The 72,089-nt window shown below is 42.2% G+C and overlaps 1 protein-coding gene across 2 annotated transcripts; it reads left to right on the forward strand.

Moving 5' to 3' along the window:
* The first annotated feature begins 486 nt into the window (after positions 1 to 486).
* LOC115160841 (rho GTPase-activating protein 15) lies at positions 487 to 51,100 on the forward strand. Of its 2 annotated transcripts, XR_003869125.1 has the most exons (14): positions 487 to 622; positions 2,328 to 2,502; positions 5,529 to 5,594; positions 5,898 to 6,047; positions 9,350 to 9,439; positions 20,157 to 20,255; positions 20,570 to 20,732; positions 21,911 to 22,042; positions 23,817 to 23,915; positions 25,633 to 25,710; positions 32,423 to 32,557; positions 40,159 to 40,264; positions 50,433 to 51,023; positions 51,065 to 51,100. XR_003869125.1 is itself a non-coding variant. In XM_029711315.1 (13 exons), the coding sequence occupies exons 1-13, from the start codon at positions 609 to 611 to the stop codon at positions 50,614 to 50,616; spliced, it is 1,491 nt and encodes a 496-aa protein (XP_029567175.1). In that variant the 5' UTR covers positions 487 to 608; the 3' UTR covers positions 50,617 to 51,100. The 2 variants fall into 2 exon arrangements, 1 of the variants encoding a protein (XP_029567175.1); XM_029711315.1 differs by having other exon boundaries at positions 50,433 to 51,100.
* The last annotated feature ends 20,989 nt before the right edge of the window (positions 51,101 to 72,089 follow it).

Consider the following 72,089-nt stretch of genomic DNA (forward strand, 5'->3'; position numbering starts at 1 on the left):
CCGGAACATGTTCCAGTCTGTGATAGCAAAACAGTCCTGTAGTTTAGCATCTGCTTCATATGACCACTTTTTTTATTGATGCAAACTATAAAAATCACTGTAACCAAATAGAATTTAAGTTAGGACAACATTAACTGCAGTGAAACTTACCACAAGGCATGCACAACTAACTTTCAAACTACACTTTGGGCAAGGGACATGTTTGAAACAAGCTGTTACTAAAAACAGGCCAAAAAGGAGAAGTGGAAAACCACACAAGTTGTTGTCTCGTACACCAACTCTCTGCTACTGGAGGGAGATAATTCTGATCGACCCTGTTCTCAGATTGTGTGATGGTCAGATCTCACATCTACTGTACATGCGTTAGTAATGTGTATTCACTTTTGAAATTAAAGCAAGTTTCAGTCAGACTATTTCTGTGCAAGTAGCACCCTTCAGGAAGTGGGGACCTGAGCCTGCGACATATAACAGATGTTCACATCAACTGTAGAGCAGCAGTGAAAGACATGGTTTGACTACAACACGTGATGAAACCTACTTCCTCTAAAAGGAAGACTTGCACTCTTTCTCTCTTTTTGTGATCTGTGGCAGATTGATTTGATAGAGGCATGGCGGGGACGAGGTAAGAAAGACACCATTCTTGTGGGTTTGGGTTTGAAAATTGAAAGATGCTGTCATTGCTGTTTCCTTGCTTTTAAGAGTATTTGGGGTTTAGTGGGGGCCATTGGTGACTTAAAGAGATGTAACACCTGGGCAATGGTGTCAGTGGCCTGTGTCCTTACTGGACTTGGCTGATAGGTGGAAAGTTGTTGACACGTGAGGAATATCCGTTATTTTTTAGCATTATAGTCCAGAATCATTATAAAATGGTAGATGTTGTTTATGAATGCCCTGTCTACGTGCAGTTAAAACAGGACATGCTAGATGCCACAGGATACCGTAGATTTGCTGTTGAACAAGTGTGAATTCAAAAAATATAGAGAATTTGTGTCTCTTTTTTTTTACATTGCTAAGGTAACTTTTTGAACTTTTTGAAACCGCATTCATTATCCTGTCTGTCAATTGACATTTCTGCACAAGTCTTTACCAGAAATATGACGATTTGTATCACATGGCCATCATTATTTACTGCATTCTTAATGTGGTAATCAGTAAGAAGAAGAGATGTTAGGCTCTATGCAAACATTAAGTACTTTGGATGATTTCTGAATCTGTTTTTTGGGGAGGGAGTTTTAGATTTGCTTCCTGTTGTGAGACACTGCAACTTTTCAAATAAACATCAGTATATAACACACATTTGGTAAAAAAAAAAAGAAAAAAAAAACACCAAAATATTTTATGACATTGGCTGGATGTGCCTTAGTATTTACATGATCATTGTTTAGATTTAACATAGATTTTTGTCAGTGGGTAGATTTGTGAGAATCCTTAAATAAGCAGACTGAGTTTTTTCCTGCTCATCGAAAGACACATTACAGCAAGAGGGATGTTTTGCAATGCTTTGATGAGGCAACCATTACAGGAAGGAAAGTTAAAGTCCTCAAGCTTAGACCAGACTTCTAGAACCGTCTGCCCCTAAATGTTCCTCATCTCCTGAACGTCACAGCTAAACCAAATGAATTAATGCACTCCCAAACGTCATAGACGTCGTAAGGAGTGGACCAAAACGCAGCGGGTAAAGTGCTCATCTTATTTTATTAAAGAAAACACAAGTGAAAACAAACACAACTAAATATGGCCTCCAATTAGAGACAACAACCACCAGCTGCCTCTAATTGGAGGTCATTGCCAAAACTCACATAGAAATAGAAAAGCTAGATAAACACATAGAAATAGATAACAAAGAACATAAACCAAAAACACCGAAACACACAAAACAAACACCCCCTGCCACACCCTGACCAAACCACAATGACAAATAACCCCTTTTACTGGTCAGGACGTGACACCAAAAGCAAAAACAGCACTTTTAACGGCATTCCATGAAGTGTTCTACATCCATTTAATTATTAGAAATCTTATCAGTTGGACACTACTTATTATTTATCAATATTTGAATCAAAGGAGGACCATCATGCTTTCCCAAAAGTTTGTTTGGGCCCTCAAAAAGATGTTGCATGAAGCATACTTCATTTTCAAAAAGGTATTATTTTTTTACTGCATCAGGATAGCATACACAGACATTTTGACTTAATAGCCTTCTTCAGTATGTAGGTTATTTTACATCCATTGATTTATAAGAAATCTTATCAATTGGATAATACTTGTTTTTTTCATCAATATTCTGATCTTAACATCCACTTATGTTTTCATCTCCTTTTGACCAGAATCACCAATCTTCAGAATGTAGGGAAACAGCCACCTCTGATTCTGCCCCACCAGTTGACCGGAGCAGCACAAGGTACAGTCCAGATGCGCATCAAGAGCTCTCAGAGCAGCGGGGAACGCCTGAGTCAAACCAAGTCCATGGTCCTGCAGGATCCTGACCTGCCTCCCAAACCTGTGAGTATACACTGAGTGTACAAAACATTAGGAACACATTCCTAATCTTGAGTTGAACCCCTTTTAGCCCTCAGAACAGCCTCAATTTGTAGGTGCATGGACTCTCCAAGGTACTGAAAGACTCCAATGCTTCCCATAGTTGTGTCAAGTTGGCTGGTAGTGGATCTCTACTCCGAATAGCTCATTCCATCTCATCCCACAGATGCTCAATTGGATTGATATTCCTGGACAGTCCTATCCTAGGGTCATTATCCTGTTTTAAAAATATACTGTTGTCATGAAGGGATACACTTGATTGGCAATGATGTTTAGATAGCCTGTGGCATTCAAACGTTGCTCCACTTTCATCAAGAGGCCCAATGTGTGCCATCCCTGCACCTACATCAGCCTGCAATGTTGACACACAGCATGTTAGATGCTTGTACTCATGTGGTTATCTGCATACCCTAGTCCTCCCATCAGTGTGAAACAGCAGGAACCAGGATTCATCAGACCAGGCAATGTTTTTCACATTCTCCAGTGTCCAGTGTTTTCGTTCCTTAGCCCACTGCAACCGCAGTTTTTTGTTTTGTTGCTAAAAGAAGTGGAACTTTGTAAGGTCGTCGGCTGTCATACCCCATTTGTGTTAAGTTGAAACGAGTTACGCATTATTTTATGGTTCTTTGGACACCAATGTTGTACTGGACTGTCAGTTGACTAACTGCAGTTCATCTGTTGCTCTGCACAATTTGTGTCAGCCTCCTTTGTCCTCTTTCGTCAATTACCTGTTTTCGACCGCCGGCCTGCCTTGGTCTGGATGTTCTTTGGGTGGTGGAGCATTCTTGATACACAAGGGAAACTGTTGAGCGTGAAAAAATCCAGCAGCGTTGCAGTTCTTGACAGTTGACTCACTCAAACTGGTTCGCCTGACACCTACTACCATTCCCCGTTCAAAGGCATTTAAATATTTTGTCTTGCCCATTCACCCTCTGAATGGCACACATACACAATTGTCTCACAATCCATCTCTCAATTGACTCAAGGCTTAAAAATCCTTCTTTAACCTGTCTCCTCTCCTTCATCTACACTGATTGAAGTGGATTAAACAGATGACATCAGTAATGGATCATACATCCAGACCAAGACCTGGTCAGTCTATGTCATGGAAAGATGAGGTGTTCCTTATGTTTGTACACTCAGTGCAGGCGTACACACACACACACACCTATCAGCCGGATAATACCGATTTTAGAGGCTTATTGAATATTGTTAGCCATTTGGTGAACTGTGCTTATATAAATTCCAGTAATTATGATTATATTGTTTATAAACTGTTGTCGCGCATTAGGTGATTATCATTAGCTTAATTGAGCTGATCTCTGTTTGACTCTGAGCACTTCCCTGTGGGAAAATCAGGGTAAAGATAAAACAGATGATGCATTTACAAAATGAGCAATCTGGTGTTGCATATTTGGAATAATGTAGCTACCATGTTGACAATGACCTGGACATAACCCCAACCATTGAATATTTTTCATAAGCTGGTGGAGGGGCTGGCTGACACCTCTGTTTAGCATGGTTCATGCATCGTATCATACAATACATCTGTCTGTTGGCTGGAATGTTCATCTGCAAAATTTCAGATACAAAATAGTATTAGATGTGTTTACAACAGGCCATTGACCTTCAATCCGTCTGTTTAGATTGCTTAACACACACAGTTGTATTGTAAACCTTCATAGGGTTTATTAGTAATTGACAGCAAACTGAATTATTCAGATGATCACTGCCGTGAGGCCACGTCTGGGCTTTTGTTGGGTTGCTTGTTTGCTAATTATGCAGATGATACTTGTTTGTGAGACGTCTTATACTGCAATAATACAGTTTGTCCAGAGGACAGCGATGCAAAGGCTACTGGAGATAATGAACCAGTTCCTACGGACTACAAACATGGTCATTAACAACTCGGAACAAACACAACTCAGAACACAGAACACGGAACACGGAACGTTAGTGTTGCTTTAACATTGCATCAGTGTTCCAGAATGTTGTTCGTATTACAGATGTTCTTTTCATGTCATTACATTCATTACACAGAGGGTCTCATCTAACAGACATCAAAATAAACATTATTTGTTTACTCCCATGTATTAGATATGTTACCAGAGAGCAGAGAAATGCTTTCTTGACCTCCTCCAATGTATGGAAGTAAGTGTGTTAAAACCAGCTGTACCAGCTCCACCCTGTTACACTGTGATTAATGAGAGAATATAGCAGGACCCAATCATAATGAATATTGGACTCTCTAGGGGTTCGGCGTGCCGGGGTAGGCCTATCCTTTGAACAGTAGAGGGCAGGCCAGCACTGTGCTGAAGGATAAAACTGACTACCAAACGATACATTCTGTGAGCTGTGTTTCCATAGTAAAGGGTGTGGATATCGCAGAACTCTTGTTCAACTATGTATAACCTCAACCTCTTCTAAGCTACCTTTACTATAGCTATACCTAGTACTGCTTTTGCTGCTTCTCTATTACTACAATACTGAAATACATGCAGTTGAGAATGGATTTGTCAAATGACACTATCAATAATCTTGCTGTATTTGTGTCCATGTTTATCTTTTGGAATGAGTGTTTACATTGCTGTGATATTAATCTGAATTCTCATGGTCTGATTTTGGTTAGCACTGGGTTGTGTGCGTTGGTAATCTGTTGTCACAGTGCGAGGTCTCATCTCATTAAACCCCACTGTGTTTCCATACACATTCCTATCAGAGACTGTATAGTCTTGTATGATATAGACGTTGTATATGTTAGTACATTGATGATACATTCACACGTAACCATGCTCTGTGTGCAGTATATTGCATAATCTTTACTGCATGGAATACATGGACTCTTAGCAGTACCTGTACGCCTTTAATTTCACTGAACCGATTTTACTAGCTAAAACAATATGGCCACAATCAAGCAACAGCTCTGATTTGAAACAGTCAGGGGAATCGGCTCCTCTTCAATATATTTTTCTGCTTTTCTGTTTCTGTAGATCGCTCGGCACCGGAGGAACCAGTCTCAGCATAACATTGGTGGAGCTGGAGCTGCAGAGACTCTTGTGAGTATGACAGGTCATCATAAATAACTGTTTGTATGGCAACATATGGGAAGGAATGTATTTGGTTTATTATACTTTGTTGCTATGTGGTTGCTACTGGCTATTAGACTATTTCTATAAGTCTAACTTTTAAGTATTATTCACTATAAATATGTTTCTATGCTTTTAACTCAGCAGGCCTATTTTACTTATTAAAATAGGTATATTTATTTTGTTTATATCGATAAAATAGCATGTGTTTTATTTTAATATTTAATTGGTTTAATATATGTTAAAGGCTAAATGTTATATCATGCATTTCAGGTTGTTTTGAAAGGTGAATATTTGAATAAAGCCAAAATATCAGATGGAGGCAAAAAACTGAGGAAGAACTGGGCTTCAACTTGGGTAGTCCTGGAGACTGATACACTTCTGTTTTATAAAGACAGCAAGCAAGAAGCCCTGACGAATTTGGTAGGTTTTTACAACACACACACACACACACACACACACACACACACACACACACACACACACACACACACACACACACACACACACACACACACACACACACACACAGTAAAGTTAAAAGTGACAGTTCAGTAAAGTAAAAAAGTGACATCAATAGGTTGGTAACCTGCTGAATACGAGGGGTCAATGTTCAATTACAGCCTCAAATCAACCTTCTGAGGGATTGCCTATTAGCATTATGAGTGCAAATGTTGAGTGAACACACGCTATGTGCATTTTAATTTGATGCCAGAAATGAAGCGTTTTCTTTTCATTTTCTGATTTCTCAAACTGGCAAATTAACTTTGGCTTTGATCCCAAGGACTGGAGCTCACCCCATCAAAAAGCACTGAGGAACTGTTTACCCCCTTGTGAAGTGGACTGCATATGTGTGTGTGTGTTTGTGTTTGTGTGTGTGTGTGTGTGTGTGTGTGTGTGTGTGTGTGCATGTGTGTCTGTCTATGTGTGTATAGTATGTGACTTTAATCCACCCTGCCCTGATGTGGTTCTGAGAGAGAGAGAGAGAGAGAGAGAGGGGGAGAGGTGGAGCGAGACAGAGAGAAACTGGTGACTGGCAGAGAGAGAGCGAGAGAAGGGGTGGTTGGGGGGAGTCTCTAAAATGAGCTTGCCATGCTTTTTAATGAAGCTCCAAGGACTTAATCAAAGCCCTCTCCCTTACTGAGCCCCACCAGGGCAACGGTCTGTCAGACTCTCCCCGTCCAATAGTTCATTATGGGCGAGAGAGACATTTCCACTTCCACATAGATTGACATATCTCCCCCCCTTTCCGATGGAAATAGTTGGTACAGTGGAGGGTGGTTGTGTGTGTTTGGGGTGGTGGTGGTGGTTTGTGTGTGTGTGTGTGTTCATTTGATAATTTAGTTTATCTTTGTTTCAGAGTAGAATAAACAGCTTATTAATCTCTTGTGTTATCATTTGGTCGCTGTGGGCAGTATTTAGGTTTGGGTCTAAATATACACCTGCAATGTGTACATCATTCTGTAAGGAGAGTTATTTATTCAGTAGAAACAAGAATGGGCAGTATTATACATCATCCAACTTAAACACATGTAGTTTACTCTGTCTGAGGCAGGTACTATAAATCAAATATCACCTAATTTATCCAATAGTGTACCTGTCAGCCAAGGTAGTTAATTGAGTCGTCAAGGTTCAGTTTATTCCAGGCTGGGCATGTGGGATCTCAGTGAGCAAATCAAGGCCCAAGATGGCTTGATTTCATTCTGATTTATGGTGTTTACAATGTATTGTGATACTACATTGTAATACTGTTGTAGAATGTCCTTATCATCTTAATTTTCTACAGCATCTCACTATAATTTACCCATGATTTCCCTCGTCTGAGACCACAATAAAGGGAAATTATATCTAAATGAGTTCCCATGCCTTTAACACTGATTAGTTCTTCTTTAAAAAAGCTACATTTTCTAAATCACATTCTCTTTGTCTGAAAATTATACCGTTCTTATTTTGATACGGTTACACACCGCTTCTTTAATTCCATAGAGGATATGAATAAGATATTAAAGGTTTGAATGATAGAGAATTACAGCACATGTACATTTCTCAGTTTACAGCGTAATGAATATGAAAAAGTGCTATAGCAAAAGGGTAAAATCTGATATTTGGGTAGAGCACTTCCTTTTGTTTATTTATCGTGATTTCTATCAAATATCTGTCCATTATAGAGAAAGCGGCCCTCATTAAACATTGATTTTGATATTTACTGCACAACTATGATACATTTAGGAGTCCCATTCACAAACACAGCAGTGAAACTACAATGAACAAAAATATAAACACAACACACAACAATTTCAAAGAAGTTACAGTTCATAAAATGAAATAAGTCAGTTGAAATAAATTCATAAGGCCCTAATCTGTGGATTTCTCATGACTGGGAATACAGATATGCATATTTTGGTCACAGATACCTTAAAAAAAGGTAGGGGCGTGGATCAGAAAACTAGTCAGTATCTGGTGTGACCACCATTTGCCTCATGCAGTGCGACACATCTCCTTCACATAGAGCTGTTGATTATGGCCTGTGTAATGTTGTCCCATTCCTCTTTAATGGCTGTGTGAAGTTGCTGAGTATGGGTGGGAACTGGAACATGCTGTCGTACACGTCGATCCAGAGCATCCCAAATTTGCTCAATGGTTGATATGTCTGGTGAGTATGCAGGCCATGGTCGACATGGAACATTTTCAGCTTCCAGGAATTGTGTACAGATCCTTGCGACATGGGGCTGTGCATTATCATGCTGAAACATGAGGTGATGGTGGCAGATGAATGGCACAACAATGGGCCTCAGGAACTCATCACGGTATCTCTGTGCAATCAAATTGACATGTCATTGTTTTTGTTGTCTGTAACTTATGCCTGCCCATACCATAACCCCACTGCCACCATGGGGCACTCTGTTCACAACGTTGACATCAGCAAACCGCTCGCCCACACGACGCCATACACGCCATCTGCCAGTTGAAAACGTGATTAATCTGAAGAGCACACTTCTCCAGCATGCCAGTGGCCATCGAAGGTGAGTCTTCGGCCACTGAAGTTGGTTACAACGCCGAACAGCATTCAGGTCAAGACCCTGGTGAGGACGATGAGCACGCAGCAGCTGAGCTTCCCTGAGGCGGTTTCTGACAGTTTGTGCAGAAATTCTTCAGTTTTGCAAACCCACAGTTTCATCAGATGTCCGGGTAGCTGGTCTCAGATGATCCCGCAGGTGAAGAAGCCAGATGTGGAGGTCCTGGGCTGGCGTGGTTACACTTAGTTTGCAGTTGTGAGGCCGGTTGGACGTACTGCTCAATTCTCTAAAATGACTTTTGGCTTATGGCAGAGAAATGAGCATTCAATTCTCTGGAAAGAGCTCTGGAGGACATTCCTGCAGTCAGCATGCCATTTGCAAGCTCCCTCAAAACTTGAGACATCTGTGGCATTGTGTTGTGTGACAAAACTGCACATTTTAGAGTGCCATTTTATTGTCCCCAGCACAAAGTGCACCTGTGTAATGATCAGGTGGTTGGATTATCTTGGCAAAGGAGAAATGCTCACTAACTGGGATGTAAACAAATTTGATCACAAAATTTGAGAGAAATAAGATTTTGGTGGGATCTTTTATTTCAGCTCATGAAACATGGGACCAACACTTCACATGTTGTGTTTATATTTTTGTTCAGTATAGTAACCTTTATTCACTAAACACCTCTCCACTCTGCCTCTTATATGTCTGTAGAAACCTGGATGCAGCCCTGATGGGGTGGATCTCTGTGGGGCCGTGGTTGAATGGACAACAGAGAGGTCCAGCCGGAGGAACGTGGTTCAGGTACGGCCATTTTGTTTCTGCGTAAAGACAAGGATCAAGTAAGTTCACAACAAGACTAAGCAGCCTGCAAATTGTCTGTTTTTGTTGTTGATGATGGGATGTTCTCAGATGCACTCTTTCCTTGATAATTTCAGTATATAATAGACTCAACTTAAAATATTTGATCAATTTTCATAAATTATTTTTCGTTGCTTCAACCACCTGTTCAGAGAAGATATTTCAATGGAGTCAGATTGCACTTGAAGGTGATGTTAAGCCAACATCTTGTCTCCTCAGACCCAATGGCCTTTAGTTTAGGGAATTAGACCTTTGAACTTCACAGTACTATCGTCTTATTGCCTTTTCAAGATACTCTTTGGTAAAAGCTTAAGCCAGCAAAGCAAACTGATGATCAATTCATTGGCGGTGGCAGCACAAGTTTTCATGAGAAAAAAAATGCTGTGATAAGCGGGAGAAAAGGAAGAGGATGAGAGCAGATTTCACGATCTCATCAGACGCTTAAGACACTTCATCGCTGCCGGTCGCTACTCTTCCGCACAGTATTTCAGCCTCAAAATCTTAATGCAGTGAAGATTAAAATGGGAATTACACCATAATCTTAAATAATCCAAGTGCTGTGGACAGAAAAGTGTGTGTAATGCCGACGCAAAGCTATTCTGAGTTCTGACAACATTGTCAATCAACACTAGGATTACAGATAAAATTAGTACGGAAAGTTACTTTTAATTTCGCACCATTCCAGAGACTGATTTATACAATAATCGAAGAAATACCTCACAAAGATATGCCTGTCAGATGGGTAGATACGATTACAAAAATATAATAGACATTTTTGTTTTGTTCGCCCGCTTATACAGTATCTCCGCTCCCCATATCTCTGACTTCCAGATAGATCCCAATTTCTAAGATAATTCAAGGACGATGACAACATAATTGCTCTATTGAACCATGTAAACTAAGGGCCGGTTTACTGACTTGATGAGTTTGGCACTATTGCAAATGGTGATCTCAAAAGGCCATTCACTAGATTTGATATGGAGTAATTAAAATTTCCTGCAAAGTACCCAGTGGTTGCAGACATAAATGTGACTCTCAACTTTAAACCTTCATTGATGGCATCAGTATATCCACTGAATGTACAAAACATTAGGAACACCTTCCTAATATTAAGTTGCACCTCTTTTTGCCCTCAGAACAGCCTCAATTCGTTGGGCCATTGACTCTCTACAAGGTGTCGAAAGTGTTCGACAGGGATGCTGGCCCATGTTGAATCCCATGCTTCCCACAGTTGTGTCAAGTTGGCTAGATGTCCTTTGGGTGGTGGATCATTCTTGATACACACGGGATACTGTTGAGTGTGAAAAACCCAGCAGCGTTACAGTTCTTGACACAAACCGATGTGCTTGGCACCTACTACCATACTCCATTTAAAGGCACTTAAATATTTTGTCTTGCCCATTCCCCCTCTGAATGGCACACATACACAATGTCCATGTCTCAATTGTCTCAAGGCTTGAAAATCCTTCTTTATCCTGTCTCCTCCCCTCCATCTACACTGATTGAAGTGGATTTAACAGGTGACATCAGTAAGGGATCATAGCTTTCACCTGGATTCCCCTGAGCGGTCTATGTCATGAAAATATCAGGTGTTCCTAATGTTTTGTACACTCAGTGTATTTCAGTGTATTTCTTCCAAATCCAACATTTCAAATGCACAAGATATATCGATTGAATGCGCTTCAAATCCAATGTCCAAATATGACAAGGAGCCTCAGTTCAATCAATTCTGCAATCAAACCTTATTTTCCACTCAGCTCTCTATCACTATCATTCTCTGTGAACCTTCCAGTAAGGAAGCGTCCTCCCTGGACAGTGTTGTCATTAACAGGCTACCCAGCCAAAGATCACAGGGTCATGACCCTGAGAAATGTGCCTCTCAGTCAGTCAGCGTTGACTTTCTAAGACCTCAGTGCTCACCAGCTGTTTTTCCCCACAGTAGCTTTTCAGATCAGCGACATGGCTGCTTGGCAGGCAGGAAGCAGCCAACCTGCTCTTTCTAGAGGAAGTCATGGGTAAAATGATAGAGGAGAGCTGAAACTGACTCATTAAGGCAATGCCCGCCTGAAAAAAAAGTATGTTTTTCTTATCTATATAGTTGAAAGTTTAGTGAATGTGTGATCGACTGAGGAAGTGGTTCAATCACTTTATGGGGGTCCTGCAAGGGGATTAACATGGTTAGAAGAGAGCTCTGGTTTGGCTCGAGGGCAGCTGAAGGAATAGTAAAAGTGTTAGAAAATGTTGTTGATGGAAATGGTTCAGAAATAGGTGTTCATGTTATTCATCTACACGGTTTATTTATTCACTTTTTTTCATTCTTTTTGTCGTTGTGGAGGAGTGACAAGGTTGGTGACACAAAGGTCTTCCATATTCCACAAGCAGGGGAAAGAGGATGGGAATGGGAGGAGGGTGTTAACTGAGGCCATTGTCACCCACAGTATTTATTCAGCTGCAGGCTTCTTTTTAGACTTGACACAAGTCTGTTACTCACCCTTCCCGTTATCTCTTCACTCACCAATATCATAATTTATGTTTATGAATAGATTGACATTGTTCTTCATGATTCAGTATTGCCCTACCAGGAGCTTAAGGAAGGAGGGACTTTGTTTTCCTTCAAGGTTACTCCACACTTCAGCTTAGTGAGACACTGTGATTAACCTTCACTTGGTCTCTACATATGAAATTCTTAAAACAATGCAAGGTTCATGTCTGCTACATTTTTATCAGGCTATCAGTTACACAGCCAGGGTTGACAAAGTGAAACGTAACCTTGCAGAAACAAGGAGGGAGCTCTGGTCTTTGTATTTGGATTCCTTTGACACCTGAGGGACCCCCATATCTTGTGCCATGCTCACGGAAAGAATGCATACACAAACATAGTTAGAAACCAGAGAAAACTGTGGTCAATTGTGATGTGGTTGTTTTGAGGCTGAGAGTAAGTCACTTCTGCGTCTGTATCAGTCTCAGGTTAAACATCGCATGAGGGTTGACAGGAAATACACATTTTTGACTGCAATATGAGATATGTCATTGTTCGTCACACAGCTGCCTTATGATACATAAGATTGTATAAACATACAAAAAGGTTCACTGAAGAACAGAGATTGTTTAAACTTCACTATTTGTACTGTGATAAAAAAAAAACATTTAAAGAAGCATAGAGGTAGGAGGGGACATGATGCAGAAAAGGGACATGAGGAGAGGACATACTTTAGCTTGGGCAACCATAAACCAGACCATATATAAGGCTATATAAGGCTAACATTGTCCGATCAAAGTCAGACACAATGAGCAGAACTCTGTATTCCAAACTGCAGTCTACCTATATTGAGCTGTCATACCAGGGGTGGCAGGTAGCATTGAGGTTAGAGTGTTGGGCCAGTAACTGAAAGGTTGCTGGTTCGAGGACCGGAGCTGACAAGATAATAAATATATATAAAAAAATCTGTAGCTGAGCAAGGCACTTAACCCTAATTGCCTCAGCGGTGCTGTTCAATGGTGACTGTGACCCTACTCCCTGCGGGGGTTTCAGGGGGTTGGGATATGCAAAAAACACATTTCCATTACAAACTTGTGTTTAACAGGACAAATATAAGCACCCCCAAAATAATATACTAAAAATAATATGTCAAAATGTCTGTTTCAGAAGACTGAATGGAAATACCTGGCACACTGTCTTTATAACCAAAAGCAATTCATAAGAATTTCAACATTATTAGTTTAAAAAAAAAACTATTGTCAGCATTGATGAAAGCAGATAGTCTGTTTGAAAAGGACTAACGGCTCAAAAACTATCCCACGAGGCTAATAAAACTAGAAATATCTCTGACATAGCTCAACAAATGAAAAGGAGCACAACTTTGAATAAGTGGTCATGCATTTTTCATGCCTTTCTGCATATTTAAGTGTTTGAGTCTGGCTTGAGTGAGTTAAAAGCAAATAACAAAAGGAGCAGAAAAGTCCAAATTGCATCAACTCCACCAGAAGAAAGAGAGACAAAAAGTAGTGTAGTGTCAAAGGCGTCTGGTTTTAACCACTGGCCGCTGCTACAGAGACGTCAACACCAGCATCCTTCTCTCATCACTAATTGATTCTTTGGAGTTTTGGGCGACTCTCGCTGTGAGCCCCCTGTACCCTCTCTGCTCTGACAAACATCGTTCTCATAGTCACGATGTGGAAAAACAGACTTCAACAACAACCATGGAGAGAAGACAGAAACAACTAAGATGATGAAATAGAGCCCAGGGCTAGAAAATAATGAGTCCATTTTAGTGGAGGAGCTTTAACCTGCCACCACTCTAAAAACATTGCTTTGTCTTGACTAATCAACAGGAAAGTTTAATATTCTTGCGAAAGGCCCATAATCACTTCAGGAAGCGTCCTTCTGAGTGTTAAAGGTGAATTAAACTGGCAGGATGTCATCCTAATTTTTTCGGAAGAAGTTCATTGAGGTTAGCACAGTTTTTGATCTTCGGATTTCTGTATGAGCCTCAACCTTTCTAAAGTTCAGTCAGATGAAAGGCATTGACTTTTACAACTGGCTTGGCCCTTGTTACACCAACACAGAAATACTAAACACCTCCACATCATTATGCATCAGTCAGGCCCTGAAGTGTAGGAGCTGTATCTTGAGTGGAGTAAATCAAAAAAGCTGGACCAGATCGATGTAAATGAATGTATTTACTATTTAAAGCAACTGAAAGATCAGTACAGTAGATAGTCAGAGCAGGTTATAGTTTGTACAGTAGGAGTAGGATTTATCCAGTGCCTACTGGTCCCCTGATCCCAGGATGTAATCGTCCAAAGCTGCTGACCTGACTACTTTAATGCCATCTGTCTTAAAGCTCACGGTGCCTGATTGCTTCTTGATGACCAGCCGTGATTACGATTGTGAATAGGAGTGGCTCGCTCCCAAAATGGATCCCACATCACATCACACACAAATAGAGGTAACCTCTCACAGACACAGACTGTGCTTGTACTAGCCAACACTACTTTGGTGAGGTCTAGGAGATTGACCTGCGGTTAACCTTTTACTGCAGTGGGCTAAATCAGGGTCACACAGAGTGTTTCTTGGTAGTCTTAAGCAAATCTACTTTGAAACAAAAGTATATACCTCACAGACATGATTATGGGGGGGAAAAAGAAGACACCTGTACCATGTCAGATATAGAGTTGAATGTATTTAATTTGGAGTTTATCCAAATATTACACTTTATATACATCACAGAAGACTGAAATATAACAAAACCGTTTCACATAGAAACACCGTATTTTCTGCGTATTTTTTTGTTTTCATGTTTATTAGTTATGAAATTATGAAAAGTATTAATAACATTCCACCCATGAACCCACTAGAGGGTGATTTGGTCATTTGACTGCAGGAAAGGGCTACACCCCAAAAGAAGCTCCTAACTTCCATAGCGTTGATGACAGTAGGCATCGGCCAACAACAAGTAGCTTAGTTTATTTAAAATACAGCCTATACTAGAATGTTAATGGAAAGGTTAGTTGGACCATAATAGCAATATCCAGATCAATGAATGAATAATACCACATTTTGTTTGATTTTGAGCAATCACATTTTATATAATGAGCATATCCTTGCATTTCATTCTCCCCTGCTATTTCTTCATCCACCTCCCTCTTGTTGTCTTGTCATTTCTTGTCCTTCTGGCTGGAGGGTAGAGACCGCACCACTAAGACATGCACCATATTGTAGCGATGCATGTCTCCGTGGTGTCAGAGCTGCGGGAGTCTGGAGCTCTTTAACAGTGTTATCACAACTGCCGTTTCACACTGTACCTCACGGCCATGCGCACGGATTGATATGCTTCGGAGTGACTTTGTGATAAGTGTTATGGCTAATTGGCCCTGGAGGATGGCAAAATCTTAGGGCTTCAAATGGGGTCGTAAGATTATTGTATATCAATCTATTCACATAATGGTAATGTGTTTTGTTTGTTATGAGAGGAAGGCCTGTCCGTTTGTCACTCTGTGGTCTGGTAGAGTACCATCATACGTTGTATTTTTATACATATGGATAGCACATTACTCCCAGCTCGGAATAAGGGTAGTTACAGCACCACTTTATTACTAAGTTATTACACATTTATTCTAAGCTGTGAAGTAAAGTGGCACTGTGATTTTTATATCTTGTCTCTTTCTCCACAAACCATGTAAAAAAACAAAAAAACAATGAGAGCGTTTGAAAGATTCTTCCCTGTAACCCTTAAACACAGATACTTTATGACAACGGAGTCGCAAGGCAGCTGGCAATAGTCCCAGATTAACACAGAATGTCACCTTGTGAAACACTAGCCGTCATCTAAGGCCTGACCCCTACAAGACGTAGTCAGGTTCCCCATGTCATTCTCTCAGCTGGTCCTTTCTCGCACGCAACCCCCCCCCCCCCTTTGTTTTAAAAAGGCTTTTATCCATTCTGTCACTGGAACACAGTGTTCTTATTCAAAGAAGGGAAACAAGTGGAAAACATAATAGTTTATTAAATTGCATCATCATTGCGTTACGTTGATTGCGTAGTTGTAAGTTACCTTCGTAATGCTCCCTCTGAAGTGGGTCTCTGGAGACTTGAGATGAGGACTTAATCCGTTAAAATGACAGTCTCTCTCTGGTAGTCCCAGAGCGTAGAAAAGGTATTTGTGGTGTGGCCCTTCTTCCTCAAAGCTGCTTACATTGAAGTGGGCATTAATTTGGTTCTTCAGAGAAACAGTGAAAGTATATAGTATGTTAATCGCCAGTACGGTGGAAGGATTTAAACCCCCAACAGCAGATTGCCTTGGAGATTACAACTTAGAAATGAACTTCAGTTAAACCACATGACTTAATTCTAGCCAGACATGCATCACACAGTATTAAATGTTATACCTTTCTTATGTGGACAAATGTGAGCCACCAAGATTGAGCATCTGGGATGAGTTCAGGTCATGGAGCAAAGAGAAGAGCAGTGAGCAATTTGTGGGTTATAAATTGTGGAGATTTATTACATTTTCTGCAAATGATAGAACATTCTTATGACAACTGTTGCCTTGGCCTAAGATAACTCAGCAGTACATTGCAGGATTAACATTCTGCTCAGGTCAGACCTAAATAAAAAGCATCCAACACTTTAGATACTCTTTAATTTCACACTGTTTCCACTGTTTTTCTAAGAACTTTTCTTTCTGTGATTATCATCGCAGTTTTGACACATCTACAGATATTTTGTTGCAAATTGGAAATAATTAACTTGGCAAAGTAGAATGCTTCAACATTGCATTGTTCCTTTATGAAGAACCACAATTAATGTTTAATTTAAGAGCCACATGCAAATGTAAAGGCACAAATGGCACTCTCCTCTCTGCTCCGCTGTGCATATTTAAATATTAATGGATCCAGTCAAAATAAAGCCCAGAAATTCAACACCCTCTTTATTAAGAAATGTGATGAAAAAAATAGATTTATTTCATATTCTTTTTCATTTCTAAAAGCAAAACACTACTTTGCACTGGTTACTATAACTGAATTTCACTTCTTAAAAATACACATAAAACTTTTGACTTTTGTTTTTATATAGTGGCAATGAGCTGAATATATTCCCTGAATAGAAGTCAAGTCATACCCTTTATATGCAGTCATTTTACAATGCATTTCCATTGCATTGTCAAAGCTGATTATCTCCTATAATACCTCACATTTCATAACAGTCTATGAATGACCAACTATTGGTCTGTTGGTTATAAAGAACAATGTTAATCAGTGGTATAAACTATATAATTACATTTTGATTTCCCATTGTCCTTCTTTATTAATTCATATGTTTGCCTATTGTTTTGTTTGACTGTGGAGACCTGGATGTGAGTGTTGCATTAGCCTGCACCTCCTACATTGTCTGTAGTGTTCCATTTGGACTATAGCTAGCATGTTGATATGAAGGGCCTTTGGGGGATCTATCTGCTTTCACATACATTAGCATCTCCAGCAAACATTTGCCTGAGAATAAAATGACCATTCTAATTAAAATCACCAACTCTTAGTTCAAGAGGCCTGTGCACGTCAGGATTAATATCATGGCATATTAAGGAGTTTGCGTCGTCCCAACGAACCTACAGCTCAATATGAGCCTGAGAGGCGGTGCCCTACACACTGTACCTTTGTGCTGGCTCAGATTAGGACAGTTGACATGTGAACATGGAGACTGGGTAGGGCCATATTTAGTTGAAGGAGCTTATCTCCATTTTTGATTAACTGAATGAATAGACACCAAGCGTCCGCTGTCATTTCTCTGCGCTGCTTCAGATAATCTTAAATGCATCTTTAAGATGCTCCTAAAAAAAGATATATTTTTTAAGCAGTTTGCTCTCAATTTTTGATTAAACTTCAGAGGGAAGAGTCTGCCTTATCAGGAAGTCAGATATACTTTGGTGTAAGCCAGACATTTCAATAGGGTTCTGTTTCCAAGATGACAGGAGAAGAAAAAGGACGTAATGTTCAGGATGCTTTTCTGTATGAGGATCCCATGGACTACATGATAAATCCTGAGTCTTAAACCCCAATATGAAGAGGATTGTAGGCTAGCTTCACCATGATATGGACACATTGGATTTCAACAGAGATTCCAAGTTGCAGGGACCAGTTAATAAACAGTCACTAATATTGGTTTCCTCTTTCAAGGCCTAGGATTTTAGGCTTGTGATTTGAAGTTGACATCCAGGCACATAACTTAAAAATCTTTGCAAATCTCCCATTGATATTAATAATGTACGTGAAAGGTTGCTTTACTCATTCTTCAAATCAACTCGTACTATGATTCTAGAGCTCTGACATACTGGCGTAAATCATTTCTGCCAAATTATACAATTATGAGGGGCTGTGAATGGCAAAATGAAACATCAATGCATACAGTCATCCCAGTTGAAGGTAGCTAGATCAGTCACCTGTGGGAATAGAGAGGGAGTTCAGTGTGTCCACCATCTAACATTTATAAGAGGAACAGACTGTAACTAATGCAAAATTCATGCAAATACATCTAACTTGGGTTATAAAACAACCTATCCAAGTCCATTATGTTCCAGTTAATCATGGAGAGAAGAGGTGATACCAACACAACCGATCTGTGTTGTTATTTATAGGATATACAGTACTGTACATGGTAATGGTTGAACATTTTTTACACAGGTTCCTGTATGCATTTTTTATGTTTGTGTATCTGATTACACATACTTTATGTTAGAGAACAGAAAATAGATCCTCAGAGCCCAAGGTTTGTGTGTTTGTGACTGTTTTGAGAGCACTTTCAGATTCACCAGTGAGCCTCCTCGTAACCTGTCCCCCACATTGCAGCGTGATTGCAGAGCCTATTACTGACACGTCCTGGGGAAGCCTCCAGGAAAAACAATGTTCCAGAGCAAACATGCTTGTTCAGATGCTTGTAACCCAAGAAAGGAGGGATGGCAAACTCACTCTGACAAGGATTGTGCCCCTAACCATTCTCTGTTTTTATCTGGCATCACAAAAGCATGCTGCTTAACTGCTCCTGACGCTTTGTAAGGAAGTCACAAAAGTCAGCTCCACAATAGTCCCAAACTTTGAAGGTCCATGTAGGGTAACCATGATTGCATGAGTGGAATATTGGGACAGCAAGATGTGAGATGCTACTCCCCAAGGCTACGAGTGACTTTGTAAGCATAGTTGTTGATAAAATATGAAATTTCCTCCTCAGAATTTGTTAAAAGGTTTCGTGTGACAAAAATAATTACAGTCTGGTCTGGCTTTTCATGCTGGATTAAAGAGATATTAATATACGAAGGGGGAAAGGTTACTCACATCCCAAACTCCATACGGTAAAAACACTTCCTCTAAGAAATTAACACATAGATGAATGATGAACAATTGTCAACATTTTAACTAATTTAGGAAGATAACATGCGAAAATAAGTTTCTTCATTATGTATGGTATGAAATACCATTTTGTCTCCTTTTATGTTATTTTTACCATTTTTGTTACAAAACATGAGCAAAATTTAATCAGCTGTAATATCAACCACACTTGACAATGCTGACCTTGATGTCAGGGTTTCTCAAAGACTTTTACTAACAGTACAGTTATTCTGTTTGACGGCGCCAAATGCTGTTACTACACTGTTGCAGAGATGCAGAACAGGCCTGATATTAAGATGACAAGTATCACACTAATTATGTTTTCCCCTCTGAGAATACAGTCTGCATTTGTCTCTTCTTTTGGCGCGCGCACACACACACACACACACACACACACACACACACACACACACACACACACACACACACACACACACACACACACACACACACACTGCACAACGTGAGCTTCTTGTCAAACACAGAGAGCACACATATTAACAGGCACATAGCTGAAAAGACTCAACAGACCAAGGGAATGAGTATCAAGTGCAAAGTCTGCTGATGCTGGAGTGAGCATAGTCTTACAAACTCATGTGGATCAGTAGGTGTCATTAAAATGATATGAACATGTAAATATTGATTGTTAGTTTAGGGTATTATGAATTCTAACCTTTGCTATTCGATATGTATTATGCCCCGCTTCACGGGAATGCATTAGGTAAAGGCCTGTTTGTTGTTGTACCTTTATTGAGGTCAATTTGAACATTCTCCGTTCCAGATAACAACCAGCTCTGGCAGTGAGTTCCTTCTCCAGGCTGACAATTACCCCACAATATGTAAATGGCATGATGCTATTAAAAGCACAGCTGACAACTTGGTAAGCAGTTTCCTGTTTCTTACAGACGGTGTATCTGAAGTTCAACATTTCTGAAGTGTTTATGATTTTGGATATTGAAATTATGACTAAATCATTCAGAATATTGCTTAGTCATAACATGCTTCTCGAAATGAAAGTAAGACAATTCCATAAATCATTGACTATGTATCAGGTCAAACATATAATTGTATGTTCCACGTAGTGCAGATAATCGCATAGACCTGCTTCACTGAATAATGACAGATAATAATGAGTTACTGTATGCAACCAGTTACCTTGGACTCTGAAAGGTTGTAACTTCCTTTCTGATGTAGTCTAAAGGAGCTGGAGGACAGGCCTTTGGCAAGCCTGGCATACAGAGAGCAAACAGCACAGAGTACCTACCCAGACATGGGTTGCCTAGCAAGACACTGTCACTGCCAAAACCTGCACCTGATTCCCCCTGCACAAAGGAACCTGAACACAGACGCTCACTCAGTAAGTTGTCTCCAACGTCTATAGTTCTACTACAGTTGCTAATCAAAACACTTCGTGACGTGTTAGTACAATCTGGAACTCTGAGGTATGCTGATTAAAAGTTGTCTCTTATCTGTGCTACTGTAGGGATTTAATTGCTCAAAACATAACTTTTCCAGGGAAACGGTTGCTCAACATTTGCATAATGTATGTGTGCTCATTTCCCTTACCCACCAACGTGATAAGGTCTGACAGCTTTCCTGATTTTTAGTGGCACTTTTTGTGTTTTCTTTTTATATGCCCAAAATGTGTGTGGGACTGTTGATTTCAATTATGGCTCTTGTAGGAACATGACACAAGAACATGCTAATTAACATTATGTCATCGTATGTCAAGTAGCAATTATGTTAATCCCTGTCATTGGTTCAAATCAATCTCATCACCTTAAGCGCTGCGAGACGAATATATTGATGTTGGATGAGCATATTAAAATCTCTAATTAGGGGCCAGGGACATAGAGGCCAAGATCCAGTCTCTTCTATTCAGCTACTTGAACCTTTCATTATGGGTATGATTCTGGCTATGTTCATGTGAATTTATGCCCATGAAAAAGACAGTACTTTACACAAACTGGAGAGCAACATGGATAGCTTTTTTCCACTGTAGGTCCTACTGTATGTTTTCAGGAAATTATATACAATCACCTGACAACAATATTATTTGCTTTGCAACTGTCTTACCCAACTGTAATATAATAAATATATTCAACTTGTTTCTTGTATGGCAAAGCTAGTCCGTAGACAAAATAGGTCATTTGATTCATTTGGGAGGAGCAGTGTTCATTTTTTTTAGAATGACAAGCAGGACCCGGACTTTAAAAAACTGCAGGGAATTCCTCTAGACATGGAGAAGTTCAATTGGAATGAATAATAGAAAAAGACAGCCATGGGAGAGACCCCTGGAAGGATGCCTAATTAATAAATAACAGTGGGACTTTAACGAGAGAGATAGAGAGAGAGGGGAATTAGCGAGGGTCAGGTAGAGAGATGAGGGGAACCATGCTATCCACCTCCACTTCCCTGGTTGAACATTGTAAAGGCATATAGGCCTACTGAGCCTTTCTAGAGACACATTTAAACACCCTAGCTTTCCCTTTCACTTGTTGCCATTTAACCGTGTGTCTGTGTGTTCCTGACAAGTTTTCAAGTCTTCCAAGCTCACCTACAGCATGTCGGACAGTGCTGATAAGAATGGGGTGAAGAACAGACTCAAAAAGTTCATCTCAAGACGGCCTTCTATGAAGACTCTACAGGAGAAAGGCATCATCAAAGGTATCACAGTATTCTGTTTTAAATGTACCAGTATAAGTGTATTATTTTCCACCACGCCTCACATGTTGTGAAGAACACAAATCTTTCAAAATGTGTTGTACATTTTGTCATCTTTTTCTATTAGGACAGCCCTTCAAAGAAGAGAAAAGAGAGTTAACTGTGTCTGTATATTCCCAGATGTCACAATTTATTTTATAATTGATTGTAAATATGGAATAACTAGTGATGATAATGAGTTATTATACTGATTTAAAAAGGTCTTTCCACATTTATTAGGAGTCACAGAACAACAGTGATTGATAAAATTAAACTGAATGCATTTTACTTGAACAAACCATGCCAATCCAACCGGCAACCACAGAATCCATTCCTCTAAGGGGGAACTAATTTATTGAGCTCACGGTTGAAGGAAAATACACCATTAAAGGGCATATTTAAGCACATTTGCAATCCTTAGAAGAAGGTAACGGTATTTGGAATTTCCCCCAGCTTCAAGGAGACCCTTTAATGTTGTGTCCACGGGACAAACGCTAGATCAAAGGGAGAGGACGTTATTGACGGAATAAATGAAATACTTCTGGATTAAGGAGTGGGGCAGGTGGCCTCCAGACTGTCCTATTTGGCAGGGCTGGTGGGCAAGCCACTTCAGAGAGTGTGCTTCCTCAAATCAGGTCCCCCCCCCTTTCCTATCGTACTTCAGAATGCAAATTAAATCCATGCAACGCGAGGGTTATTTGAATTCCTTTAGGAGGGGTAATTTTGCTCCATTTCTCTGCCCCCCTTCCCCTCTCCCTCGTCTTTTCTCTTGCTTATCTGCCGAGCGCTGGGAAGTGCATTTTGTATGCAAAGGTGCCGCGCTTGCAGTCATTTATGTATTTGGTGCACACTCCCCTCCAGTGTATAAACAAGAGAGGGCGATCTTTGATGTTGCACAGTGCTAGAGAGACAGCACTGTTCAAGAGTCCCGATAATGTAACATAAGCCAGTTGATGAGTGAGAAAGTGTACCTCTGGGCACAGTCAGTTTGAATTCCTGTCTATGATTGATGAGGTATGCTTTGCTAACCCTAGCCTTTGCTAGCCCTATAGGGCGTCTACTGGAGATTAACTGACCAGAGTTAGTGACCACAGAACCTGAGTTTATTGCCAGTAAGGACAGGTTAAATGAGGGACGCCTCAGTACATTTAAATGGACAAAAGTAGAGTAATGAAGCAATGGGAATGTTCATATAAGGCAAGAAAATGTGGCTCCCCTCTTCCTCTGATTGGAGCAAAGCGGCCTGGGATTCTCAGGGTTCATGGGAAAAAATGTTAGCGATAAAATGCTAAGTGTGTGATTAAACATTAGATTGTTTATCCTTTACCAATGTGGCCGTGGAATCTATGTAGCCTACTGTTAGTAGCACTGTTCTGGAAACAGCCATCAGAGGAAAGCAGGGCAGTAGGAGTCAAGAGCGATGAGTGTTACTACTCATGCTATGAAATAATTACCTCTCCCTCCACATAATGATGATGATGATCAATGGACAGTATTAATGAGATTTTTCAAGCGTGAATGGAATGACTTATTAAACAGACCTTTTACCGTTCCACCAAAATTCCTGAGATCTGAAAACAGACATTTCAACACATTCCACGTTTGAGGACTTTTGATGCAATTAAATGCAATATCTGATGATTACTGCTAATATCTATATTTTTACACTGTCTCTAGTTCAGTAGTTCTGGGAAATTGATTTTTTTACTGAACAAATCATGTCTTTTTTTCCTCACAGATCGAGTGTTTGGATGTCACTTGTTGGCACTTTGCGAGCGGGAAGGGACCACTGTGCCAAAGTTTGTCAGGCAGTGTGTGGAGGCCGTCGAAAAAAGAGGTATGCACTTTTACAAAAATTGTTATATTTAATTAATACTTTGTTTATGGGAAATAAATCAACAATGGATAAGATGTGTGTGGGAAGTATGTACTGTATTGTCCTCCTGTATTTGGGAGTTTGACCCTTCTCCACACCCTGACCCTGTCGAGTCAGCCTTTCCACCTCAGTGATGCTTCATCTCACACAGTTACAGTAGCTGCTTCAGCATTTCACCACTGTTTACACTTCCTCCTCTGTTTTGACATTTGAGAGTGAATATGAAAAGACCTATAGTTGAGATTGCCTGTTTTATAAGACGTGTATCCCGGTCATTGACTCGTAGTGTTCTCACACAATGTGTGTGATCAGTAGTTTCCCAGGCTCCGTCACATAGCTGGCCAGGCAAAGGCGCTGAACCCTGAGGAAAATGCTCCTCGGCATCCCAAATCACTCACTCCTGGTCCGCGTCCAATTCCGAGTCCACTTCAGACTGTTTATAACGCGCTGAAATTGAGACTGAATTATGTGTTTGTGTAATGGGTTCCGTTTGTGGTTTTGGCTGAACATTTGTTCAGGACTATTAGTTATCTGGGGGTAAAATTGCTGTGGCCCGATAAACACGCTGAGAAAATAATAATGATTAAGAACGTCTTTTAACTGTAATGATTATGATCTAAAGGTCTGTTGCATTTCTTGATACACGATGGACTTTAGTGTGTTAGAAAATAAACCTTTAGACACGCACTCACTCACTCACTCACTCACTCACTCACACACACACGCGCACACACACACACACACACACACACACACACACACACACACACACACACACACACACACACACACACACACACACACACACACAAACACACAAACAACATTTGGGAGGCCATTGGCTGGGCTCTGGACACAGCAGGGAAAGAACAAACAAACAACTTCTGACTGCTTTCTATGTAAACAAAGGGCCAAACACTGGGGTGAAATTCCTCTGGACATCTTAACACTTGAGCTGCAGAAAATAGCCAGGACGTTATACAAGAACGCCTTGCAAAGAATGAAACGTACGTCTTCTTTACTTTTCAAGACAACCATATCCTCAAGTTACCCCACCAGTGACAGCGGTATAGTACAGTACATAGCGTGCCACTGTCAAATGCTCGGGAATGTGGACGGACATTCATTAGAGCAATTGATAGAAAGGGCCAGAGGAAAGTGTCGCCCCAGCTACCTCTATGCAGCGGCAGTGTTAGTTTGCACTGACAACAGTGTGACTCAAATATTTAGCATTACAATCTGTAGCCTAGCCTGTGTTTCAACTTTTAAGTCTCCAGCCTTGTGTATTTAAATGCTGGTCACTTTTTAATTTATATATTTTTTAAATGCCTTGTTTTTAGAGTATGGACAATGAAAGCATGACAATCTATCAAATGCTGTTGAGCTGGTTTGGCAGGCTGGTCTTCTGTACTTGGATGCAAAAGAAAATGGCAGTCAGACTCTATAATCAAAGTAATGCTCAAAATGTCACAGTGAAATAGAGCCGTATGTTGTCCAAGTCCAAGCCCCTATCTAGGCAAGATGTCAACTATCCATTCCACTGCAATGAATGTACACATTGTCTATTGTAAAACCCAGGAATTGTATCTAAATGTGTCATTTATGGTCATATAAGTCCAAATCAAAACGGAGTTTTGTCAAATCTGCTTGTATTTAATGTCTAACTTGTATCCACCAGGTTTAGAGGCTGATGGCATCTACAGAGTGAGTGGTAATCTAGCCACCATCCAGAAGTTACGATTCTTGGTTGACCAAGGTATGTACTGTCATTTAATTCACTTGTGATTGACTATGTTATAGTGTTTGTAACAGTACTTGACTTCATACAGTTCAGTTTCTACTGGATATCATATAATGAACACAACAGGATTCAAATAGGGTTCAATTAGGGGGGTTTCTTTGTGATACAATGGATACAACTAAGACAGTGTGTTCTGTTGAAATCAAATCAAATTGTATTTGTTACATGCGCCGAATACAACAGGTGTAGACTTGACAGTGAAATGCTTACTTACAAGCCATTAACCAACAATGCAGTTTTAAGAAAATACCCAAAGAAAGTAAGAGTAAGAAAAACAAATAATAAAAGACCAGCTGTAAATAACAATAACGGGGCTATATACAGGGGATACCGGTACAGTCAATGTGCGGGGGCACCAGTGTTGAGGTAATTGAGGTAATATGTACATATACTTATAGTTATTAAAGTGACTATGCATAGATAATAACAGAGAGAGTAGCAGCAGCGTAAAAGGGGGGGAAGGGGGCATTGCAAATAGTCTGGGTAGCCATTTGATTAGATGTTCAGATGTTCAGGAGTCTTATGGTTTGGGGTAGAAGCTGTTTAGAAGCCTCTTGGACATAGACTTGGCGCTCCAGTACAGCTTGCCGTGCGGTAGCAGAGAGAACAGTCTATGACTAGGGTGGCTGGAGTCTTTGACAATTTTTAGGGCCTTCCTCTGACACCGCCTGGTATAGAGGTCCTGGATGGCAGGAAGCTTGGCCCCGGTGATGTACTGGGACGTACGCACTACCCTCTGTAGCGCCAGTCAGAGGCAGAGCAGTTGCCATCCCAGGAAGTGATAAAACCCGTCAGAATGCTCTCGATGGTGCAGCTGTAAAACCTTTTGAGAATCTGAGGACCCATACCAAATCTTTTAGTCTCCTGAGGGGAAATAGCTTTGTTGTGCCCTGTTCACGACTGTCTTGGTGTGCTTGGAACATGTTAGTTTGTTGGTGATGTGGACGCCAAGGAACTTGAAGCTCTCAACCTGCTCCACTACAGCCCTGCCAGTGAGAATGGGGGCGAGTTCAGTCCTCCTTTTCCTGTAGTCCACAATCATCTCCTTTGTCTTGATCACGTTGAGGGAGAGGTTGTTGTCCTTGCACCACACGGTCAGGTCTCTGACCTCCTCCCTATAGGCTGTCTCATTGTTGTTGGTGATCAGGCCTACCACAGTTGTGTCATTGGCAAACTTAATGATGGTGTTGGAGTCGTGCCTGGCAGTGCAGTCACGAGTGAACAGGGAGTACAGGAAGGGACTGGACTGAGCACACACCCCTGAGGGGACCCCGTGTTGACGATCAGCGTGGTGGATGTGTTGTTACCTACCCTTACTACTTGGGGGCGGCCCGTCAGGAAGTCCAAGATCTAGTTGCATAGGGAGGTGTTTAGTCCTAGGGTCCTTAGCTTAGTGATGAGCTTTGAGGGCACTATGGTGTTGAACGCTGAGTTGTAGTCAAGGAATAGCATTCTCACATAGTTGTTTCTTTTGTCCAGGTGTGAAAGGGCAGTGTGGAGTGCAATAGAGATTGCATCATCTGTGGATCTGTTGGGGCGGTATGCAAATTGGAGTGGGTCTAGGGTTTCTGGGATAATGGTGTTGATGTGAGCCATGACCACCCTTTCAAAGCATTTCATGGCTACAGACGTGAGTGCTATGGGTCGGTAGTCATTTAGGCAGGTTACCTTAGTGTTCTTGGACACAGGGACTATGGTGGTCTGCTTGAAACATATTGGTATTACAGACTCAGACAGGAAGAGGTTAAAAATGTCAGTGAAGACACTTGCCAGTTGGTCAGTGCATGCTCGGAGTACACATCCTGGTAATCCATCTGGCCCTGCGGCCTTGTGAACGTTGACCTGTTTAAAGGTCTTACTCACATCAGCTGCGGAGAGCGTGATCACACAGTCATCCGGAACAGCTGATGCTCTCATGCATGTTTCAGTGTTACTTGGGCAGCTCTCTGTTATGCTTCCCTTTGTAGTCTGTACGTCAGAGCCGGTGTAGTACGATTCGATCTTAGTCCTGTATTGATGCTTTGCCTGTTTGATGGTTTGTCGGAGGGCATAGCGGGATTTCTTATAAGCTTCCGGGTTAGAGTCCCACTCCTTGAAAGCAGCAGGTCTACCCTTTAGCTCAGTTCGAATGTTGCCTGTAATCCATGGCTTCTGGTTGGGGTATGTACGTACAGTCACTGTGTGGATGACATCATTGATGCACTTATTGATGAAGGCAGTGACTGATGTGGTGCACTCCTCAATGCCATCGGAAGAATCCCGGAACATGTTCCAGTCTGTGCTAGCAAAACAGTTCTGTAGTTTAGCATCTGCTTCATCTGATCTCTTTTTTATAGACCGATTCACTGGTGCGTCCTGCTTTAATTTTTGCTTGTAAGCAGGAATCAGGATAGAATTTTAGAATTAGGGTCAGAGTTGCCAAATGGAGGGTGAGGGAGAGCTTTGTACACGTCTCTGTGTGAGGAGTAAAGGTGGTCTAGAGTTTTTTTCCCTCTGGTTGCACATTTAACATGCTGATAGAAAAACTGATTTAAGTGTCCCTGCATTAAAGTCACCGGCTACTAGGAGCACTGCCTCTGGATGAGCATTTTCCTGTTTGCTTATGGCGGTATACAGCTCATTGAGTACGATTTTAGTGCCAGCATCGGTCTGTGGTGGTACAGTGGGGCAAAAAAGTATTTAGTCAGCCACCAATTGTGCAAGTTCTCCCACTTAAAAAGATGAGAGAGGCCTGTAATTTTCATCATAGGTACACGTCAACTATGACAGACAAAATGAGAAAAGAAATCCAGAAAATCACATTCTAGGATTTTTTATGAATTTATTTGCAAATTATGGTGGAAAATAAGTATTTGGTCACCTACAAACAAGCAAGATTTCTGGCTCTCACAGACCTGTAACTTCTTCTTTAAGAGGCTCCTCTGTCCTCCACTCGTTACCTGTATTAATGGCACCTGTTTGAACTTATCAGTTTAAAAGACACCTGTCCACAACCTCAAACAGTCACACTCCAAACTCCACTATGGCCAAGACCAAAGAGCTGTCAAAGGACACCAGAAACAAAATTGTAGACCTGCACCAGGCTGGGAAGACTGAATCTGCAATAGGTAAGCAGCTTGGTTTGAAGAAATCAACTGTGGGAGCAATTATTAGGAAATGGAAGACATACAAGACCACTGATAATCTCCCTCGATCTGGGGCTCCACGCAAGATCTCACCCCGTGGGGTCAAAATGATCACAAGAACGGTGAGCAAAAATCCCAGAAGCACACAGGGGGACCTAGTGAATGACCTGCAGAGAGCTGGGACCAAAGTAACAAAGCCTACCATCAGTAACACACTACGCCGCCAGGGACTCAAATCCTGCAGTGCCAGACGTGTCCCCCTGCTTAAGCCAGTACATGTCCAGGCCCATCTGAAGTTTGCTAGAGAGCATTTGGATGATCCAGAAGAGGATTGGGAGAATGTCATATGGTCAGATGAAACCAAAATATAACTTTTTGGTAAAAACTCAACTCGTCGTGTTTGGAGGACAAAGAATGCTGAGTTGCATCCAAAGAACACCATACCTACTGTGAAGCATGGGGGTGGAAACATCATGCTTTGGGGCTGTTTTTCTGCAAAGGGACCAGGACGACTGATCCGTGTAAAGGAAAGAATGAATGGGGCCATGTATCGTGAGATTTTGAGTGAAAACCTCCTTCCATCAGCAAGGGCATTGAAGATGAAACGTCGCTGGGTCTTTCAGCATGACAATGATCCCAAACACACCGCCCGGGCAACGAAGGAGTGGCTTCGTAAGAAGCATTTCAAGGTCCTGGAGTGGCCTAGCCAGTCTCCAGATCTCAACCCCATAGAAAATATTTGTAGGGAGTTGAAAGTCCGTGTTGCCCAGCGACAGCCCCAAAACATCACTGCTCTAGAGGAGATCTGCATGGAGGAATGGGCCAAAATACCAGCAACAGTGTGTGAAAACTTTGTGAAGACTTACAGAAAACGTTTGACCTGTGTCATTGCCAACAAAGGGTATATAACAAAGTTTTGAGATAAACTTTTGTTATTGACCAAATACTTATTTTCCACCATAATTTGCAAATAAATACATTTTCTCATTTTGTCTGTCATAGTTGAAGTGTACCTATGATGAAAATTACAGGCCTCTCTCATATTTTTAAGTGGGAGAACTTGCACAATTGGTGGCTGACTAAATACTTTTTTGCCCCACTGTATGTAGACAGCTATGAAAAATACAGATGAAAACTCTCTAGGTAAATAGTGTAGTCTACAGCTAATCATGAGATACTCTACCTCAGGCGAGCAAAACCTTGAGACTTCCTTAGATATCGTGCACCAGCTGTTGTTTACAAATACACATAGGCCCCGCCCCGTGTCTTACCAGAAGCTGCTGTTCTATCCTGCCAATAGTGCATAACCCGTCAGCTGTATGTTATTAATGTCACCGTTCAGCCACGAGTCGGTGAAACATAAAATATTACAGTTTTTAATGTCCCATTAGTAGGATATACGTGCTTTCAGTTTATCTCATTTATTTTCCAGCGATTGAACGTTAGCTAACAGTACGGATGGCAACGGCAGATTAGCCACTCGTCGCCTGATCCTCACAAGGCACCCCGATCTCTTTCCGTAAAATCTCAGTTTCTTTTTCCAGTGAATGACGGGATGAGGGCGTTTTCAGGTGTTTGCAGTATATCCTTCCCGTCTGACTTATTTAAGAAACATTCTTTGTCCAAATCGAGGTGAGTAATCGCTGTTCTGATGTCCAGAAGCTCTTTTCGGTCATAAGAGATGGTAGTAGCAACATTATGTACAAAATAAGTTACAAACAATGCAAAAAAAATGAACAAAATAGCACAGTTGGTTAAGAGCAAATAAAACAGCAGCCATCCTCTCCGGCGCCATCTTCAATAATCATGGATGATTCTGGGTAATTACTGAGTAACTCTACTTTACAGCTTAATTATGAGTAACTGTAGAGACATTGATGGTGAATGAGTAACAGATCACAAGGCATTCTTTGGCAAATAAAAAATGATTGACGAATACCTTAAGAATGGGATCTTTCAGAATTAAAGGAAGGATAAAGCATCCCTCATGAGAATTCAAGTCAGATCTGGGCCTCCAGTGAAACACGTCTACATACTTCATCTGAATTATCCAATGTTTCCTGTAAGGGACTCCTGGGGCATTTCTCTAGCAAACCAACAAGAGAACGTTTGTTGTTGTCCAGGCTCTGAGAATAAAGAATAGACTGGTTGACCTTTAGCCTAATTTATCACTCTGGAATGTATTTCTCTGTCTTGAGGTAGCTAGCAACCTTCTTTTTATTTAGATACACCATTATTTGTTACTGTGCCCTGCAGTCCTAGAGATTAAAGAAGTGGTTTGTGATGCGGGACATTGAGGGGAGAGTGACATCATCAACATTTTGCACATTCCAAGCATTCTGACACAATGACACCATGTGCCTACATTCTGTCCCACACATTCCATTTATCCTCAATGTGCTCCCAACCCCCATAGTTATATAGAGCCAGTACAGTACAATCTCAAGTGAGAGTGGGTTGAAAACATTGACCATGTAGTAGGCTACTATGTCCTTCAGGACCATTGAACGCAGCAGGTTCAGTTTCCCTGAGTGGGTTTTTGTACCAGGATTCAGTACAAACAAGGAAACCTTGGGCTGATTAGCAATCAGCTCAGATGTGTCAAGTGCACACACTGGAGAGGCTGGCTAATTGAAAGTCTGGACTTTTTTCTAGGGAGTACCTAAAACTGTGCAGAACAAAATAAGAAATACCCACTCGCTTTATGTAATTTTCTATGACTCTGGCTCTCCAACACATTGCCTTTGTTTTTGGTTGGCCAAGGATGGAAGGGAAGATCTAAGATCATCTTGACATGCCAAATACATTACTCTAATTTCAAATCATGGATAAAATCTCTCTAAGATAATTATCTCTATGAAAATTATTCAGAAGTTCCTATGGCACTATACTCCTATTATCATGTAACAGGGTTGTCTGAAACGAACGATTGCTTATTTCCAGTTTCAACATACAGCATAATGTGACTTTGTGCTGTACCATTCCACTGTCTTCAGACCTCCAGGCCTGTCATCTTGGCTTTGGATCATCCTGCACCCCTCCTGTGGCATATTGAGCCTGGTGCCTCTGAATCACTTCGTCACCTGATGGCCTGTCTCTGTCACTACCAGGGGTTTTCTCTATTCTCAGCCCTATCAGAACTAACTGATTTCAACAGAGGGTATATGTCAGTCTAGAACAGAAACCCAATCCAACACATGTGGCTTCATCAGACCTCTGGGTAGCTGGGAGCCTGTTAGCGAGCGCCGCTGTTAGCAGGTAAACATTAGCATAGTAATTAGCCTTTGCAAATTCTCCCAATTAAAGCTTTGTTGTTCCCGCTCTATTCCCTCTCCTGTTCTTTTTCTCTCTCTCTCTCTCTCACTCCCTCTTTCTCTCTCTCTCTCTCTCTCTCTCTCTCTCTCTCTCTCTCTCTCTCTCTCTCTCTCCCACTGCTCCTGTTCCTTCTCTCTCTTTCTCTGTCTCCCACTCCCACCTCTCTCCCCATCTTCCCCCTCTTCCCCCTCTCTCTCTTGCCCCCTCTCTTCCTGGTGTTGTCCCAGAGGAGGAGTTTAACCTGGACGACAGCCAATGGGAGGACATCCACGTCGTCACCGGGGCACTCAAGATGTTTTTCCGGGAGCTGCCAGAGCCCCTGTTTCCCTTCCCATTATTTGATCTGTTTGTGGAGGCCATCAGTGAGTATACAGTCTAGATTTTTTGTTGTTGTCATCAGCACATTAGTTTGTGTCAGCATATTCAAGCATATTCGCAAAGCTTGCGCTTGCAGTCAGATTTCAGTCACTTTCATTTTGAGGTCAAGAAGACTGAAAATATGGAATGCAATGAAATTCTCCAGATCCAGATTAATAATGGTTTGTGTCAGAACTGTGTAACGGTTGCTATTCTACCAGTGAAATAGGCAGGCTTTCCTGGGTTTTACATAGTAACACATGCATCAGGCCCTGTGGTGTGTTAGCATTAATCCTGTTTATACTGTACTCCATGCGCTTTTATTTGCCTCTAGAAACGTTGTCCTCAAGGCAGCTCACTTAAAAACTAAACGATTTTTCATTCAGAGAGGCTGAGAGAGAGAAAGACCACTGAGGATTGAGCAGTGGTACAGTATGCTAAGTTGATACTCCACTCTCTGCTAAGCAACAGGGGTGAAATCAATAGCCATATTTCCACATGGTCACTTGGCACATACAGTATGTATGGGCCCAGAGGAGAACAACCTCAGTTAGAACTTTAGGTTGCATTTGGAGGCGGTGAATAAACTCTTCAAACATTCAGATAGATCTACACAGTATGTACAGTGTACTGTATCATTGACTCCACTTACACCAGGTGGTCTCAAAAAGGTAGCAGAGTTCTCTGCCTCTCTCAATCTGTCCAGTCAAAAGAGGTCGCTGCAGAACTGTGAGGTGGGTCACCTCTCTCTCTCACCCCTGACATCCCCTGGTGGTTAGTGGGGGGAATTCCACGGGTCAAAGGTCACGGCAGCCAGGGCTGGCAGTCCAGACAGAAGCTAACACAAGATCTGATCTGACACTGAGTCATGTGTCGACATACTTCCACTCTACTTCACCACACACACACACACACACACACACACACACACACACACACACACACACACACACACACACACACACACACACACACACACACACACACCACCACCACACACACACACACACACACACACACACACACACACACACACACACACACACACACACACACACACACCCCACCACACACATGCCCCCAACCAACGTCTCAATTAACCCCCATCATGCCATTGTTCCGGCTCCTACCCTAGCTGCCGTCCTACTGACGCCAGTGTTAACCTTGTGTAAACAATACTGTTAAAGGTTGTGCACTTGTGTTGAAATGCTACCTGGGCCCTATAACCCCAACTCAGGGTTGGAATACAGGGGCCATCAGCTCTCTCCTGAGCTCCATGGATGAAACATAAGGAAATTATATTGAATAATGCTTTTTCTTCTACCCCTTATTTATTTTTTCATTTGTTCTATATGTGTCATTTGTACAAAAGTGCCTGCTGTTGTCAATGCTGTCCCATCCCATACCCAAATATTCTCTCTGAGACCCTCGAAGCCCCCGGAAACAGATTGCGAAAACAATCCCAAGGTGGTGTTATAATTTGGCAATAAATATTTACATGCTCCAGAATGTAGGCCAGAATCCCCTCTGGCGCTCAAGGTGGTTACATCCAGTTAATCAGATAAGTATGTGCACGGCTGATGAGTCTCAGACAGCGTTTAGACAACTAATTAGCAGTGTAGGAAGCCCTTCATAGCAGGAGGTGTAATTAGGATAACCTGGTACGCCATGCTCCGCTGTAGAGATGAAACGGCCAGGGGTGGAGTCACTACAGATTCGCCACTAAGTGAATGTAGTTGTGCAGCTAAATAGATGCATTAGTGACCATATGGTGACGTACACCATTCATTTACATTGCAAAGATACTGAGAAAAAAAAGACAGCACATGGCAATCACCTGCCCCACGTCATTTAAGACGACCTAGTCCTAGTCCAAGATAATGAGCTGGTTGAACTGTCCAGAACATGAGAGCAAGGCCTCATCTGTAGCCAACACATTATTAGTAAACAGTTGTTTGACTTCATGCCCCATTTAGGACCTTGAGACAGGGAGAGAGTCTCCTGGTGATGGAGATGATGGGTCGTCATCATTAGAGTCGCGTTGCCCGTGCTGGCTGGCCCTGTAATGGGGTTGCATTACGGGGAGTTCCTATGGGTCCGTGGCTTGTGTGGACGGGAGGTGAGCTGATTAGGCAGGTTTCAGTACACATCACCAGGTCTCTAATTGAAACCACCGTTCCAAGAGCCAACAGTGTTGCAGCTTACTGGAACCATGGGCAGTGTGCATGTGTTGTTACGAATGGGCAGTGTCGTTACCGGAATCATGGGCCAAGCGCTTGGGTCCCATTGGACAAAGAGACTTACAAGTACTACAACATGATGGTTAGTGTAGCATTGGATGTAGTCCAGTCCATTCACATCATATGAAAGGATTTTCTCTGCCACGGATAATGGAGACATGATATTGTTATCTCCTAAATATCCTAAACACAATGCAAACACATCATATCTTCAGTCCTACACCTCCCTCCCTCACTTTCTTTCTTTCTTTCTTTCTTTCTTTCTTTCTTTCTTTCTTTCTTTCTTTCTTTCTTTCTTTCTCTGGTCTCCTGTTTCATTTGTTTTCTCTCTACTTTTGTATGAACAGATGCCCCCCTTCCCTCCCTCCCCTCCCTCCCTCTCAGCCCCGTAGGTTTGATTAGTTGTTCAGTCTGAGGTCCTCAGGTGGTGTCCATGCAGGCCTTGTCTCCCTGTCTCCCTTCCAAGTGAGCTGTTCATTCTTGGAAGGCTGAGAGGAGCAGCTGTGTTTGCAGGCCGTGATCCTGGCACCAACTTACCACGTTCTATTATTCATGTGGGCCTCAGTATCAGAGAGGGGTATCTGGAATCTCCAGCCACCTGTCTCGCAGACAAACGCTCCTTTTTGTTTCGCAAGCAAATCAATGCAAACACTGATGAATTGAGTTTGATCTTGTTAGAGCACTGCTTCTATAGTTTTGTAGAGGATGGTGGCGGCATTGATAGTGTTGCCGTAAAAGTGTAAATATTTCGGGGGAGTAGCGTAGTCTTGGGTTGAGACATTTTTACACTGGTTACAAGAACTAAGATGTCACATGTTCATGGCTCAGTGGATGCTATCTGTATGCATGCATGTGTGTGTTTAACTGTTGATATTTACTACGATTTGAACTCTCTTAACATAAGTGATTTTATTAAAACATTTTGGCTCCCAGAACTTCAGATTGGCTGGCATCCTTAAAATTCTTCTGCTGTTAATTCTAAAATGCTAATTAGAAAAATATGCATATTTTCCCAAGTTGTTTGGTCCTTGTCTATGCCCTCAGTAACCATGGAAATGGAGTCATGTGAGTTAGTAACTGGGCCACACAGACGAGGAGAGAAGTCTAAATACTGCTCCCTCCGCATCTCCACCAAGCCAGGGACTTTCTCTTCATTAACTAGCTAGCACAGTTTTATACATGGCTCTTATTTATTCACCATACTGACACAGAAACAGAAACACAGCAGAAAAACATTACTGCAGAGAGAATCGAGGGAATCTATTGTGTCTCAGTTGGGGTTGGTTGATTCACCCACTTAAGCAATAACTTTACCAATGTGGGTTCAGTATTTATGATAATACTGTAGATTAGGGAAGACAAAATGCCTGTACATGACAAACGTAAGAGAGAATCACATTTCTCTATAGTGTTTGGTATCTGTTTGAAATGCGTTTGTAAATGGTTATAATGGTGATGTTCTACAGGAAGGGCCAGACTACAATTGGGCCAGTTCATCAGATGCATATTTACTTGGAAAATGGTACAATCCAGCGCTATCTCCAGGTCATCTTGGGTTACACACCACTTCTCAAGCTTCAAAGAGACACGTCATTTACATATAAATAATTGCACATATTTATGATCTGGTGTAGTTTAGTTGATAAAATCACCATTACAGTAGGAAAGAATAGCATTCTATAGTCTACCTCAAATACAAAGCGCACATCACAGAAAGGCAGAGAGCCCAGAGCCCTACAAGTCCTGTAGCATACAAAGGAGTTGTTTTTATTAGTTTGACATTGTTTGGTTTGTTTCTATTTCTGACTTATTGAGAGCATACAGAGCACTCATCATAATCACAGATGGATTATTAACTTACGACCTGTGTTCATAATGAGTATTAATTATGTTTGTGTATTTTCTGTAACGGGGAATGTGGTGCAAAGCACTCATGAATATGCAATTAAAGATTGAACAAATTAGAAAAAACTATCTAGAAATTCTGCACTTCTGCGCTACTGTGCTGAGACTTCTTAAGTTGGTAGGTAATGTTTCAGTTTGAGAATAATAATTCCTCATAATTAAGCTTTACCTTTGATCAAGATACTTGAAGATACTACCTTTTTATGAAACGGGGGCATTCAATGGTACTTATTAGTTCATTTCTTTTTATAACGCTCTAAAACAAATTTGCATGCGAAGTAAGCTGGCCATGCAAATCGTTTGAAATGCAAAAATATCTAGTTTCTATATTTCATCAAGGAGCTTTTCATGTTTAATAAATTACAGACACCATCCTCCAAGACTTTGTTATTCATTAACCAAAAGCACACAATTGGGATCCATTTAAAATCTTAATCACAACCTGCAGGATTATTTGCTTTCTGCTAATATTTGCCTTGACGGGGCTTTAGTGAGCCATGCAGTACACTAAGCCTGGAGATGAGGTTGTACAGCTAGATTTCCTGAAACAAAATACATTTCCCCGTTTATAATGGGATTATATACACAGAGGTTTAGATGCTGAATGTGTATCTAGTCACTGTGTCACCGATTGAAACACTTATCAGAAATCAAAAAGAGAAGAAAAACTTGAGGCTATTGTACAGTAATTGGTTCTCACAGAAATCTCTATGAATATACAGCTATTGACATTCTCAAATTACTAACATTGGGTTTTAAGATTTACATTGCGAATGTTTAATAACTCGGAAAGTAACTTTGCACAAATGCAAAAATGTCTACAATTCCATAAATCTTATTGTCCCAACTTGATACCTCAAAACAAAACAAATGTTATTTGTCACATACACAGTTGACAGCAGGTATAAAAAGGTGCAGTGAAATGCTTGTAGGCTTACAGACTTACAGGTTTAAAAAAAAGTTTGTATGCATTTGTTTGGCATTTACCTTCTTGTTCCAATCTATACAGATCAGCAATTCTTAAATATTTGTTTGGGATCAAAGGACTATTCCATGGGTTACACCCCATACACCGTATTGATTTTCATTGGCACAGCCGTGTTTGTTTGTGTTGTTGTATACAGACCTGGATGGGGAGTTGTAATGGTCTGTTGTCATAGCAGCTCATAAATCACTCAATCCCCTGTAGGTGCCCGAAAGCTGCATAATGCTGCAGCACGGGACTAAAGTTGACATGACTAATGTTCGTTTAGTCTTCTGTGGGGTACGCTCTATCCCTTGAGATGTTTCCCATCATTGAGAGGCTTGACTCCTGTCCATGCCAGATTCATAACAATATTGGATTTGCAAAAAAAGGAAATTGGGTCTTCCAGGAAATGGTACCACACTTAATGTTCTATGCTTGCTATGGTTGCCAAAAGTCAGCTCAGTCAATTAAATAATCAGAGCTTCATTTATAAGAAGGCTGAAAATGATCTTCTGGTTTAGAGTACTTGTGTGAAGAGCAGTATTACCCGTATTCATCTGGCTCCATTGCTCATCCAGTGCCATATTATATGATCCTGTGTGACTTTTGGGTCAGGTTGTATGTTTCAGTGTGTGGTACATAGGAGTGAATCAGCAAATGTAGATGCTATAATCCTAACAGGGCATTTCAGCCTGCTTTAAATTAATGACACTGTCCTCGCCATCTGTCCACAATGGTGAGCTGAGGGGCATCTCCAATATGTCAGCCACCAACGGCAAAGTAATGAATGAATCATGTCCTTTGTGCCAGTAATGTAGACTAGATTAAATATTTTAGGGTGAGGCCTACTACTATTGATTAGTTGTGTAGCAGCAGGTGCCTCTTATAAACAGTTCTGCATTGCACTTAACAGATCTATCGCCTGATCTATTTCAGAGTGGGTCATCTCTAGTCAATTCAAATAATCTCAGTGATAACTTCCAGTCATAGTTAATACTGAGGACAAAAACTAAACAGGAAAACTCTGTTCAGAGTCACAGCCTGTCCGCCAGGCAGGGCAGGGAAAGCTGCCACACATTCCATCCTGCCGGGCCGGCGCAGAGCGTAGCTCAGGCTAGGCTCACCTAGAGCAGAAGGTCAGGGGCCCTACTCGCTCTCCCAGAACGGGTTTGTCCATCTGTGCCCAACTGGCAGGGTTGGCACCCGACGTGGGCATCTGCCACCTGTGCCTGTGCCAGCTCGGTGTACACGCAGACATCTGCTCTGGCCGTGCTCAAGGGGAGCCTCCACGGTACGACAGACAGGGGGCCAAACATTGTCCTCGCCTCGCTCTGCGGCTCTGTCTGCTAACAACCTGGGGTAATGAGAACAAGCAGAGCTGAGTAGACTCCATTAGGCCATTAGTGTTAACCTAACCTGTGGGTTCCTCTGGAGGTCAGAGAAGGATGCTGAGCAGTAAGTACGGGGAGGGTAGAGCAAGCATGAGGTTATTGTCACCTCTTTGCAGGATGTCGATATAAAAAAACAGGTAGCAGGTTTCAACAGATGGATGGGAGGTGTTGCATGGCTATAGTGCCACAGTGGGTGGGACAGTTTTTGGACTATAGATGTGTTACTGAGTGTTGCAGTTTCTTGTCATATTTATCAGGGATTGAGGACTGGATTTGTCTTGTTTTATAACAAAACCTATTTTACAAGTACTTCACTCTCTCCCTCTTCAGCAAATACATCAACACAAACACACACATTCACACGTGTTTCCCCAACTCTTCCTAAATGGAGTAGCAATACAGAAAGCAAACATCTGTTCAGATTAATAACACGCAAAGTTGTTTTGGGGTGGAATTCAGGGTGGAAAAGGAACGTGATCCCTGGACTGGTTGTATTGACGTCCTCGCCTGGCCTGGCCCCTATGAGGACTAAATCATCGAGGATTTTCTCCCTGGGATAATCTATCTCATCTGACCATAGTGTTAGGTTTCTATTTGGTTAGATTACAATCAAATAAAGTCTAATTGGAAGACATGCACATTGTTTGAGAGATTTCATTGGTGTATTCCTCTTACCCATTACAGAACAGTGTACTGCAGGCATGTGTATCGGGAGAGGAGGTCCGGTCTTAAGTGTTACCCGTCAGCTAGCACAACATGATGGATGCTACCAATTTCTAAGGGTCATAGGTCAGACACAATGTCGCCAAACAGTTTGCCATCTATATAAGGCATTATGGGTAAGGGCCCATCTGACTCCCCATTGGAGACTAGGACGTTCCCTTGGGATGGCTAATTGGTCAGCCAAGTGTTGTGTTACAGTAACAGAAAGGCTCTAATGGTTTCCAGTAATAACAATAATGATCATCCATTAAAAAAACTAAGTAAAGTCTCACTTACTCTTGAATTGAATGTGAATAATCAGACAAAAATCTACATTTGGATAATCAATCTTTATAGTGTTGCCACTTAACGATATTCCTCCAAATCTTCCTTCTGAACAGAGACAAAGGCTGGCAAGCAGAAGGTGCAGGCGATAAAGAAGCTAGTACTTCAGCTCCCTAAACCCAACCAGGACACCATGAGAGTACTCTTCAGACACCTGCAGAAGTAAGTTCACAGCCTGTTAATGTCATTGGAGCACAGCCAGAACATGTTGTATTCAATGTCCAGAATTCGGATGCATTGTAGAATGCGGTAGGCGAATGCTACAGTACTACAGTAGTAGTACTACTAACTCACAAATAGTATTTTTTCTATTAGCCCAGTGTTTTTAAAAAGTAGAGTGACAACAGAGGGTCAAACGTACAGTAAAGGGTGACTCAGAGGTCACACTAAAACATCAAGCTCTGTAGAAAGTTACGTATGACCCTCCTATCCCCCTTCCCCCCACCCGACCGTGGCATCCCGGCCCCATGTGTGCAGGACAGGGGGAAATGACCTCAGTGCTGCCTGCGTGTGCAAGTTGCCTGGCCCCGGTCCACTCTGGCTGTCCTGGACAGGCTAAAGGGGCCATATGGCTAAACCCATGTCCCAGGAGAGGTGTTCTATCCATCTTACCCTTCTCCATATTTACCACCCCACACAGGAGGCCAAATGACTCATTTTAGATTGATGAGCCCCTCCCTAACGGGAACATACCCCTTGGCTACAGCAGAGGACGTGTGTGTGTTTGTCTGTTTGCTTTCGAATGCCAGGTCCCTCAATAAGTCCAAATCCCCCATTCATATCCCCATGCAGAATTGCCGGCAGAGATAACCCCAAAACATCTCTCTTTATCTCTCTCTTTCTTTCTCTCTCTCTTTCTGCCTCCCTCCTCTCGCTCTTTCTTTTTCTCTCCTTTCGCTCTATCTTCCTATCTCTACCTCTCGTTCCCCCCCTCTCTCTTTCAGCAATGACACACCTAGTTCAAGGAATGGTTTCAGCGGCATTTCTATCCTATTTCTCAGTCCTTCTCAGCTCTTCTTTGCAGCTCCTTTATGCAGCTTTGCATAATAGAATATGTTGAATAATATCCTCATAAAAACTATCAATGGACTGAGTGAAGTAATGTTACTGACACATTGTTTTGCTCACACGGTTTCATTGCGAGGGGATTGTGGGGACAGAGTAAATCCCAGGCAGTGCCTCCAAGTCTGCCCCCACCACAAAATGACTTCTCCCTGCCCTCTCACCATGCAAATAATCAAGCCAGAACGTCTCATGTGACAGAATGGCAGGAGAACGGGCCCCTAGGGACCAGATCCAGGACTTTGGCTACCACACCCTTACCTATTGATGTGGTTTAGCTCTAATTCACTTATTTCTCTCTCCCTCTTTCTCGCTCTCTGTCTCGCTCCATACCGCGTTCACTTCCAGCTCCACTCTTTATTTCTCATAGGCTAGATGCGTTTGCCTAATCTAAATTTCACACCAGACCACAGTAAATTGGGATCATGTGTGATTTTTTAAAATTTATTATTTGCCTTTTTTCCTCCAAAGAGAAGAGCATAGCAGCATTGGAGGGCACACAGGCACAGTGTATAAAACATTCTCTGAGATTGCCAGAGAGCAAAAAGAGGGGGAACACTGAGAAAATCTTATAAAGACAATTAGAGGTAAAGAATGAGAGTACGAAGTTTACGCTGACAAACGCTTATCAGTGGTGCATGTTGCCTTATCGAGGATATCAAATGAGATTACAGAGTGTGTGAATGTGTGTCCCTGCCTCCCATATTAAACAACTTTTATTCCAGAAGGAAGAGTGGTTTATGATCCCAGGCTTCACTGAGCGGTTTTATTTCGGTCCTGGCTGGGTTGGCTGTGTCTTCAGTAATGTAGGAGTCTATGAAGTTTTCTGACTGCTTTGTTGTGGCTTCATTCTCTGCCTGTGTGGAACCAGTGTTCCTTTTCCCCCAATCCATAGGGTCTGGCTTCAATATCGAGCTGTGTACTTGCATTGTGATGATGTGGTCAAGGAAACCAGATTCTCTGAAGTGTACCTTCACTTAGCCATTCTATTTATTCTCCTTTTTGTAAGTGTTTTTGTCACTGCTGTTCATGGTACCATTTACCACAAGGGCTTTAAAAAAATCCATGGGCTTTCAATTCCCGCTGACCTTACTACAGAGTGGAAAACAAACCTCTATAGGTGTGATAGGTAGCCACAGCCGAGGCTAGGAGAGGAATCAAAATCAATGGGTGCTGCTGAACCAGAATGGATGACATAGGTCTGTCTAGGACAGCTCTTATGATTGGCTCTCAACTGCCATGATCCAATGCAGTGTTGTTTAACCATAGTGCACCAAGAAGATGCTTGCTTCTTGGAAACTTTTCAACACTTCAACTCAAATGTTTGGTCCCATGGGGTATTTTTAGTTCAGATCAAATGGGGCGCTGTCTGTTCACTTTACGAGACTGACACTTATAGTTTCAACCTTCGAGCTTTAGACCACCCCCCCATCCCCTCTCCTCCTCACCCCACCTCCTCCGGCTCCCTGCCCCTTCCTCTCTCTCTTCCCATCCCCACCTCAATTTATTATCTGTCCCATGATCCTGAAGGAGTCAGTGATCCTGACCCAATTAGGAGGAGCCTTCCAGGCGAGGAGGAGGGAAGGAGGGGAGGAGGAGGAGGAGGTGGAGAAGAAGGAGGGGACCCCATCATGGTCCAGCTCTCATTTTCTGTCATGCCCCGCCTGGAGAAACTAGATGCTAATTAATTACCATTGGCATCTTGGGCCGTGCACGTCAGCTCATGTAGGAGACATCAATGATTCGTCAGATCAAATCACGAGTCCCCTCTGGTCAGCTCTCTGGGTAGGGTAGGATGGACATTGCTGATATGAGCTGTGTATGCCACCATGGCTTTTTGGAAACACTGTGCCAGGGTGTTGGTGACTAGTCATTACTTGCAAGTTTGGATGTTAAGTATTTGAAGTGTGATTTTGTTTCCTGTAAGTATAGCTAGTGTTAGAGGTTGTAGCCGTTGTAGTCAGAGGAAGAGGAGATGAGGAATAGCTAGTCTACACTAAGTTATACAAGTCTCCATTGTGCCGAGGCAGAATGATCCTGAGAACTTAGTAAGGTGATCTATTCCTTCTGTGAATATACAGTGGAATTACTTTAATAATGAATAATAATAATATACAGTGGAATTACTTTAATAATTGAGTCGCCTTATTTGAAATCATTAGTGAACCATTAGGCATGGTAATCCAGACCCTTAGATCATCGCAGTGTTCTAATTAAGTTAAAACGCTGATGGTCAGACAGGCAGAGCACAGTGATATACTGTACACAGGCACAGGGCTGAGGTTAATTGCAGACATAAATAGGAAATTATAGCGTGTACACATTTTAATCAGGTTTCACTCCAAGACACACTCCTAAACACTTAGTCACATGGACATACATGCATGCAAAGACACAGACCTACAGTAATGGCAAATGCATGGATAGAAACTCTATTCATCAGGTGAGTACAACTGTATTTGGAAAGTCAAAAATAAAATAAAAAGCACTTGCACATCTATTGTCCACCTCAAGTACGTGCGTTCAGTAAACTTTGTTTTCCCAGTCATCCCCTAAAATATAGATTTTACCAGACTCTTACAGCACATGCATGCGGTGACAGTAAATCTCTAATTCTGCTTTGCTAGCACCGATAAATAGGTGGCAGTGAATTTCCCTTCCTGCAATTACACTCCCACCTGTGAACGTAAGTGCTCTCGTCTGGAATCAATTATGGCACTCTTTTAACAATATAGTTCCTTCCAAGACATCAGTGTTCTGTGCCTTACTAGCATTATGGCACAGGGAGACACTGTTCAGTACTAGCTACATTGGTATTGCTAAAGCTAGCACTATTGCATTATTACTATACATAAATTACCACAGTACATTGATACAGATTCGCTCTGACACTGTAGCATGATAGCATATTTTAAGGAAAATATTATTTTTTGGCTTAAAGTGAGATGAGGATAATTATTCATAATGATTATGTCAGGTTGGATCATCATCATGCCTTTCTCTTAGTAATGAGCTTGAGAAATATGCATGGCATGAACATGCCGGGTCGATATTATAATGACATGTGGCAGAGCAAGATGTTGACCATCCCACATGATTAACAATTTAGAGGCATATTTCCATTGGTGAGAGATACAGCCTGATCGTGACCTTTCCAGACACGTGTTTTATTGACATATACTGTATCACTGAAATCAACTGTTTAGACAGACTATCCCTAATATGAGTGTCAGTCCATCTTAGATGTCTATCCTGATTGAGCTCTTGCATACCTGTATATCTGCCTTAACATCAGCTAGATGTTAAGGAGGGCCTGTTGTCCGGGCCTCTGGCAGTCTCTATGGGGGTGCCACAGGGTTCAATTCTTGGGCCGACTCTTTTCTCTGTATACATCAATGATGTCGCTCTTGCTGCTGGTGAGTCTCTGATCCACCTCTACGCAGACGACATCATTCTGTATACTTCTGGCCCTTCTTTGGACACTGTGTTAACTACCCTCCAGACGAGCTTCAATGCAACTCTCCTTCCGTGGCCTCCAACTGCTCTTAAATACAAGTAAAACTAAATGCATGCTCTTCAACCGATTGCTGCCTGCACCTGCCCGCCCGTCCAGCATCACTACTCTGGACGGTTCTGACTTAGAATATGTGGACAACTACAAATACCTAGGTGTCTGGTTAGACTGTAAACTCTCCTTCCAGACTCACATCAAACATCTCCAATCCAAAGTTAAATAAAAAATTGGCTTCTTATTTCGCAACAAAGCATCTTTCACTCATGCCGCCAAACATACCCTGGTAAAACTGACCATCCTACTGATCCTCGACTTCGGCGATGTCATTTACAAAATAGCCTCCAATACCCTACTCAATAAATTGGATGCAGTCTATCACAGTGCCATCCGTTTTGTCACCAAAGCCCCATATACTACCCACCACTGCGACCTGTACGCTCTCGTTGGCTGGCCCTCGCTTCATACTCGTCGCCAAACCCACTGGCTCCAGGTCATCTACAAGACCCTGCTAGGTAAAGTTCCCCCTTATCTCAGCTCGCTGGTCACCATAGCAGCACCCTCCTGTAACACGCGCTCCAGCAGGTATATCTCTCTGGTCACCCCCAAAGCCAATTCCTCCTTCGGCCGCCTCTCCTTCCAGTTCTCTGCTGCCAATGACTGGAACGAACTACAAAAATCTCTAAAACTAGAAACACTTATCTCCCTCACTAGCTTTAAGCACCAGCTGTCAGAGCAGCTTACTGCACCTGTACATAGCCCATCTATAATTTAGCCCAAACAACAACCTCTTCCCCTACTGTATTTATTTATTTATTTTGCTCCTTTGCACCCCATTATTTTTATTTCTACTTTGCACTTTCTTCCACTGCAAATCTACTATTCCAGTGTTTTACTTGCTATATTGTAGTTACTTCGCCACCATGGCCTTTTTTGCCTTTACCTCCCTTATCTCACCTCATTTGCTCACTTTGTATATAGACTTATTTTTCTACTGTATTATTGACTGTATGTTTGTTTTACTCCATGTGTAACTCTGTGTTGTTGTATGTGTCAAACTGCTTTGCTTTATCTTGGCCAGGTCGCAATTGTAAATGAGAACTTGTTCTCAACTTGCCTACCTGGTTAAATAAAGGTGAAATAAATAAATAAAATGTTGATTTAACTATTATAGTAGTTGTCACAAAGAATACTAACTCCATACTTTGGGGGAAAAGGGAAAAAGGTAAAGAAATAAAATGGAGCTTTTTTAGTGTGTTTTCTTACTATACATGTGCACTACATTTAGGCAATGGAAAAAATATGCAGACTGTTGTTTTATTTTGCTTTTTGTTTTATGACATGTAAGCCATAGATAACATCACTTAGGGCTTTCCAAAAGACCAGCTTCAGATGCCGCAGCGCTGCAGTGCCTAAGCCTGGCACCCTGACAATACCTTTTGGATGCAATTATCTGCTGAGAGGCCCTGTGTGGATCCGTTTTGGGCACGAAGGGACCCCATCCCACCTCAGAACGCTCCGTCAAGATCCCACTGACAGCTTGGAGATGCGCCCCACACCACAGCCCTTCCATCCCGTTCCAGGCCTCACTCCGTAATGGGCCCAGAGGCCTGTGGGCAGCAGCCTCCTCCACAGAGGGAGTAGAGACTGGAGCGGAGTGGGTCCCACTGCTTGGGCCTGCCTGGGTCTTTGTCCCACAGCCAAGCCTCAGCTCAGGAAGAATACTTCTCAAAAAGCCTCCCTGTATCACGTTCTCTGTGCTTTCTCCAGAAAGTACAACCACTGAGTCCTCATATACACCCTGCATAGCATACTGCTCATGTCAAGATAATGGAATATATATCTAATGGATTATGGCTAAGGAAGAAGGCGAGGAAATCTGTACAGTGAAACAAAAGCAGGTCACTGCAGATCGTACAGTAGAGAATATAATCTACAGTTTCCTCACTGCGGCATAGAATCGTACAGCATGTACGTAATGTACAAGAGTTGCATGTGCTTCTTAATTTCCTGCCCCCGTTTTATCCAGTCCCCAAACCTTCTCCAGACCTCCTCTCTACACTGAAACGCCATCCAGATTTATTTAATAACTTTCCATATTCAGATACAATAGAGTCAATAGTAGAGGTCGACCGATTAATCGGAATGGCCGATTAATTAGGGACGATTTCAAGTTCATAACAATCGGTAATCGGTATTTTTGGACACCGATTTGCCGATCTTTTTTTTTTTTTAAATGTACACCTTTATTTAACTAGGCAAGTCAGTTAAGAACACATTCTTATTTTCAATGACAGCCTAGGAACGGTGGGTTAACTGCCTTGTTCAGGGGCAGAACGACAGATTTTTACCTTGTCAGCTGGGGGATTCAATCTTGCAACCTTACGGTTAACTAGTCCAACGGTCTAACCACCTGCTTTACATTGCACTCCACGAGGAGCCTGCCTGTTAAGCGAATACACAAGTATATATTTTTAAACCTGCATATTTAGTTAATATTGCCTGCTAACATGAATTTCTTTTAACTAGGGAAAATGTGTCACCTCTTGCAACAGAGTCAGGGTATATGCAGCAGTTTGGGCCGCCTGGCTTGTTGCGAACTGTGTGAAGACTATTTCTTCCTAACAATGACAGCCAACTTCGTCAAACGGGGGATGATTTAACCTGTTGGGGCTAGGGGGCAGTATTTGCACGGCCAAATAAAAAACGTAACTGATTTAAACTGGTTACTACTCTTGCCCAGAAATGAGAATATGCATATAATTAGTAGATTTGGATAGAAAACACTCTAAAGTTTCTAAAACTGTTTGAATGGTGTCTGTGAGTATAACAGAACTCATATGGCAGGCCAAAACCTGAGAAGATTCCATACAGGAAGTGCCCTGTCTGACAATTTGTTGTCCTTCTGTTGCATCTCTATCGAAAATACAGCATCTGTGCTGTAACGTGACACTTTCTAAGGCTTCCATTGGCTCTCTAAAGCCGCCAGAAAGTGGAATGGGGTGTCTGCTGTCTCTGGGCAAAGAACAGCAGCAGAGTTTGTGAGTGGTCAGCCTGGGGACAGTGAGACTGAGATGCGCATTCACGAGACTACTCAATTTTTTTCTTTCAGCTTTGAATGAATACAACGTTGCACGGTTGGAATATTATCGCTATTTTAAGAGAAAAATAGCATAAAAATTGATTTTTAACAGCGTTTGACATGCTTCTAAGTACGGTAATGGAATATTTTCAAATGTTTTGTCACGAAATGCGCTCGTGCGTCACCCTTCGGATAGTGACCTGAACGCACGAACAAAACAGAGCTATTTTAATATAACTATGGATTATTTGGAACCAAAACAACATTTGTTGTTGAAGTAGAAGTCCTGGGAGTGCATTCTGACGAAGAACAGCAAAGGTAATCCAATTTTTCTAAAAGTAATTCTGAGTTTAGGTTGCCCCAAACTTGGTGGGTGTCAAATTAGCTAGCCTGTGATGGCCGAGCTATGTACTCAGAATATTGCAAAATGTGCTTTCGCCGATAAGCTATTTTAAAATATGACATTGCGTTTGCATAAAGGAGGTCTGTATCAATAATTCTTAAAATAATTTATGTATTTTGTCAACGTTTATCATGAGTAATTTAGTAAATTCACCGGAAGTTTTCGGTGGGTATGCTAGTTCTGAACATCACATGCTAATGTAAAAAGCTGGTTTTTGATATAAATATGAACTTGATTGAACAAAACATACATGTATTGTATAACATAATGTCCTAGGAGTGTCATCTGATGAAGATCATCAAAGTTTAATGCTGCATTTAGCTGTGGTTTTGGTTTTTGTGACATATATGCTTGCTTTGAAAATGGCTGTGTGATTATTTTTGGCAGGGTACTCTCCTGACATAATCTAATGTTTTGCTTTCGCTGTAAAGCCTTTTTGAAATCGGACAATGTGGTTAGATTAACGAGAGTCTTGTCTTTAAAATGGTGTAAAATAGTCATATGTTTGAGAAATTGAAGTTATAGCATTTTTGAGGTATTTGTATTTCGCGCCACACGATTCCACTGGCTGTTGACTAGGGTGGGACGCAAATGTCCCACCTACCCCATAGACGTTAACAAAAGCGCATTTGAGAAAAAAGCACAATCGTTGCACGACTGTACCTAACCATAAACATCAATGCCTTTCTTAAAATCAATACACAGAAGTATATATTTTTAAACCTGCATATTTAGCGAAAAGAAATTCAGGTTAGCAGGCAATATTAACCAGGCGTGCAATGAACCAGGTGCGTTCATTGCACGCAGAGTCAGGGTATATGCAACAGTTTGGGCCGCCTGGCTCGTTGCGAACTAATTTGCCAGAATTTTACGTAATTATGACATAACATTGAAGGTTGTGCAATGTAACAGGAATATTTAGACTTAGGGATGCCACCCGTTAGATAAAATACGGAACGGTTCCGTATTTCACTGAAAGAAAAAACTTTTTGTTTTCGAGATGATAGTTTCCAGATTCGACCATATTAATGACCTAAGGCTCCTATTTCTGTGTGTTTATTATATTATAATTAAGTCTATGATTTGATAGAGCAGTCTGACTGAGCGGTGGTAGGCACCAGCACGCTCGTAAGCATTCATTCAAACAGCACTTTCGTGCATTTTGCCCGCAGCTCTTCGCAATGCTTCAAGCATTGCGCTGTTTATGACTTTAAGCCAACAACTCCCAAGATTAGGCTGGTGTAACCGATGTGAAATGGCTAGCTAGTTAGCGGGGTGCGCGCTAATAGCGTTTCAAACGTCACTCGCTCTGAGACTTGGAGTAGTTGTTCCCCTTGCTCTGCATGGGTAACGCTGCTTCGAGGGTGGCTGTTGTTGATGTGTTCCTGGTTCGAGCCCAGGTAGGAGCGAGGAGAGGGACGGAAGCTATACTGTTACACTGGCAATACTAAAGTGCCTATAAGAACATCCAATAGTCAAAGGTATATGAAATACAAATCGTATAGAGAGAAATAGTCCTATAATTCCTATAATAACTACAACCTAAAACTTCTTACCTGGGAATATTGAAGACTCATGTTAAAAGGAACCACCAGCTTTCATATGTTCTCATGTTCTGAGCAAGGAACTTAAACGTTAGCTTTCTTACATGGCACATATTGCACTTTTACTTACTTCTCCAACACTTTGTTTTTGCATTGTCTAAACCAAATTGAACATGTTTCATTATTTATTTAAGGCTAAATTGATTTTATTGATATATTATATTAAGTTAAAGTAAGTGTTCATTCAGTATTGTTGTAATTGTCATTATTACAAAAAAAATTAAAAATCATCTGATTAATCGGTATCGGCTTTGAAAACCATAATCGGTTGACCTCTAGTCAATAGATGTTCCGCAGTTGACTGCCGGTGCTGAATGTGTGGCATGAAGTGAGAGGTTTAGTTGTGGCTGAACCTGGATCTTTGAATACACAAAGCTGGGTGCACAAATTATATACAGAGTTACCAATACTGAAATAAGAGATGTTTTCAACAGGGGCCATTCAAGGGTAAAAATCAGCCTTGCTAACAAATCTACTGAATGTGTGCAGAAATGATCCACCATTTTCTGGTGGCAATGAGATGTCTGTTTTTGTGATGATCATTGATGTTGACTTGAAAAACCTTGTTTCGTGACTCATGAGTTAATATCCCATTGTTTCCATCTCAACCATCTAAATCCAAGCTCTCTCTTATTTTCCCAGATAATTTAACCATTATCTCTCTGCAGGATTCTGACGTGTTCACGGAAAAACCTGATGTCGACACAAGGCATCAGCATTGTGTTTGGCCCGACACTCATGTGGCCTGAGCTGGACTGTGGGAACATGGCGGTCAACATGGTTTATCAGAACCAGATAGTGGAGTTCATCCTCATTGAGAGCCCAGAGATCTTCGGCCTGGAGAAGAAGTGATAAGGACATTTTATCTACAGCAATGGATGGATTCATGAACAGACAAGAGGACCTGTTGTGTCTAAAGCTTGGAGTTAGTTGCTAGTATTACTGTAATATATTATTAATAGTGAGGATTTACACCTTATCTTAAAGTTTTAATAGCATTTATATTTTACTATATCGTTAGTTACACTTCTTGAACCGAGAACCCAAACTGTGATTTCTGAATTGTGCTATAATGAATGCATACTAGTAAATCGCTTATTTTGTGGTCTGGCTCTTCCATTGCCTTATACTGCATAGCTACAGTATCATGAAAGAAGTATTGACAAAAGTAATGATACTATGTTAAGTTATCTGTGTGTGCCTGTGCGATGCATTCAAATCTGTCTTTATTCAAGTCTGTGAATGAGCATCATCCTCAAGTGTGTCTGAGACAGGCTCTATGCAAATGGGACTGTCTCAGACACACTTGGAAATTAAAATAATCCTTTGAATACGAGCACTGAGGGTTTTTTTTCTTCATATGCATTGTATGAAACCACAAGCACATTGGAAAAAGTCTCCCTTCCTCCTCCAATTGCATATGTCTGTTTTAGGGGTTAAACAAACATATACAATGATAGAACATGAACACTGGGTGATCAGAGGAACCTACTTACACACAGAAACACACACACAGCAACACACACAGTGTGTGTGTGTGTGTGTGTGAGAGAGAGAGAGAGTGTGTGAGAGAGAGAGTGTGTGAGAGTGAGTGAGACAACCCGGATGAGATGATTACTTTTAATAATTTTCTCTGACGAACGACCACTCATCGAAATATAACTAATGGAGCTGTCCCCGAAATAAAACAGTCAATCACAGTGTAAATGAATGGGAGGGCGAGCAGAGCAGAGAGGAGCAGCCACAGCCTTTATAGTCTAATAAGTGATCACAGGACTCATATCATATGTCTGTCAGCTCCTATTACACAGCCCTGCTCCTCAAAGCACGGCCGCAATTAAAACAGGCTCCCTAATCTAGACTTATGTAATGCCATTTAAATGTGTCACTTTTAAAGTTGCCATCATGTCCAATACTGTACACAGTGAACCCCTTATTCTATTCTCACATCCCTTTCTGTACAGCACTGTATACTGTAAGAAGTTACAGGGATCTGAAACACCTGAGAGGTTCATGACAAGAGAATCACAACAGATTATTAGTGGGTGTATTGACCTCTATCCTGGATATTGTCCATATCGGTTTGTCTGCAAGTCCTGTTTCAGATCATTTAATTCAAGAGTGAATCTAATTCCTGAATGTTTGATGAAGATCGGGAAAAAGCTTAAATCTAGGAAAATACTTTGTTTAGGCCTTTTGTCAATATGTTTGCTTTGATTTATCCAGACTGATCCAAAGCTGGTCAGCAGCACCACTTCTTCATTGCTCTACGTCAGACCAGAGGGAGGGGGGGTGAATCAGCACCCTCTGCTGGTCACTAGTGGCCAGGGCAGTGTCACTCAGACAAGGTGTTCTCCATCACTATCAGATCACAGCTGCTCTACTCCTACTTATATGACTAGAGACCACATGAAACACACTCCCTGTCTGCTCTGACCATTTGCTCTCTGGGAGCAAAGCTTTGTTGCGCTGTGTGCTTTTTTTGTATTTTTGGTTGGAGTAGGAGTCCCTTGTCTTTTAAGATACAGCAGGAGTCGCAGGTTTACCAACACTGCAGACTTGCCCTCAAGGAAAATGGTTTGTTTTCATTGTGGATGCATAAACCCCAAGAAAGTTATAGACTGTGGAGATACATTTTTGTCAATGTGGTCATCCATTTTACGATGTCTAAATATCAGTATGATGACAACTCTGCAATACTGCACCAATGACAACAGATGTCCTAGAACATGTCCTAAATCAATATCATTATACCAGGAGGACTAATGGATCTATGTAATTTAGGATGGTCCAGACACCCTCAAGCACCAACCACTTACAGCATCTGTAGCATATAGTATCATAGACTACCAGTCCAAAGAGCTTCACTCTGATGCTGCCACTTTAAAGCCACTTTCAAAGTCAAAGTATGTCAAAAGAACCTGTATCAAATAATTAATTAGTCTTACTCCCAGTAGGTTGAGAGTCGTTTGAAAGGCAATAAGGTGCCATGCTTTCATACTCCTCAACAGCACTATAGAGCCGGGTAGAAGATCCGTTGTGGATGTACTAATCAGTTCCCTGTAGAGCTTATTTGAGGAAGAGCATGTAGAGATAAGGCTACAGCAACAGGAGCCCTGTCTATTATGACAAACACACGTCCAATCAAAATGTTCCAAGTTAAATCAAGATCACTGCATCTTCTGGTAGGCTACCAACCAACTATTGTATTTGTTGAGGAGAAACGTGATTTGTGTAAATACTGTCAGAAAGCGTTTCTCAGTCAGCATATCTCCATATGGATTGAGTGTACAAATAATCCAGAGATACAATTGTAGCTGTGTGGTACTGTACGACAGCATTCACATCAGTTTCAAATCAGCCAACTGCTTTCATACCCCCTAACAGAAGTTTCTGTTTATACACTTTTTAAAAGCCAATGCAAAGACTATGCCATTATGGAATGTGCTATTTTTTTCTACAGAGCTCAGCAGAGATAAGAGAAAGTCTAATTATGGGAAAGCCATTTTTCTGCATTTCATTATTCTCTAAATCAGATGTCTCATGCCTTGGCAGAGAACTGGGAGAACGATGGGAGAGTGACATACTTAAACTAGCTTTGTGGTTGTGTTTCACTAAATCTCCACGGAGAATAAAAGACAGAACGAGTTCCAGCTTTGGGTGACCTCCCTCCTGGCACGCAGAGACACTTTCGAAGACCAAACGAGCCCGGCAGGCCACCAATGATTTCAGCGCCACATTTCACTCTCTACACAACTTTTGACAAAAAACATGAATGCGGTCTTGGATCCAAGAAACCGAGTTTTTGCTGCATGGGAATGTTTCATCCATTTGCTTGTTTTGTTAAAAGGGGTTGTCGAAGTGTTGGACGGAGAGTAGGAAGGATATGCTTAAAGTAATTGGCAACATAAATATGTAATGTAAATAGGGCAGTATAAATAATAGGAGCAGGGTTAACTGCAGAGTGGTCTGTGAATAAGGGAGAGGTTACAGAAGAATGACAATGCTGCCATATGACACTACGTTCAGCTTGGGACCCCTCTGTCCAACTCCATAACCGAGATGTGAGTCAGAGTAGGCTACAGTACAGGGGGAATGTGGCCGGTTTGTTTTCCTTCTCCCAGCCAAGCCTCTCTATGTGTGGTGATTTCATATAATAACTGTCGACCACTCTGTTTTGGAATAGCCCCCCTTTGTTCCTTTTTGGAAGAGCTTCATGGCAACGGACGTCTGCCTTCTTTAGTAAAAAAAAGATATTAAAATCCTTCAAAAAGAAGAAATGGAGGCATAACAATACAGTGTCCCTGTGAAACGCATGCCACGTTCTAACCACCAGGCCTATTAAAACACAACCCCAGCTCCAAAAGAACATGGCAGCATATTGATAGCATATGACTGTGTCACTTGAGGACAAACTCCTTTCTCCATTCCTCCCCCTTTAAACATTTTCTATCAGGGAACACCGTCACAGAGAAATTAAATGGCCCATATGGCAACGGTAAAAAGCTAATGTGGACTAATCAGAGCTAGCTGGGCTCTGCTAATTACTGTACCTTTAATGCTGCCTCTCCTGGGACTGGGCTCATCAGAAGCCTCATGGAAAATTGAGGCTGGCCTTTATTTAAAAATGTATTTTCTTTCCTCAAGTGTTGCATTTTTAAATAACTCCCCGTGTTTCTGTGACAGTCTCAGAAGTCCTCTGATAGGCCTCCGCTTGGGTTAAGGCTTGATTTGCTAAATTCAGTTTACAGATGTGGTAAATGAAGATGCCACTTCAAGTTTGTCGCTGTGAATTTATGCATTTTCTTTTCCCTTTATCGTGTTCTAGGAAAAAATGCAGCAACATAGCATGATGAGAACTAGTGTTGCATGTAGGCTACTATACAGTTAACTGGGTAGCACTTTATCTTATGACACTGTTTCTACTGGCAATATGCAACAATTTCAAAGATTTTCCCTTTTACAGTTCTTATAAGGAAATCAGTCAATTGGAATAAATTCATTAGGCCCTAATGTATTGGAATACAGATATGCATCTATTCAGGAATGCAACTTTGGTTTTAGAAGTGGGGGGGGGGGACCTAACCTGGTAGGGTCCTCCCATTTTTGGGAGCATCTAAAGCTAATTTCCTGCATTTCTACACAATCTGTCCAGTCATCAAGCTAGGTAAGAGATCATTATTAAATATGTTTAAGTGATTGATAAGATTGAACTAGATCAATGATAATTCAATAATCATTATTGTGTTGCACCTTTAACCAATATACTAACAAAGGAACAACTCTTTAAAAAATACAAAGACTTTTGATTGTCTTTACTCAGACATCCTCTATATAAAATTTCAGCCAGACCGCCCAGCCAGCCAGAGCCGCCTGCACGCCCAACCCCCACCAGGCTAGTCAATAACTCAACTCTCTGCCCAACACAACTTCCTTCCCATTTTTTTGTTTAATGTCTCAAGGAAAGGTTTGGAAATAAAACACACATACACCTACACATTAACACACAGAAACTGTCCACACTCCATATAATTCATATCACAGGCCTAACAGTACTGTAGAGCTGTTTTTACTTGCACAATATAGCTGGATCACCCCGTCCTGTCCCTAGGGGTCCACGTCCCTGCAGCGCCCCAACCCAACACACCCCTCTCAGCTTTAGGATCTTAGTGAAACACTCATTATTGGTTTCAGATGTGTTAGGCCAGGGCCAGAGTGTCAACCAACAGTAGGCAGACCCCCAGGGCCAGGACTGAGTAGCCGAGCAGCTAGGTATTGCCTAAATAGGTATCTCCCCTGATGTGGAAATGTTTTCAATACAGACTCCTTTTGTCATACTGAATTGAAGCAGATCATTTGTTTGCACTCCCCAAGGTGATTGAACTGATTCCAGAAGCCGACCCAAAACAACGCCTGCGGAGGAGAGGTGCTCGGAGTGGTCTTCTAGTCCAACTTAGGAGGCGCGCACACCACCCACCGCTTCCGAGTATATTACTCACAAATGTTCAGTCTCTGGATAAAGTTGACGAGCTCAGGACAAGGGCTTCTTTCCAGCTAGACATCAGGGATTGTAACATACTCCGTTTCACGGAAACATGGCTCTCTCGGGATATACCCCGATGCCAACCCCGATGTCCTTGCCGTGTCTGAATCCTGGCTTAGAAAGACCACCAACAATTCTGAGATTTCCATACCCAACTACAGCATTTTCCGTCAAGATAGAACTGCCAAAGGGGGAGGAGTTGCAATCGCCTGCAGAGATAGCTTGCAAAGTTCTGTCATACTTTCCAGGTCTATGCCCAAACAGTTCGAGATTCTAATTTTAAAAATGAATCTCTCCAGAAATAAGTCTCTCACTGTTGCCGCCTGTTATAGGCCCCCCTCAGCTCCCAGCTGTGCCCTGGACACCATATGTGAATTGATTGCCCCCCATCTATCTTCAGAGTTCGTTCTGTTAGGTGACCTACACTGGGATATGCTTAACACCCCAGCAGTGCTACAATCTAAGCTAGATGCCCTCAATCTCAAACAAATTATCAAGGAAACCACCAGGTACAACCCTAAATCCGTAAACATGAGCACCCTCATAGATATTATCCTGACCAACTTGCCCTCCAAATACACCTCTGCTGTTTTCAATCAGGATCTCAGCGATCACTGCCTCATTGCCTGCATCCGCTATGGGTCCGCGGTCAAACGGCGACCCCTCATCACTGTCAAACGCTCCCTAAAACACTTCTGCGAGCAGGCCTTTCTAATCGACCTGGCCCAGGTATCCTGGAAGGATATTGACCTCATCCCGTCAGTTGAGGATGCCTGGTCATTCTTTAAAAGTAATTTCCTCTCCATCTTAAATAAGCATGCCCCTTTCAAAAAATGTAGAACTTGTCATGAATCCCGCTTCCTGAGTCTGTTTTCTGCCTGAGCTGACTGTTTTCTGTTTTGGAGTCTGTTTCCTGAGGTTCCTGAACGCACCCTGTCTGGTTGCCAGGCGACGGAGCTAGGCAGGAGATTTCTCGATTACCCGCACTTGCATCTCATCAGCTATCTGCACACCTGGTCCTGATCATCACCTCTTCACTTTATAAGCTCTGACCTGACATCCATTCCCTGCCGGATCGTTAGCAATGAACAGTATGTTTTGTCACCGTATCAGCCTCAAGTCACTAGAGTTAGTTTTGTGGTTCTGTACTTTTTACCGGTTACTCACCTCAGTTTACTCTGTCTACAGTCATTCTCCCGGAACATTCACCCCCCTGCCTGGTCATTGGTGGCTTCTGTGACATCATTGGATCTGCCTATTCACTCTCATCAACTCACCTCCGCTGCCGCTGCCGCTCCGTCTCCTGGATTATTCTGCTTCCACCTTGACTCTGTAAATAAATACTCAACTTCATTTTACTCACCTTGTCCTGGTCGGCTTCTGGGTTCTGCTTTAGAGAATCGTGACAGAACTAAGAACAGATATAGCCTTTGGTTCACTCCAGACCTGACTGCCCTTGACCAGCACAAAAACATCCTGTGGCGGACTGCAAGAGCATCGAATAGTCCCCGCAATATGCAACTGTTCAGGGAAGTCAGGAACCAATACACACAGTCAGTCAGGAAATCAAAGGCTAGCTTTTTCAAACAGAAATTTGCATCCTGTAGCTCCAACTCCAAAAGGTTTTGGGACACTGTAAAGTCCATGGACAACAAGAGGACATCCTCCCAGCTGCCCACTGCACTGAGGCTAGGCGACACGGTCACCACCGATAAATCCATGATAATTGAGAATTTCAATAAGCATTTCTCTACAGCTGGCCATGCTTTCCTCCTGGCTACTCCAACCCCGACCAACAGCTTCGCACCCCTCGCAGCTACTTGCCCGAGCCTCCCCAGCTTCTCCTTCACCCAAATCCAGATCGCAGATGTTCTGAAAGAGCTGCAAAACCTGGACCCGTACATATCAGCTGGGCTAGACAATCTGGACCCTCTCTTTCTAAAATTATCCGCCGCCATTGTTGCAACCTCTATTACCAGTCTGTTCAACCTCTCTTTCATTTCTCTAGACCCAAACTGTTACAGACCTATATCCATCCTGCCCTGCCTATCTAAAGTCTTCGAAAGCCAAGTTAATAAACAGATCACTGACCATTTCGAATCCTACCGTACCTTCTCCGCTGTGCAATCCGGTTTCCGAGCTGGTCACGGGTGCACCTCAGCCACGCTCAAGGTACTAAACGATATCATTACCGCCATTGATAAAAGACAGTACTGTGCAGCCGTCTTCATCGACCTGGCCAAGGCTTTCGACTCTGTCAATCACCATATTCATATCGGCAGACTCAATAGCCTTGGTTTCTCAAATGACTGCCTTACCTGTTTCACCAACTACTTCGCAGATAGAGTTCAGTGTGTAAAATTGGAGGGCCTGTTGTCCGGCCCTCTGGCAGTCTCTATGGGGGTACTACAGGGTTCAGTTCTCGGACCGACTCTTTTCTCTGTATATATCAACGATGTCGCTCTTGCTGCGGGTGATTCCCTGATCCACCTCTACGCAGACGACACCATTCTGTATACATCTGGCCCTTTTTTGGACACTGTGTTAACTAACCTCCAGACGAGCTTCAATGCCATTTAACACTCCTTCCGTGGCCTCCAACTGCTCTTAAACGCTAGCAAAACCAAATGCATGCTTTTCAACCGTTCGCTGCCCACACCCACCCGCCCGACTAGTTACACTATTGTGTTATTGACTGTACGCTTGTTTATTCCATGTAACTCTGTGCTGTTATGTCTGTCGCACTGCTTTGCTTTATCTTGGCCAGGTCGCAGTTGTAAATGAGAACTCGTTCTCAACTAGCTTACCTGGTTAAATAACCTCTTATGGCTAGGGGGCAGTATTTTCATGGCTGGATAAAAAATGTACCCGATTTAATCTGATTATTAGTCCTGCCCAGAAACTAGAATATGCATATAATTATTAGCTTTGGATAGAAAACACTCCAAAGTTTCTAAAACTGTTTGAATGGTGTCTGTGAGTATAACAGAACTCATTTGGCAGGCCAAAACGTGAGAAGATTCTGTACAGGAAGTACCCTGTCTGACCATTTCTTCCCCTTCTTTGTCATCTCTATTCATTACAAAGGATCTCTGCTGTTACGTGACACTTCCTACGGCTCCAATGGGCTCTCAGAGCCCGGGAAAAACCTGAATGACGTAATTCAAAGCCCTGGCTGAAACACACGAGCGCTTTTGCTAAGTGGTCTATCAGAGGACAAAGGGCTTAGGCGCGGGCACTGGCCGCCCCCGCCTTTCTGTTTTTCCCTCTGTTTACAGACACGCAGATTCCCGGTCGGAATATTATCGCTTTTCTACGAGATAAATTGCATAAAAATTGATTTTAAACAGCGGTTGACTTGCTTCGAAGTACGGTAATGGAATATTTAGAATTTTTTTGTCACGTTATGCGCCATGCGCATGACCGTGATTTACCATTCTGATAGTGTCTAGAACTCACGAACAAAACGTCGCTGATGGAACATAACGATGGATTATTTGGGACCAAACCTACACTTGTTATTGAAGTAGAAGTCCTGGGAGTGCATTCTGACGAAGAACAGGAAAGGTAAGACCATTTTTCTTATAGTATATCCGATTTTGATGAAGGCTAAACTTGCCGGGTGTCTAAATAGCTAGCCCGTGATGGCTGGGCTATGTACTTGGAATATTGCAAAATATGCTTCATCCGAAAAGCTATTTTAAAATCGGACATATCGAGTGCATAGAGGAGTTCTGTATCTATAATTCTTAAAATAATTGTTATGCTTTTTGTGAACGTTTATCGTGAGTAATTTAGTAAACTGTTAGTAAATTCCCCGGAAGTTTGCGGGGGGTATGCTAGTTCTGAACGTCACATGCTAATGTAAAAAGCTGTTTTTTGATATAAATATGAACTTGATTGAACAAAACATGCATGTATTGTATAACATAATGTCCTAGGTGTGCCATCTGATGAAGATCATCAAAGGTTAGTGCTGCATTTAGCTGTCTTCTGGGTTTTTGTGACATTATATGCTAGCTTGAAAAATGGGTGTCTGATTATTTCTGGCTGGGTACTCTGCTGACATAATCTAATGTTTTGCTTTCGCTGTAAAGCCTTGTCGTGTCTTTGGCTATGCCGGATTAAGTGATATGACATGCTAATTTATAAAATTATTTCTCTGTAATTAATATTACCTGATTAAGCTAATCATGTAAATGTAATTAACTAGAAAGTCGGGGCACCACAGAAGAACGTTTATAGAGCTGTTATCTTCCGAATAAACTCTTAAAATAATTAGTAATATTTTACATCGATAGCAGTCAATATTAACCCTTATCTTATTTTCAGTCTCATAATGAAAGTTGTCAATTCTTGGTTATCTTCATGAATCCTGGCTAACAAGTTGAATCAGCAATACAAAATTGGGTTTAATTATTTATTTACTAAATACCTAACTAATCACACAGAATTACAAATACACAGAATACAATGATGTCATACAGAAATCGCCCTGGTGAACGGAGCCTGTATCATGGCTGGTTACACAAAGGAAGGGGGGGTTGGGCTTGAATGAAAGGGCGGGAAGACTTAGGAACAAAGAAACAGCAGCTATGCTATCGTAAATACATTATCTTATGCATTCTAAATTACCGCCCATTTGGAAAAGGAAAATGCAATAAATATTTACTCTGAGCTGCGCTTCGGTAGGTTGGTCGTAGATGCTGGCCGGGTTGGCCACCAGATCTTCCTGTAGTGGAAGAATGTCAATGGTGGCAAATTGGATACGTGGTGGTATCTTCGTCTGGTTGTTAGACTGGATCCGTCGTCCGTCCTTTCCTAGCCCACGTTAGCAGCGGCTAACTCAACGGCTAGGAAGTATCACTTCTGTAGTGAATAAGCTCAAAGTTCATACCATTCGCCATCAAAGCTCACGCCGAGGTTGGCTTAGTTCTGTCCTTGATATGGTTTAGTTAACATGTGTGTCCTTCTGACGCAGGCTGCAGACCTCCCGTATGGGAACACGTGAATGTCTTTTCGTCAAAGACTTATATAGTGGAGAGGAGGGAAGGAGGTGTTTCATTGTTTATAACCCCTGTCTCTTCACAGGGTTGGCCACTGATCGAGCAGGGCACATTCCTTATGAAAACCCAATTCTCTCATTTGGAAGCTAAAATTACATTTAATCTCCTAACAAACAATTTCAATATCAAACATTTCAATTGCATAACAATTCCATGTGACTCTGATAACTAGAGGGTGTATACTTTCTCAGGTACAGTTTATGTCGTCCTGTCATCAATCATAATGTCTCAGATAACAATGAACTGACATACATACTCATTACGTTATCAAGCATATTTCCAACTGGTTTTATTATCAAAAGATGGTTCCTTTTCCCCATTTGTCTGATGTTCCCAGACTCTCTATATTTAACACAGGCTATTCAAGTCCTTCAGTAGGGTCAGAGAGAGAGGGGAAGGGAGAAAGGTATTTATGGGGGGGTCATAAACCTTACCCACAGGCCAACGTCATGACAGTCCCCCCATGTTGGGTTCAATCTTGCGATTAACCTGCATGTTGTAAACCAATATAAAAATGAACGTGGGTTGTCCTGGTTGTGGATCATCGTTGTGGTCCCCATCTGGCGGTCGACCCGGGTAGGGTGTCTGCAAATGAAGAAGTCCGCTCCAAGGCTGGGCAGCAGATGTCCAGTTGGTGGTTGCTATTGCAGTCCCCCCTCTGGTGGTCGACCCGGATAGGGTCTCTGCAAATGAAGATGTCCGTTCCATGACTCGGCAGCGGATGTCCGGATTGGGATCGCCGTTCCGGACCCGTCGTCTGGTCGTCCAGACTGGAATATCTGGGCAGTAACTTAGGCAGAGGTTAACAACGCACACACACTCATGAAATATATCATTACATTTCCTCCCAAATGAGCGGCGTTGTGGCACTAACTGATGGTTGTATGGGGGAGTTGTTTATGGCTCTATCACTTTCTATGTGCCAAAGAAAATGAAACAAAATTAATGAAAGCATAAACAAAACAAAATAGTTATGCCACCTTAATCATCTAATTGGACTGTATTCTATCTACGTCCATGGTCTTGGCAAAATGACCCTATCATGGCATTGTCTAATGTCATATCTAGGGCTTTTTCCTACTTGGTGTGTTGCTTAGGCGCTATCCTAAGTTGATAACTATATGATAAGTCTACAGCTGTAATGCACTAGTTTTGGGCAGTCTACAGGTATGACCTACGGACTTCTGGTTAGAAAACTGGTGAGTGCTGTAGAGTCAAAGGCCTAGAAGTAAATGTCCAACTTTACTAAGGCTGATATATTGCTTGGACCCTTAAGTGGTCCTAGCATAAATGATAATTGGATGTTCCGTTGTGCATGTGCGTTTTTGCTTACACAATCGCGCATGTCAAGGGAAGATAACCAAGTATCCTGGCAGATTACAACTTGTTCAGAATGAGTCTGACTTAGTCAGGTAATTTTCAGGTCAATGCCTGGAGGTCAGTCAGAATTGGAGTCAAGGGAGTCTGTAGTAGTTTTTCTACAAGTCACTGTGTCTTCCACTATTGTAGTGGCGGTAGGTATGAAGTCTATTTCATAGCTATGTTATCCACGGAGGAGCTAACCTCACGGCGGAAGTACTCTAAGTATTAGACCAGTCGTACGTGGTGTGATCATGGTTCATGACTTCTAATAACTTTTCTCCTGAACGGAGGGTTCTATTTATTAGTGGCATGTGTTAACCATTGGAAGAGTGCAATGGAGATTCCCTTCCCCGTGTTGCACTCTGAGTGACTCCTATGTTGCTATTATCAATAGCAATTTAACTTGTGAGGTTACTAATCCTCTTACTGAGTGTTGCTGGACTGACTGTGGTATTGGTACTGGTATTCAAGGGGTCCAGTTGTCCTACCGATTTATTCTGAAATATTATCTACCGGAACACATGATTGGAGCATATTACTAGTTGTATTGTAGTTGAACCTACACATGGCAAGGAATGATTATTGTTGCCATTTGTTTTGGACAAGTCCATTGGACTTCCTTTACGACCAGTGTGGTACACCTCAGTACTATCTTAGATGTGTTCTAAGATAATCCCTGTCTAGGGGTCTGTCTACTCCTCACTGTTCTCATAGGGGAGTTTACAACTAGATTTGATTTATGCTCTGGCGGCCTCGTACGGTGTTGTCCGTAGCCTCGACCCCCCCACCGGCCTCGATGAGGCTCATCATGGGTCTGGGCTACTATTCCCCCCCTTTGTGTCTCGGGACCCCCCCACCAGCGGGTGGTGTTGGTATCCGAGGCGCAAACGAATAGGTCGGACCCTATGTACGAGTTGTCAGTGGCCGCGTTATTATGAGAATGGCTGTAACCTTTCAACCAAATCTCCTGGTGTTTGTGCTTCAACACCCTCAGTGGCTGTCGAGGTCTGTCAGTCACCACCGCGTCCGCGTGTGGCAACCTCTTCAGTACCTGCAAACTGAGACGAGGATATCGGTCTGTGATATCGCAAAGTGTTTCACCAGTGGGAGTCATCGGGTCAGTTGCTGGACTGACGCCATTAGTGTCATTGTAAGGGGTGACAGTCCCCAACAAAGCAGAAGGTGTATCATCGGAAGCAGAGTGTACTCTGCACATCAATGTTTTTCTTGCTGAGACGGCCACAGTGCTTGCGGAAGTGTCTGAAGGGCCAGAGAAGTTCATCTCAACTACCGTATTGCACGACTGCAAGAAGGAGGGAAGTTGCTCATTCACAGAGACAGCTGGCTCGAAATCATGAAAATAATGGTCAATCAGATTGGCTGATGGAATGTGTCAAGATATCGTAATATCTCCTTGGATCGGCTTCTGCACCAAGAGGTTTCTAAACGTCTTTTTCCCAAGGGGTGCTTTTGACAGATACCCCTCGTGAAGGACTGCGTTGCAGCTAGCGTTAGGGGAAGACAGTGTGGTCAGTGGAGAAGGCACTGTGGCCTGTGACCATACCTGGTTGGTTTTCCAATCCATCAATGGGAGTAATCGATCCATCAAGTCTGCTCCAAGTAGCAGGGTTACAGTTTCGAGGCTGGTAACATACACAGGGTGAACGAGCGATACGTCCTGGAAGTGTAGTTTCAGCATGACTCTCAAGGTGAGAGGCGAGGTAGTCTGAGTGACCCCTCGAAGTGTAGTGTCGCATCGTTCCACTTTTAACCAACGTTTAGTTGGCTTCAAAGCCCTTTTGAGATCATCAAACAATGTTTGAGAGATGAGTGATATTGTCGCACCCGAATCAATTAGCGCATGACAAGCTAAGCAGTCCTCCAGGACTGTTTCCAGGTATGGCCGTTTAGATTCGTGGTTAGTGGACATATTCCCCACAAAGTGGAGTGGTCATTCGCAACGACGTGATGTGCCATGTCTGTTCAAGATGGAAGCAGATTGACTTTTCCGATTTTGAGTGGGCTTGGCTTTAACTAAGCGTTTGACCTTTATCTTCGCAACTTTTGTATCGGAGTCTATAGACAGAGCCCGGGGGCTTGTTTCTTGATCAAGCGGGCCCTGGATAGGGTCTTGAATGAGAGCGGGAGAAATTTGAACTTTAACGTTCTTGCTATGGGTGTTAATGTCTGCGGACCTGGTGTCCGGTAATTCCCCGTCTAGTCCTTGTGACTTATCTTTTACCCTTTTCTCAAATTGTTCTCGCTTTAGTTCTTCCCGTAGTGGAACTTCTGGAGAACATTGGTCTACGTTTTGATCGTCCTTCAACCCTTTGTTACCCTTGTGTTCTGACACTTTTTGTGGGTTGGGTGCAGGAACGTAGCGAACGGGTCAATTGTAGCGGTAGTCATGTTGATGGCTACGTACTTTACAGTTATTTCGACCGCGGAGGTTATTGGAATCATGGTTTCGTGGTAGAAACTGTTGTTGTGCGTCATCTCTCGACGCTCCAATACCTGATAATGCACCCTCTAACTGGAGTGAGTGCTCCTGGTTAAACTTCAAAACCGAGTGGTCAGGGCTCTTAGCGTTGTGAACTTTTGATGCCTCAAAAGCTGTGCTTGCAAGCTCTCTGAGTTGTAAGATAGGCAAGCCACAGGCCAACGTCATGACAGCCTTTTTGAAATCGGACAGTGTGGTTAGATTAACGAGAGTCTTGTCTTTAAATAGCTGTAAAATCATATGTCATATGTCATATGTTTGAAAAAAGTTTTCGGATTTTAGAGGAATTTGTATTTCGCGCGACACCCATCATTGAATATTGGAGCAGACGTTCCGCTAGCGGAACATCTAGATGTAAGAGGATAAAGGTGAAATTCAAAATTTAAACATTTAAATAAATAATGTCTGAGTCGTTCCAGCCAATTGGGTTCTCAGTTCATCGTGCAGACAGGAATAAATATCTCTCCGGGAAGAAGACGGGCGGGGGTGTATGTTTCATGATTAACGACTCATGGTGTAATTGTGATTACATACAGGAACTCAAGTCCTTTTGTTCACCCAACCTAGAATACCTCACAATCAAATGCCGACCGTATTATCTCCCAAGAGAATTTTCTTCGGTTATAGTCACGGCCATGTACATTCCCCCTTAAGCCAATACCACGACGGACCTCAAAGAACTTCACTGGACTTTATGCAAACTGGAAACCACATATCATGAGGCTGCATTTATTGTAGCTGGGGATTTTAACAAAGCAAACTTGAGGAAAAGGCTGCCAAAGTTCTATCAACATATCAACTGTAGTGCTCACGCTGGTAAAACACAACCTCTGTTACTCCAACTTCCAGGATGCATATAAGGCCCTCCCCCAATCTCCTTTCGGAAAATCTGACCATGACTCCATTTTGCTCCTCCCTCCTATAGGCAGAAACTCAAACAGGAAGTACCTGTGCTAAGAACTATCCAACGCTGGTCTGACCAATTGGAATCCACGCTTCAAGATTGTTTTGATCACGCGGACTGGGATATGTTCCGGGTAGCTTCAGAGAATAATATTGACGAACACACTGATACGGTGACTGAGTTAATCAGGAAGTGTATAGGAGATGTTGTACCCACTGAGACTATTAAAACCTACCCTAACCAGAAGCCGTGGATAGATGGCAGCATTCGCGCAAAACTGTAAGCGAACCACCGCATTTAACCATGGCAAGGTGACTGGGAATATGGCAGAATACAAACAGTGTAGTTATTCCCTCTGCAAGGCAATCAAACAGGCAAAACGTCAGTATAGAGACAAAGTAGTGTCCCAATTCAACGGCTCAGACACGAGACGTATGTGGCAGGGCCTACAGACAATCACGGACTACAAAAGGAAAACCAGCCACGTTGTGGACACCGATGTCTTGCTTCCGGATAAGCTAAACACCTTCTTCGCCCACTTTGAGGATAACACTGTCACACCCTGATCTGTTTCACCTGTCCTTGTTATTGTCTCCACCCCTTCCAGGTGTCGCTTGTTTTCCCCAGTGTATTTATCCCTGTGTTTCCTGTCTCTCTGTGCCAGTTCGTCTTGTATGTTCCAAGTCAACCAGCATTTTTTCCCATTCTCCTGCCTTTGCTATTCTCCTTTTTATAATCCTCCCTGTTTTGACGCTTGCCTGTTTCTGGACTCTGTACCCGCCTGCCTGACCATTCTGCCTACCTTGACCTCGAGCCTGTCTGCCGCTCTGTACCTCCTGTACCTCCTGGACCTTTTGCCTGTCCACAACCATTCTCTTGCCTACTCCTTTTTGGATTATTAAAGATCTTCAACTCCAACCATCAGACTCCTGTGTCTGCATCTGGGTCTCGCCTTGTGTCATGATAAAACACAGTGGGTTGGCGGCCCGCTACCAAGGACTGGGGCTCTCCTTCTCCATGGCCGACTTGACAAAGACATTGAAGTGTGTTAACCCTCACAAGGCTGCCGGCCCAGACAGCATCCCTCGCCGCGTCCTCAGAGCATGCGCAGACCAGCTAGTTGGTGTGTTTACGGACATATTCAATCTCTCCCCATCCCAGTCCGCTGTCCCCACATGCTTCAAGATGGCCACCATTGTTCCTGTACCCAAGAAAGCAAAGGTAACTGAACTAAATGACTATTGCCCCGTAGCACTCACTTCTGTCATCATGAAGTGCTTTGAGAGACTAGTCAAGGATCATGTCACCTCTACCTTATCTGTCAACCTAGACCCACTTCAATTTGCTTACCGCCCCAATAGATCCACAGACGACGCAATCAACATCCCACTGCACACTGCCCTATCCCATCTGGACAAGAGAAATTTGTATGTAAGAATGCTTTTCATTGATTATAGCTCAGCATTCAACACCATAGTACACTCCAAGCTCATCATTAAGCTTGAGGCCTTGGGTCTGAACCCCGGCCTGTGCAACTGGGTCCTGGACTTCCTGACGGGCCACCTCCAGGTGGTGAAGGTAGGAAACAACACCTCCACTTCGCTGATCCTCAACACTGGGGCCCCACAATGGTGCATGCTCAGCCCCCTCCTGTACTCCCTGTGTACCCAAGACTGCATGGCCAAGCACGTCTCCAACTCAATCATCAAGTTTGCAGACGACACAACAGTAGTAGGCTTGATTACCAACAATGATGCGACAGCCTACAGGGAGGAGGTGAGGGCTCTGGGAATGTGGTGCCAGAAAAATAACCTCTCACTCAACGTCAACAAAACAGAGGAGATGATTGTGGACTTCAGGAAACAGCAGAGGGAGCACCCTCACCCCCCCATCCAAATCGATGGGACCGTAGTGGAGGAGGTGGAAAGCTTCAAGTTCCTCGGCATACACATTACTGACAAACTGAAATGGTCCACCCACACAGACAGTGTGGTGAAGAAGGTGCAACAGTGCCTCTTCAACCTCAGGAGGCTGAAGAAATTTGGCTTGGCACCTAAAACCCTCACAAACGTTTACAGATGCACAATTGAGAGCATCCTATCGGGCTGTATCACCGCTTGGTATGGCAACTGCACCGCCCGCAACCGCAGGGCTCTCCAGAGGGTAGTGCGGTCTGCCCAACGCATCACCGGGGGCAAACTACCTGCCCTTCAGGACACCTACAGCACCCAATGTCACAGGAAGGCCAAAAAGATCAGGACAACAACCAGCCGAGCCACTACATCAGTTCACCCCGCTATCATCCAGAAGGTCAGGTCAGAACAAGTGCATCAAAGCTGGGACCGAGAGACTGAATAACAGCTTCTATCCCAAGGCCATCAGACTGTTAAATAGCCATCACTAGCACATAGAGGCTGCTGCCCATATACATAGACTTTAAATCGCTGGCCACTTTAATAAATGGAACACTAGTCACTTTAATAATGTTTACATACCTTGCATTGCTCATCTCATATGTATATACTGTATTCTATACTATTGTATCTTAGTCTATACCGCTCTGACATTGCTCGTCCATACATTTATATAATCTTAATTACATTCATTTACTTCGATTTGTGTGTATTGAGTATATATGTTGTGAAATTGTTAGATAGTAGTTGTTAGATATTACTGCACTGTTGGAGCTAGAAACACAAGCATTTCGCTACACCCTTAATAACATCTGCTAAACACGTGTATGTGACCAATAACATTTGATTTGATTTATTCCATATAAGGCATCCAGACCTTATGAAAGTTGCACAGCATAACCTTCATCTTGTCATAAATCAAATCTAGTGATACATAACTTGACATTTCTTCCATCCATTGCAGGAGGATAACCAACCTTCCAACAAGCATTTCACTACACCTGCAATAGCATCTGTAAATATGTGTATGTGACCAATAAATTTGATTTTGAATTAATTGCAATGCGTTTCTTAGCCACTATAAATACTAGGTTACACCGTTTCTTCTGATAAGTTTCCAGTATCAACATTTCCAAGCAAACAAAAACAGGGAGAAGGGAGAATCTGTAGACATGCTGAGATAAAATAACATACTCTTTGCCACAATTCAGCCAGCCTTCACAAGACCTTACATGCAAATATGTCCCCTTTTGTGTTTTACACCTCCAGCAGAACAATTACATTTCTGTGTGCATGACATTCATTTTCACTGGCATATAGTACATTCTATGGATGGTCTTAAACTAATAATTTATGACTGAGATAATATGAGCATTCAAACATATCTGTATCCATTCATCATCAATAGCGTCTCCCAGTTCTTCCTCACATTTTTGTTTTACATGTTTTGTGTCATCGGGAAAAGCCTCTATCAACCCTTGGTACAGTTTGGAAATCAACTTTAGGGGTTTGTCAGACTGCTTTAAAATAGTTTAAATCTTTTAAGCTTCTTGCTTGTCCCATGTTTTCTGTACAGAGAAAATAAAGTGTTCTATCTGCAGCTCTGTCACAGAAGGGTCTTCCCTGGCTGCCTGACCCTGATGAAACCCCTGTCACCATCTGATCCTGCTCAGATGAGGCATGACAAAGAATGACATTAGTATACATTATATTATCCATGAATAGAATCAATGGTTCAACAATTGAAATGGCCATTATTCCCAGATCCCGGACTGTAACCTACCAATCCACTCAAGATGGAACTTTGTATCCATTCACTCATAGTTATAATATATTGCAAAATTTACCTGAGCTATGTAGACTGGTCTACCTTGGCTGTCTGACGCTGCAGGGACACCTGTCACCATCTGATCCTGCATAGTGTTGTGTAATGACTGTGCACCATGACAGTGAAGCCTGTAGAGCTGTATATACCGTGTCAGTGAGAAAAGTAGAGAATTAGCTAGGGAAACTGACAGTTCAAAAACATTACATTGCTATACTGACTAATAAAAACTCACATTGTGCTGAAAAAACATCAGAATATCGGTCATTTGGCCACTGGTTTCATCATTTGATTCTGGTCTGGTGTGATTGAGGCAAAATAATAGCTAAAGTTAGCGAGCTAGCTAACTAACTAGCTAATGTTAGCCAGCTTTTGGCTAGCTCTGCTAGCTAATGGTACAATGGTACGTCATCAAATGTACCTCTGTTGAAAAGGGACAAAGCAAAGGCTACAAAACATTTCCATACACACAACAGCTGTTAGATACTGCTTTCTGACAGATAGTTAGAGGCTAGCTAGAGCTGAGCTGGCTGTGGTAGCTAGTAGCTAGCTAACTAGCTGCTAGTAATTCACTCACTTCAGTCGAGGGGGGATGAAACATTAGCTAAGGTAACATGTCAGTTACACTACTAGCTCAGTACTGGGAATATATATTTTTTTATTCTGTCAAACAGTGGTTACCTTGCCAGCTAGATAAGCCAACTAAAGAGTAGCAAGTTTCTGCTCTGCTTGCTTTTACAACTCAGAGAAAAAGCGCAACACAAACAGCAGCTACCTCTGTTCATCTCTCCTGTGCTGGTTTTATACGCCAGCCTTTCAGAAGCTTTGCCTTCAAACAGCCTTTCTGCTCTGTGGTGTCTCTGCGGTCCTAAATCCAGCAAGCTGAAACCAGAAAACAGCCTACCCGACTGCTCTGAGGCATCTACATGGTCCTAAAGCACACCGGAGACACGTTTTGTAACACAGTGCAATGATAAAACTATGGGGGACAAAAATGCAATTTCAGAATATGGGGGGGGGGGGGGCATGTGCCCCTCGTCACCAGCAAAAGTTGTGCCCCTGCCCCTGTTGGTCACAGACACCTTAAAAGTAGGGCATGGATCAGAAAACCAGTCAGTATCTGTTGTGACCACCGCAGTGCGACACATATCCTTCGCATAGATTTGATCAGGCTGTTGATTGTGGCCTGTGGCATGTTGTCCCACTCCTCTTCAATGGCTGTGCAAAATTGCTGGATATTGGCGGGAATTGGAACATGCTGTTGTACACGTCGATCCAGAGCGTCCCAAACATGCTCAATGGGTGACATGTCTGGTGAATATGCAGGCTATGGAACAACTGGGACATTTTCAGATTCCAGGAATTGTGTACAGAGCTTTGCGACATGGGCCATGCATTATCATGCTGAAACATGAGGTGATGGCAGCGGATGAATGGCACGACAACGGGCCTCAGGATTTTGTCAAAATGCCACCGATAAAATGCAATTGTGTTCGTTGTCCATAGCTTATGCTTGCCCATTCCTTAACCCAACGGCAACAGCTCTGGTGCAGTCAGCATGTCAATTGCATGCTCCCTCAAAACTTGAGACCTATTTGCCATTGTGCTGTGTGACAAAACTGCACATTTTAGAGTGGACTTTTATTGTCCCCAACACAAGGTGCACCTGTGTAATGATCATGCTGTTTAATCAGATTCTTGATCAGGTGGATGGATTATCTTGGCAAAAGAGAAATTCTCACTAACAGGGATGTAAACAAATTTGTGCAGAATGAGACAAATAAGCTTTTTGTATGTATGGAAAAAAAGTCTGGGATCTTTTATTTCAGCTCATGAAACACGGGACCAAAACTTTACATTGCATTTATATTTTTGTTCAGTGTATTCAATTCACAAATCATTATTCCCAACTGCCTGATATTAAATGATATTAAACGGTGGTTATTATTCATAGGTTATTACTGCATAATTAGCACTTAGCCTGCAATGTTTCAGAAAATACCTGATTAATAACTGACGGTTTGCATGTAGGAAATAGATTATTTTCAAAGACCTTGACAGTTAATAAAGCCATTGGAGAGATGATCAACATCTTTATCCAGCATCTCACTCAGTCTCCAGAGTGGAATAACAGGTCTTTCCCAAATAGAAACCTATATCAGATGTAATGAGGAAAACAGTTGTGCCTTATCCATATCCACATGTGCACATGTACATTTGCATAAACACATTTCCCCAGACCAGTCTTTGTTTTTGTCTTTCTTTGAGTTTGTCATTCCATGCTGGAGGTGTTGTTTCAGTCTAGAATCAGACAGCCTCAGAACCAAGAGGACGGAACCAGGCTTTTTTCTGATGCGTGAAATTAATGTTGCTGTTCTTTGTTGATAATCCACCAGTTTCAAAATGCCCCAAACCAACATTTTCTTACTTTCAAATTCAAATAGCAGAGCCTTTTTCTCTGTCTTCCATCTCTCTAAAGAGTTTCTTTTTACAAAAAAAGTGAATTCTAATTTTAATATTCACAATAATACCGTCCGTCATATAGTGAAACTATCTGCAGGACTCAGTTATTTCTTGAAACATGGCATCAGCCTTAGACATGAGGAAAAATGATATCGCACTAGTTCATGGATGTATGGAAGTATATTTCATTGTGAGGCTAAGAAGAGTAAACAAGCCCTGTGCTCAGGGCCACAATCTAGTCATTCAGAA

The sequence above is a fragment of the Salmo trutta genome, chromosome 24 (assembly GCF_901001165.1).
Source record: "Salmo trutta chromosome 24, fSalTru1.1, whole genome shotgun sequence".
Lineage (NCBI taxonomy): Eukaryota > Metazoa > Chordata > Actinopteri > Salmoniformes > Salmonidae > Salmo > Salmo trutta.

Bases quoted from the DNA above. Each gene is read 5' to 3' on its own strand.
- LOC115160841 (XM_029711315.1), top strand. The intron at 20,733-21,910 runs GTAAGTTGTCTC...GTTCCTGACAAG, and splicing joins TGAACACAGACGCTCACTCA to TTTTCAAGTCTTCCAAGCTC. The intron at 23,916-25,632 runs GTATGCACTTTT...TGTATCCACCAG, and splicing joins GGAGGCCGTCGAAAAAAGAG to GTTTAGAGGCTGATGGCATC.